Source organism: Eurytemora carolleeae, unplaced genomic scaffold, assembly GCF_000591075.1.
Source record: "Eurytemora carolleeae unplaced genomic scaffold, Eaff_2.0 scaffold87, whole genome shotgun sequence".
Taxonomy (NCBI): domain Eukaryota; kingdom Metazoa; phylum Arthropoda; class Copepoda; order Calanoida; family Temoridae; genus Eurytemora; species Eurytemora carolleeae.
The window spans coordinates 481,536-553,466 of record NW_019396127.1 but is presented as its reverse complement, the minus strand read 5'-3'; the positions used below and the strand labels follow the sequence as shown (position 1 = coordinate 553,466).

At 34.1% G+C, this 71,931-nt stretch overlaps 5 protein-coding genes across 15 annotated transcripts in view; 3 read left to right on the top strand and 2 right to left on the bottom strand.

Annotated features, from left to right (window-relative positions):
• LOC111695766 (2-oxoisovalerate dehydrogenase subunit beta, mitochondrial) overlaps positions 1–3,308 on the bottom strand; it is a 9,294-nt gene extending 5,986 nt beyond the window's left edge. The window contains exons 1-4 of the mRNA XM_023465200.1: positions 3,165–3,308; positions 2,716–2,780; positions 1,744–1,804; positions 24–104 (exon numbers count right to left, since the gene is read on the bottom strand). Of these exons, the coding sequence (XP_023320968.1) occupies positions 24–104; positions 1,744–1,804; positions 2,716–2,780; positions 3,165–3,306 (349 nt within the window). The 5' untranslated portion in view covers positions 3,307–3,308. The remainder of the gene's footprint in view (positions 1–23; positions 105–1,743; positions 1,805–2,715; positions 2,781–3,164) is intronic.
• A 552-nt stretch (positions 3,309–3,860) lies between these two features.
• LOC111695764 (NADPH:adrenodoxin oxidoreductase, mitochondrial) lies at positions 3,861–5,731 on the bottom strand. Its single transcript, XM_023465199.1, has one exon. The coding sequence runs from the start codon at positions 5,677–5,679 to the stop codon at positions 4,249–4,251; it is 1,431 nt and encodes a 476-aa protein (XP_023320967.1). The 5' UTR covers positions 5,680–5,731; the 3' UTR covers positions 3,861–4,248.
• A 656-nt stretch (positions 5,732–6,387) lies between these two features.
• On the top strand, positions 6,388–31,720 carry LOC111695763 (uncharacterized). 2 transcript variants are annotated; one of them, XM_023465197.1, is made up of 30 exons: positions 6,388–6,492; positions 7,838–8,021; positions 8,434–8,558; positions 9,513–9,584; positions 10,135–10,218; positions 11,168–11,284; positions 11,570–11,717; positions 12,840–12,985; positions 14,131–14,208; positions 14,569–14,655; positions 15,454–15,543; positions 16,683–16,816; positions 18,201–18,333; positions 18,686–18,816; positions 19,328–19,412; positions 19,923–20,222; positions 20,730–20,858; positions 21,037–21,216; positions 21,712–21,867; positions 22,349–22,474; positions 23,211–23,507; positions 24,328–24,657; positions 25,275–25,361; positions 26,303–26,534; positions 26,982–27,325; positions 28,492–28,587; positions 28,967–29,168; positions 29,315–30,072; positions 30,986–31,070; positions 31,283–31,720. In XM_023465197.1, exons 1-30 carry the CDS (start codon positions 6,415–6,417, stop codon positions 31,438–31,440), a joined length of 5,172 nt encoding a protein of 1,723 aa, XP_023320965.1. In that variant the 5' UTR covers positions 6,388–6,414; the 3' UTR covers positions 31,441–31,720. The 2 variants fall into 2 exon arrangements, with proteins under 2 accessions (XP_023320965.1, XP_023320966.1); XM_023465198.1 differs by lacking the exons at positions 18,201–18,333; positions 18,686–18,816.
• Positions 31,721–39,872: 8,152 nt separating this feature from the next.
• Positions 39,873–49,106, top strand: LOC111695759 (keratin, type II cytoskeletal 5). 10 transcript variants are annotated; one of them, XM_023465187.1, is made up of 9 exons: positions 39,873–39,975; positions 40,278–40,331; positions 41,035–41,207; positions 42,040–42,158; positions 42,529–42,613; positions 44,734–44,824; positions 45,376–45,459; positions 48,351–48,461; positions 48,822–49,106. In XM_023465187.1, the coding sequence occupies exons 2-9, from the start codon at positions 40,299–40,301 to the stop codon at positions 48,981–48,983; spliced, it is 858 nt and encodes a 285-aa protein (XP_023320955.1). In that variant the 5' UTR covers positions 39,873–39,975; positions 40,278–40,298; the 3' UTR covers positions 48,984–49,106. The 10 variants fall into 10 exon arrangements, with proteins under 10 accessions (XP_023320955.1, XP_023320961.1, XP_023320954.1 ...); XM_023465193.1 differs by having other exon boundaries at positions 41,047–41,207; positions 48,822–49,102; XM_023465186.1 differs by having other exon boundaries at positions 39,875–39,982; positions 40,283–40,331.
• Positions 49,107–53,710: 4,604 nt separating this feature from the next.
• On the top strand, positions 53,711–55,896 carry LOC111695750 (keratin, type I cytoskeletal 14). Its single transcript, XM_023465176.1, has 5 exons — positions 53,711–53,744; positions 54,233–54,293; positions 54,436–54,502; positions 55,017–55,135; positions 55,802–55,896. The coding sequence occupies exons 1-5, from the start codon at positions 53,715–53,717 to the stop codon at positions 55,894–55,896; spliced, it is 372 nt and encodes a 123-aa protein (XP_023320944.1). The 5' UTR covers positions 53,711–53,714.
• Positions 55,897–71,931: the final 16,035 nt, after the last annotated feature.

The following is a 71,931-nucleotide window of genomic DNA, read 5'->3' as shown; positions in this document are numbered from 1 at the left end:
AAAATTAGATATTTCTACCATACCTATTCCAAAGCCTGCAATTCCCTGTTCACAGAGTGGTGTGTTAAATACACGCTCCTTGCCAAACTTTTCTCCCAAACCAACTAAATATAACATTGTAAGAAATAAAAAAAGGACTGTCCCGTGTATCTTTCAATGTTCGTTCTTTTAAAGTTACATTCCAGATTCTTAAACTTTATCTTAGGAAGAAATTAGTGTTTTTCTATCTTAAAAAGTAAAAAATTCTATCTGGTAGTTTTCAGAAAATTAAAATCAAGGATATCACCATCATTTTTGCTCAGTAAAAGGTTAAAAAAAGTCTGTTGTGAATCTAGCATGAATTGTCTAATGTAATTTTATGACATTAAGTCGTCAGTCCCTTTAATAATATAAACATAAAATTTTTCTTTTCATAAAAAAATCTCTCCTCACCCCTCATTTTGAAACGATTATATTTTTAGGGTTTTAGTCGCTGAAATGGGGAAAATACATGATTTTTAGGACAAAATCAAAAAGTTGCCTTTTGATGTCAAATTTTTTGTTTTCCCCCCAATTTCTGAAAAAATACAAACCACTGGCACCAGTGCTTAAAATCCATTTAATTTAGATGCGAATCCGGATCCGGGAAAATGGATCCGGATCCAGGTTATTTCTTTAAAATTTACTGAATTTTTTTCACAAAGCAGAATTCTCAATTTTTTGTCCAATTTTTTTTCTCGCTTATTTTAATGCAAAACTTCATAAGGCATTCAGAAATCAGGAATTTTTTAATCTCTCTTTTTTCGATAGCTCAAAGAACCCGTGTCAAGTAAGACATTTTGTAATATCTCTTTCAATATTAATAGCAGCCGGTTCTATTTTTGAACGTAGACTCATATAATTTGTTAGGAGCAGGATATGAAGTCAGATTGTCGATATCTCTTTCCGGAGTCTTGGAACCTCTGAAAAGTGACCTCCGTCGGCTCCGATTTTTTATCTCCGNCCGGAGATAAAAAATCGGAGCCGACGGAGGTCACTTTTCAGAGGTTCCAAGACTCCGGAAAGAGATATCGACAATCTGACTTCATATCCTGCTCCTAACAAATTATATGAGTCTACGTTCAAAAATAGAACCGGCTGCTATTAATATTGAAAGAGATATTACAAAATGTCTTACTTGACACGGGTTTTTGGGGTTGGAGAGTAACAATTTTTTTGTTTTGGCAGTTTATGGTTGAAATAATGCCCCTTGTATCCGTGGATCCGCATATTTTTACGGATCCGGATCCTAAGCACAGCCTGGCACCAAGTCTTCTCACTTCATAAATGAACAAAAAAAGATCAAACCCTTTCTATCCTAAAGGTCCAACTATTATTAAGTATACAAATAAGGATAGTGAAGGAGCAAAGACTTCCAGGGATGAAGTGAGGTCTTCCTGCATTGGTGGTCAGATGGGAATTATGAAAATTAAGTGAAAACTTTTAATCCTAAATCATGCTAAAATAATATTGTACAGTTTTGTATTATTATTGTTATAATTCAACCTACAGTTGAAGTGTCATGTCCAGCAGACTATGTTACGTTGAGCTCCAGGGTTGTGTTCCACTTTTAGTGAATCATATCCGACTTTGAATGTTTTTAGGATTCGAGGAGTACGTCTAATTTATCAGGAGTTATAAAGAGGCTGTGGATAATAATTAAATGGTACCCAAGAAAAAACTGTTTATGAATTTTTAAAAATAAATAAAATTTTACAATCCAACCTGTGCATCTGAACACCCCTCCAAACGCAACATCCTCTCCAAATACAACAGCAGTCGGATCCTGTTCAAAATAAATCAGCAAATTGCAAAAAAATCAGTTAAACTTAATTTTGGTATTCAATATATTCATTTCTTATGTATATTTTTCTATCATAATAAATGAGGGGTGTATATTTTCTTGAAAAATATTTTTTTTCCCTTTAGAAGTTAGTATTTTATTCGCTGATTTGAGAAAATGATTTTAAGGGGAAAATGTTTTAGTTTTTTTAGTTAAAAAAAACTAAAAAAAAACTAATAAAACTTTATTGATCATCATCCCCCCCCCCGGGGGGAGGGGGAATTTACACCTCTATAATTTATTACACGTAAAGAAAACACCATCGTTCCCCTTTTTTTTTAAGGGAGTGACCGGCAATGTATGGTAGTTGTACTGAGAATGTAGAATTGTGGAGAATTTTTTAGTAGTCATTTGAGACCTATGATACGCCTTTAAGATGCATATTTGTTCGGCAAGAGTGCAAATTCAATCGTTGAAATCCTCATAGATTTTTCATTTTTGAGCAATGATTTTGAGAATCAGGTTTTAAAAATTTATTCAATAACAACGACGAAAAATGTAATAAAAATTCTTCAGTAAACTAATTAGATGTTTAGGAACAGGCTGAGAAAACAAAAATTAACTATTATCATCGAAACTGAGTAGTCTTAGTCAGTTCTTGGTTTCTGTAATGTCTCATTGTTCACAAACATTTTCTGTAGATTTCATGGAATTTTCACTAAAAAGACAACATTTGCGCTCAAATTATGCATCATTAATCCGATTTATATGTCGTAAACCTCAGATATTTCAAACTATGAATTCTTTAAAATTAAACAATCTAAGTATGAAATATCAAAGGTTTACACCAACAGGTTGCAAAGATATAGAGATGAGAAAATTTCTCATTACTCTAGTCCTAGTTATTAAACAACCTTGGTTAGTGCAATGTCCAGAGCGTCTGTGACTGACTGTAGAAGGGTCATTTTGGCGGTTTCACCTAAATTACAATTTATAAAATAAAAACAGGAATTTTCTTTATCTCTAGATTTTCCTCTCAAATAACCGGTTCAATTAATTTCCATCATGGGAAAATCACAGAAGGATATAATTCAAAGTGTACCTTGAGTGAAGGAAAAATTTGTTATTTTAAAACTTAACCTGGCATGTGTATTTTAACATTTTTTATAAATATCCCCCCCCCCCCCCCCCCCTAAACAAAACTTTTCTCAATTTTCTGCAAAATTACTAATTCTGGGAAAGAGGGGTGGACTTTAATATTCCATAACAACATACACCTGCAAAATTGTTAAAAAAAATGATCTTATTTGATATCATTATTTTAAATTTTTTGGTCTTTATTGAATTTTTTTTCAAATATCACCTTGAGATGGATCTGGGGTTTCTGGAACAAATGTAAAATGTGCATTTCTTCTAGATTCTAACCCTCCATTACATACTCGATGTAAACCCTGGTTCACAGTTGGTCGCAGATACTGAAGACTACGGCTCAGATTAACAGCCATATTCTCTACAAATAAAATCAGGAATGAATTATGAATTGTACATTATACATAAAAATGATGAAAGGGACTGTTATCTTAATTTCAAGTGAATCTCCATGGAAAGATGGCAGTGCCTGATTCTCAACAGTGAGGGGCGGGGAAAATATAACACTATTAATATAACCATATAATATATAAATAAAATCATTTTCGACTAAAAATGAAACTTTTTTTCCAACCAATTATGAAACCATTTTTGACTAAAAATATCACCATATTCGACTTTAACTTTCATTTTCGACCAAAAGTTTAACTTTATTTTAATCAAAAATATAACCATTTTTTTATAAAAACTAAATTTAAAAAAATCAGTTTTATCACAATATTAGTGAAGTTAATAAACAACTATGTTATCAAATATATATAAATTTCTTAGCTAATTATTTCTTGAATGTTTGACGTAAGTATTAAGGGAATACAACAGGAACAAATTAGAAGCAACGTTTATAAAACAACTAAATTGAAAACTTCAAAACTCATTTAGTAGTTTACGATAAAAAGGAAAGGTCTATTTTTCAAGGGATATTTACGAATTAAATACTTTTGAACTCAGTGTTCCCAGACGGATAGTTTGCTACCCATATTGATTCATTTTGACAAAACAATTCTGGCTTTCATTAGTGATTTGATTTATTCAAAACAGCAAAAATCGGAATGAGTTTGAAAATTATAAAAATAAAATTCTCATTTGTATAAAAAAATGGCAAATTTTTTTCGCATTTTGACATCAAACAAATTTAATACTTTCTTGTAGCCTGGAAACAAATGCATTAGTGTAATTTAGTTTTCTTTTCACGAACAGAATGTGTTCAATTACGTGAGAAAAACAAAATTAAAATAAAGATAAAGGCTTTAAAGTAACATGCATATAATATTAAGGGGCGGGCATGGGCAATTCAACAATTATGATTGAATTTTATTAAGCATCTCTGAAACTGAAGTTATCTTTATCTTAGGCCGCCCGAGAAGTTTTCCAGCTTCCATCTCGATCTTTTCTAATTTTTGCCAATCTGCCCAGCTAGTACTTTTCGGTAAACTAGGCATTCCAGATCGTCCTGGCTTCCCCTTCTGTTCTTCTTTTAGGTCTGCTACAACATTTGCTCCAATCTTGAATGCTGTTCCCATAGTATCTACAATCACTCCCCTAGGTCCGGTAGCTAACCAGCCTGCTGCATATACCCCTTCACTCACCCGACCATCAACATTGACAGCGACTCCTTTCTTATGATTAAATGGCAATTCCTCATCTGCTTGGATCGATTTGTACCCGATAGATCTAAGAACTAAACCAGTTTCTATTTCTTCAGTTTCTTCTGTCCCCTCGACAGTGTCTCCTTTCATGACATTGACAGCCAGCTTTATTTTCTCCACAGATTTACCGTCACTACCCGGCAAGAACTCGAGTGGCGACCTAAGCAGCCTCAGTTCCATCTCTTTTTCTGCCCTGGCCCATCTTTCAGCAGTTACGGGTTCCGGTTCAGCAAGTGCGCTTTTAAACAAGAGCTCAATTAAACGTTTTCGTCCACGCTCCTGTTGGGCAACTTGTTCTTTAAAAGGTAAATATTGTTCCTTGTGAAAAATTGGACGCACATTTTCGAGCTTTAACATCTCTCTGAATTCTTTGACTGTGAAACTGACATTAAGAGGTCCACGTCTTCCAACTAAAACTACACGCCGAACACGACTGTTGCGCAACTTTTCCAACCAAACCTCGGTAGTATCATACTTCCTCAGAACATCTATGGGTGTAAGAATTAATCTGGCGACATCAATCGCAACGTTTCCTATTCCGACGATAACAACGGTCTCAGTATCCAGGTTTATATCAACATCCTGAGCTCCTGGTAAACCATTATACAAAGATACAACCGATCTTGCAGCTGTGACATTATGAAGTTGCTCGCCAGGGATACCAAGACGTTGATCCTCTTCTGCTCCATAGCTAAGTATTACAGAGTTGTAACAACGCTTCAACTGCTCTAGACTTATATCACTTCCAAGTGCAGTATTTCCATAAAACGTAACATTGGGTAGGTTGGCAGTTTTGTTAAAAGTTGAAATACATTTCTTTACATCTGAATGATCAGGGGCAACACCAAACCTCACTAGTCCATATGGAATTGGAAGTTTTTCATAAATATCTATTGTTGCATCAGATCTTGCCTTAGCAATATATTGAGCAGCGTAAAATCCTGCAGGGCCAGCCCCCACCACAGCTATCTTAGGACCATTCTGCAGGCAATCTGAAGAACTAGATAGATTGCAAACATTTTCTTTGAGTTGTCTAGATATCCTAGAAACACGGGCAAGTACTCCACAGCTGACTCGTTGCATGATAAATTGTTCGAGACCTGAAAGATGATAGTTGTTGATTTTAAGGGGTCTGTCCTAGTATACGATTTTTGGACCCCCCCCTCCTATCAATTTTGTACATGACCATTTATTTTTCAGCAAATTTATTATTATTTATTTTTTTGTTATTTAGGGTTAGGTTATTCAAACAGGGAATCTAGGTCAGAGTCCAGTGACTGGGGGGGGCTGGGGGGAGTCCAAAAATCGTATACTAGGAAATTACCAAATATACGGTTTAAAAATACTAATTGTTAATTGAAAAAAATGACAAATTTTGTTTTCTGCAGAATTAGATGAACTACTCACAAAATTTAACGCGGCAAGTGACCGTCGATGTAAGACGATAAAAAAAACTATTTTAAAAATAATCTTTTTTATTTGATAATTATTTTAGAATTACAGCTTTGGATCTGATATAAATTTTATCTAAATTTTTTATTTTAAATCTACAGAACGTTTACCCCCCTAAATCATATGCTAAAAAGCGCCCTCTCTGCGCAGAAATGCCGCCATTAGTCTTTCCTTTTAGTTACATTTTCGCTCCTTGTTTATCCGAAACGTGCATAAGCTGCCAAGAAAGGGAAATTATGTAATGAATAAGGAATAATTAATATTGAGTTTATTATCTGTCGTGTTGTTTAGAACAAACGTAAAATTAAATGAAGATCTCATGGTTTGACAATTTCAGTATTATCTAAGTTTTGTTTTTAGATAATAATGAGTGTTTCTGAACCTGATGTGTGTCAAGGAGAAGATGCCACGCCTCCTCAAGCTGACCCACCCACTAGTACAGAGGTGAATAATTAGTCTTAAATAATCAATTTTTTCTAGTAGTTATCATCCCCAGCAACAAGGGAGGATTCAGGATTATAGGTGGGGTCTCGGGGGTAAATTTATTTTCGCGCGAAGCTCTTAATTTTTGTTACCTTCTGTAATCGTTCAAAAATAAGGTAATTTCCTAGAATAATGTTTTTGGATCCTCCCCCCCCCNGTCTTAACTTAACCTAACCCGTGGCCGCAGCGCTCGGCCCCCTAGCCCATCCTAGCCGCAGCGCTCGGCCCAGAAAGTGTGGCCGCAGCGCTCGGCCTTCTCTTAACCTAACCTAACCCTAAATAACAAAAAAATAAAAAATAATAAATTTGCTGAAAAATAAATGGTCATGTACAAAATTGATAGGAGGGGGGGGGATCCAAAAATCGTATACTAGGACGGACCCCATAAAAATATCCCCCCACCCCTCTGTTGCTGAAAAGTTCTTTTTACCGTCCTAACCCCACAGTTTCTTTCTGTTAAGGATAGTGTAGGTAAATGTCTTGATAAAAAATAAACACATCATATCATTTATTCTAATGAAGGGTGATTTATTTTTTATTTCCTACTTTAATTCTGAAATGCTAGAATCCAAGGTTATTTTTAGAGTTAAGAATAACCAAAAGAAGTCTGAAAGGAAATAAATGAATTTTTGTTCAAAAAAATATATATCCTCTTTTATTCCAATCAACATTAATTTAGTAAAGTAAATTTGAAGTAAAGGAATTTATAACACTGATGTACGAAATTGAGGCAAGCCTGTTTGGGTGCATCGCCATTCTTCCCACCTGTTGACCACCCTGTCGGTGATAATAGATGACTTGTTCAATGAGAGCATTGAGCAATATTTACATAAATTTGATAAGTTTTGACTAATGCGCATATTCCTGATATGCTGAGTGCAGCGTAGCTGAAAACTGGGTCATCACGTATGCACTTTATGGAGGAGGATAAATAAGATAATTTTTACAATGTTGTCACTTTCAAGTAAACCTTCTTAATTTTATACATATATAATTAAAAATTATAGTTCTAAAAGAGACATGACAAGGTAAAAATGTCCCCCCGCCCCCTAGTTTCATCGGGGGGGGGGGGGGTAATGAACTGTCCCCCCTCCTCCTTGAAACCGCCTTGTATAGCAAAACTTGTAGAAACCATACCAAGAAATTTTATTTTGTTACGGCATAAAAATATAGAATAAAAGACTTATAGCATTCAATATTATTCATTTGGAAGATTCCAGGGTCCCCTAATGATATTTGAATCGGATAGCTTTGAACTTTGTTTTGTTTTCATCGCAGATTTTTATTTTTCCTATTTTGAAATTAGGTTCCTGGCGATCCGGTTGAAGAGGTTGGGGGCCCTGTAGCGCGGATTACGGAGTGCGCTCGAGACCTTGAATCTCCGTTGAGCGATGAATCAAATCAGAATTTCGGATACGAGTCCCAGGAGTCAAACAGGGAATCTAGGTCAGAGTCCAGTGACTCCATTGATCGGGAGGACAAACTTTTAGGAAATAATTAAATTAAAATGTTCTCCTAATTTTCTTTGCTTTCGTCTTAATGCTGATAGAAACTAAAATATGTAAATAATTAAATCGGAATCGAATCAGGAATTGGATAACATGAAAGTTGATAATGGATCCGAATCCACTTTCATTATGTAATTATTTTGGTCATTCACATTTTTATTTTCTTAAAATCCCTTATTTAAATTCTTTTTTTGATGGTTTATATATCACTTACGTGGGGAGAAATGATCAAAATTTGCGTAAAAGTTCCTAAGAAAAACGAATTTGTCCTTATCAAAAGTATTTTAAGAATACAAATTGTTCTGAATTTGTAAATGGATTTCTTGATGAATCCCCCTTTTAAACGGTACATATTTAATTGATCGATCTGTTTCTAATTTGATTGATTGATCAGAGGATATGCTGCGCCTGAGATTGGGTTCGAGCTCTAGTTCTGTTCTACCCTCCAACCAGAGATTTAAACTCTATCAACCAAAGTCAAAGCTCGATCAGTTCGAGGACATTTTCATCGAGTCCCAGGCAGATAGATGTGTCACTATATAATTCAACACTAGAACATTAAAAAAAAATCTATAAAAAATATAAAGCAAAATTTTAACAAAATAATGCCAAATAGCCGTAAACAAAAATCAATATAAACGAGAAAAAAAATATGTATATTCACACTAGGCTATTTCAATTGTGAACATGTTCTCTTTGTGTACGTAGTAATACAAAAACAAAACAAAAATTTTGCGGATTTTATAAAAAGAAATTTAATGGATTTTCAAAAAATTCAAATCGAATTTTGTTAGAGGCAAATATTTTTAATATTAGATCATCCATAACATTTTCCCTGGGGTCACGCGAGGTCCCACACAAAATTTTAGTCGTTTTGACATTTATTGGATACAATCTGCTTTTCCGTTTCTTAAAATCATTAATTAACAGAAGGGAAACCTAGAACCTTCGAATGCTGATTTACATAGTAAAGCACTGCCCTGAACCCCAGCAAATTAGAGTAATTTATAGATTAAAATACGCTAAACTAAAAGGAATATTTTCAAAAATATATTTTTACTTAAAAAAGGGAAACTTTATCTATGATGCCATGCGCTATAATATTCTATTCTATATAACTATTCATTATATTTCTGCCTTGTTCTGTCGACTGTGGATCAATTTTTCTTAACAACAGGGATATTTAAAAACTTAAACAGAGAGATCCTTAAAACTGGGGAGCTCGAGTAATGATCTTCAATGGTCCAATGTACTCAGATACTTTGTCTTTTATAAGTTGATGATAATGATACGTGTTAAACTATTTGCCTTTTAACATCAAGAAATACACAAGCAGATGTCGTATTCCTATTCACAGTTACACAAGTTCACAAATGACTGTCACTTTAAAGTTGATACATTCCAAGGATTCGAGTTACCAAAAACTGTCAAGTCAAGAAAAGGTTAAATTATGACACATTATTCATGATCTAGTTGTTGGAGCAGAATTCAACAGGGGAGAAAATAGATTTTGAAAAATATGATTTGGAAGGACTTTCTCTTCAGGTGAACAAATTTATAAAAAAACTTGACATTTTCTAAAATTTTAAAGTAAAAAAATTGTTATCATACGAAGTTTTTGTCTTTAAAGTGACTGTAGACACTCCATTTCAGCAGCATGTCCGATTCACAACTGTACTCTTTTTAAAGCCTTTTCTGGTCATCGATGATGGATGTATTCTTATTTTCCTAGCTGAAAATTAAGTGCCAGGAAACTTGAGTGTACAATGAACATTTAACGCAGATGACGTAACTTGCTCCCCATACTCTTCAGTCGAGGAAAAAGAAAAACGAATTTTTAAATATTTCAAGTCGAACAAAAGCGATTTCTTGAAACTTTAAAACTATAACACAGCTTGCAATCAAATTTTGAACAACTACATGTCATGCTGCGTATAGAATATATAGAGATAATCAATTTTCAGGTTGGGAAAGTAGTATATCCCATTCATCCTTTATCGTCGCCCAAAGAGTCCCACCTTGTGAATTTGACATGCCACTCTTAGAGTGGGTCACTTGAAATTAATGGCTTAATGGCCTATATTGTTTATTGTAGGATGCTTTGACTGAATTAACTGATTTTGAGTTTACCGACGCAATTTTTGTTGAACCAGGAGATACTTTACAGACCGTTTATCAGGTATATTATAGATATAACAGGGGTGTACATTTTATTGAAAAATTATTCCTCCTGTAAGAAAATATTTTTTGGATGGTTTTGTGGAAAATAAAATGGCAAAAAAGGGTAAATTGATGTCCTATTTACCATTTTTTTCTCAAGAGCACCGAAAATCACCCCCCCCCCCCCTTGGCAGCGGGGTTGGGTAATTCTTGATAATACAAATAGCTGACTAGTGATGAGAATTAAGATAAGATAAACATCTATGATGCTAGAAACAATCCCCAACGTTTTACTTGACATTTATGACATTAATGTATCTACTTTATCTCTCTAGCTTTGGACTAATTGTTGGGGTTTTAAAGGTCCAGTTAGAACAGGGGCGGGACGGTGCTTCCTGCTGCCTGGGCGGTCTGGGGGGCCCACATTGGGGACTTGCAGATTTCACTTCCTTATGAATCCTTATGAGTCAAGGATTTAAGTTTTTTTTAATGTTTTCACTTCTTCGTTTTTTAATCTAAATAGCGATGGAAAAAATAGTTTGGCAACATCTTAAAATTAAACTTTAAGACACGATTAAAAAATACAGATTTTATTTTTATTAAAAATTGATATGGAAAGTTTTGTTAATCTTCAAAAATAATTTTTCTTCTCCCCCCATTTCCCCCCCCCCATTCCCCCCAGAAGTTCTTAAGCTTGCGCGGATCGCAAAACAATTTATAATTGTTTAATTTACTAAATTGGTGGTCTGGGTCCTCCAAACTGGGGGGGCTTTCAGATCTTTCTCCTGATACCTGATACCTGGTGAAGTAAATGATTTTATGGTCAAATAAATGAATTTTTGGGTAAAAATAATAAAAAGAATTAATAAAAGTTGCATTTTAGTAACCAATTTTTTATTCCCTCCCCCCCTTTTAATCTGCAAAAATTCCGAAAAATGACACCCCTGGTAATATCTTCTGTTTTGTAGAATGATGGTGATGAAGGTGGTTGTGAATGTGAATCCTGCCAGGAGCGGAGTGCTCTGGTTGCTGAGATGGCGGAGGAAACTAAGAAATTACAACAATGCTGGATTCAGTTAAAACAGGTATTGTAAGAGATTCATTAATTTTAAAGGTGAAACATGATGGAATCTCATTCATCCATTAATGAAGGGTCTCTTGAATTCACTTCATGAAGTCTTTTTTAAAAGACCAGGATTTCCATATTCGATTTAAACTTTTAATTGTTGCTCTATCTGCAATATTTTCCAATACAAAAAAGCGGATTCAAAAAAGCGTATTTATCGATATTATTTCCACAATTGTATTAGTATCAGGTTCCTTTCTTCTAAAAATCAATTTCCCGGATATTCAAGAATTCTCTTGATCAGGATTTCCAGCTGGTGTACAGCCTGGTGATGGAAGAGGCCTGGAACGACACTAACCGTCCCAAGCCCGACCTCAACATTATGAAGGATCGGGTTCATAAGCTAGTTTGGAGGGATCCTCATCAGCTGTTCCAACGTCTAGAGAGTATAGGTCCTAATTATATAATATTCTGAATAAGATGCATACAAATTACAATGATGTAAATTTCTTCTAAATCATTTCCCCCTAGACTGAAACAAATAAAAGAAAATAAATAATGTTTGTTCACAAGTATCAAAAAGCATGAAAAACTTGCCTTACAATGGCCAGTTTGTCCCATTTCCTCCATGAGCATCAAAATTAGCCCCCCCCCCCCCCACCAGGGGATGAATAAATTTTTGAAGCAAAAATAATATTTTTTGATTTGCTAAACAAATTTTTAAGGGTAATTTATATTGCACCCTGCGACCGGCGGGTTTCGTAAGTGAAGCGATCCGGCTGACAAGCACATTTTTTACTTTATACTTTACTTTCTAAACTTGATTTAACTAGAAAAAATCGAAACAATATCACAATTCGAATTTCGAAACATGACATCTAAGCTTTTAAATGTTAAAGATAGAATTATTTTCTGAACTTAATTTCAGAAAATGTATGTTTTTTTTCTAGAAAACATGAAGCAATATAACAATAATTTGATCAACGATACTTGATAAAAATTGAGATTGCACATATTAAATATATTTTAAGTTTCAGGAAAAAATTGATGTGCCGAACTGTTTGCTATGGATTTGATTTGATTTGATTTGATTGGATTCAAATAGATTATCAAGTACAATAGGTGGCAACAGAGAAATGAACCAATTATACACGACGTCATAAGTGTCAAATATAACAAGAAAAATGAAATTTTCTCACATTGGTTAACATGTTTTCCAAGATTAAATAAAAAAGTGTAAAAGCAGAAAATAAAGAATACATTTAAGTGCCCTTATTTTATTGTAAGATAATCACTTTATTCTAAAACTATCACTATTATTAATAGTTTTGTCGGACACAAAAACTGAATTGACAATTGTGACGTCAGAATACAGCTGTACTGAGAGTGTACACATTTTACGTTGCCATCTATTGTACTAGAATCTATTTGGATTGGATTGGATTGGATTGGATTGGATTTTATTGGATTTCATTGGATTTCATTGGATTTCATTAAATTTCATTGGATTTCATTGGATTTCATTGGATTTCATTTGATTTAAGTCATGGGATTAAAAACGACCAATGTTATAGTGCGTGAATATGTGACCGAGGTGCGGCGTAAGCTCCGTGAATTGTTGCAGAGGGACGCGAAGAGTCCAAGTTTAGCTCAAGATTTTATCTCGGGACTACTCGGAGGACACTCAAAAATCTGTGAAGCTGCAAGAATTCTTGCCCCGGTGAGTTGATTTAATTCTAATATTCTCAAGTACATTACACAATAAGAATTCTTGCCCCGGTGAGTTGATTTAATTTATAATATTCTCAAGTACATTACACAATAAGAATTCCTGCCCCGGTGAGTTGATATAATTTATAATATTCTCAAAGTACATTACACAACAAGTCGCAATGGGATCTATATTTAAAGTAACTTTGCGTAACGCCATTGATGTCAATATGAGTTCAAAAAGTTGAATCATTTTTGAAAGAAAAAGAAAAAATGCACTAATAAAACTATTTTTCCTCTATCTTTGCATGTGAAGAAATTTGATTTTTGCAAAAAAAATATTTCCTAATCCCTACATCTGTGCGACCGGAAATTTCAAACGTTTACGACATCAGGTTGCAGATATATAGGCCGAAGGAATTGAGTTTGTGGCAAACGCTTGGCATCACTTAGCTAAAAAATAATTGTAGAGGAAAAAAATATATATATAATAATTAAATTTAAACAGAATGAAGAAGTAAAGAAAATCAAAATTTTTTTTTTTTTTATTGGCTTATATTTGGTAAGAAATGGAAGGGAAATTTTAGGTCACATTTTTAAGTTTTTAACATATGTTTTTTTAAGTTTAAGTTTTTACCAATACTATAAATAGATGATTGTCAAATCAAAAGGGTGCTCACACGTCTGGACACACCCTATCACAGTTTGTGTACTTTACTTTCTGCACTACACTTTTGTTTTCCAATGTTCTTACCTGCGCTTCAATTTTCCAGCATGTTCTTCATGTTCTTAGATTTTGAATGAGAAGTTTTTTGTACGTCCTGATTATAGTTTTTGTGAATATCATTATCAAGGTTTTTAATTTGTTTAAAATAAGAAAACTTCCTCATCATTTTTAAGTGGAAGTGCGCAAGTCACTAACGTAGAGAAATTCAAACGAAAATAATTAGATTAAAAAACAAATTTATTTTGATCAGACCACGGATTAAAGTAAATCAGATATGCCACTCTATAAATGGAGGGTTATTTGAAATTACACCAATCCTTTCAAATCATTTATTTTACAAGAAGGGGGAGGAGGGGGGGGGGGGCATTTGAATTTCCAAACTTTTACTTATAGGGATAAACTAAAATTTTATTGTTGATACTTTCTAGGTGCTTGGTGACCTTGAAGTTCATCATCTTCGTAGATTCTCACTTACCTGGGAACTCCTTAGTAAACACCTTTATCAGGTACATTCTTCATATCAGTAATAATTAAATAATGAGAATAATGATAATAATGATAATAGTGATAATAGTGATAATAATGATAATAGTGATAATAGTGATAATAATGATAATAATGATAATAATAATAATAATGATAATAATGATAATAATGATAATAATGATAATAATGATAATAATGATAATAATGATAATAATGATAATAATGATAATAATGATAATAATGATACTAATGATACTAATGATACTAATGATACTAACTAGTAATAATAACAATAATGATAATAATGATAATTGTGATAATGATGATATTAATAATAACGAAGCTACAATTATTGCCACAAACCCTGAATATGTTTGTAGTTGATTGTGTACACTGACCCTGTAATACAGAACAATCTACCGATCTTTATTTCTCAACTTAGAGCTCTTTATCCAAATAATACAGAGGTAACAAGATAGATTAAATATATTTTAGAAGTAAACGCCAGAGCTGATCACTTATAAATTGAAAGAATCCGTTAAACTATTTTTTTAAGTTGGCAAAAATAAACTTACGAGAAATTATCTAAAGTAGACTTTTAATTTTATGAGAACTTAAATTCTTGAAAGCAGGGTTGCAAAGATTCTTTTGTCCTTATTTTTTATTTGAAATACAATATTATTAGAGAAATTAAACCCTTAAGAATTAGAGCATATAGACTAAAGAGTCCTTTATGGCGAGTTTCTAAATCTGAGCAACTGATATCTGGCATATCTTTTCTTTTATAATAAACTTGAATAGATAAGTAAAGAATTAGAGCATATAGGCTAAAGAGTCCTTTATGGAGAGTTTCTAAATCTGAGCAACTGATATCTGGCAGATCTTTTCTTTTATAATAAACTTGAATAGATAAGTAAAGAAGTTTTAGTAATTAAACCCTTAAGGATTAGAGCATATAGACTAAAGAGTCCTTTATGGAGAGTTTCTAAATCTGAGCAACTGATATCTGGCATATCTTTTCTTTTATAATAAACTTGAATAGATAAGTAAAGAAGTTTTAGTAATTAAAATTTTACACATGAAGGTAACCACAGAGGGTGAGACATTAATGATGACCTAAAGCTCTATAAATATAGTTATACTAATGTTTCATTAGTTCTTAGTAATCCTTCTTATCAGACTGAATATTCCGTACAGTCGTCTGTCAAGTCTTATTCTATGTATGTAATCCCGATAAATCTGTGAAAATATTTATTTTAAATTAGATTGAGGAGAAATATACTGAGCTTGTTCGTGGATATCTAGACTTTGATGTAGAGATGGAGAATGTCGGGGTATTCTGGTCAGGAACAGAGGTAGGGTTTAAAGGGATTGTAAGCGTTGTTACAAGTGAACCTCCGTGCAAAGATGGCAGTTTCTGATTCACAACGGTACACTTGAAACTTCTATCTGATCAATATTGTGGAAGAAATTGTCGATTGTTAATTCCTACATGTTTCCCCGAAGTCACTTCTGTCGAGAATCCACATTTGAAAATAATCAGTTTTCTAAATTGTAGACATTGATATCTTATTCAAACTTGAATAGACTAAGTTTTTAAGGGTACCATTGTGAATCGGGTATCGTCATCGTTGGAGGAGGGGTTATTGAAAATTACGCTTACAGACTTTTTAATACAACAATAATGACTATAGCGATATAAGGAACTGAACACATGACACAAACTCTGATTTCGCAATCCATTCAACTTTGCAACCTGATGAGTTAAACCTGTGTTACTTTAAACGTAGCATCTTACAGAATGTAACACTATGAATGGAGCTGGACTTTAAACGTAGCATCTTACAGAATGTAACACTATGAATGGAGCTGGATAATCTCCATCCTCAAGGAGTGGGAATAATAAATGATAAGCTTTAGGTGTATTTACTGATGGGCTGTTGCAAGGTATGCATCGTGACTATCGCGCCATTCCTCCAGGTGTTTACCTCTCCTAAGGAAATGAGGCCGTGCTGGTTCAGGATTGATCTTAACTCTAGGGTCGGATACTACTGTAGGCGGTCTGGGTTTCTCAAAATGGGGCTTCTTGCAGAACTACTTCTCGTATATTCTCTTCTCGTATAGTTAGAAATATCAAATTTTCATCGACATCAGGTTGCAATAAAATAAAAATTAGTAAATCAGAATTTGTTGCAAGTGTTCAGTTAACTTTTTACTCTTTTTAAGTAGTTAAAGGCTTGAATTAGTGGGTAAAGCACTTTCTTTACTTGATTGGTCTTACTGAAAATACTCTTCAAACTAAAGTTAATTGAACGCCAAGTTGAATACTTTTAAGTTTTCAATCATAGCTCCTAAAATTGAAGATCAAAAATGTTTAGCATTTCTAATACATAAAAAAAAATTTGTTTTCCTCATCATGCTTGTGCATAAAATTAATGCTAGGTGAGCTACGAGGTTACAAAGTTGTATCAGTGATTACTTGATTATTGTTCAGGCACTGCTGCTTGTATTTTCTTCTGAACAGCAGAAGCTGCGTGAGAAGCAGAAGATGCTAAAATCTGACTGGGAAAAGTTTAAGCAGCAGCGGCAAAAAGTAGAGAGCAGCAGTCCTAGTATGCCGGGAGGAGGGTGAGTTAACAAATGGTTATTTATGGTTATTATATCGTTAGAACTGACGAGGGTCAACCCAGACCGAAATATATTTTCAATAAATATATCTACTCTACAGAGGTTTGGTCCATCACCATCACTGAATTTTAACAAATCAGTATTACATTGCAACCTATAAATATATGGAATAGAAAGACGACATTTACACAATCTTGCTTTAATTTGATGTTATAAGGCAAATAGTTGTACCAGTCGCTTGAAATTCATAATTAAGTAAAAAGAGCCTTGATACACTGCCTAATTGCCGTGCGTTATCATTGTGTTCAAGAAACTATTCAGAAACAAAATTTGGATCCATCAGTCGTCTTCCTATTCCACAGTGTTATGGGTCTCACTGTTGCAGGTTCCTTCAGGTTTAAGGCAGAGCTTTGTTCGGCTTTTAAATGTTTAAAGTAGGGTTCCTTTGAGGTTTTGGGTAGAGTGCCTGATAGGTTTAAAATGTTGTAAGTGGGGTTTCTTTCAGGTTTTGGGTATAGTCCCTTTTAGGTTTAGTGTAAAGTTTCTGATAGGTTTAAAAGGTCTAAAGTAGGGTATCTATCAGGTTTAGGGCAGAGTTCCTTTTAGGTTTAACTCAGGCAGGGTCCCTTCCAGGTTTTAAAGGTTTGAAGTAGGGGTTCTATAAAATTTAGGTTTAACTTAGGCACAGAGTTCTTTCCAGATTTTAAAGGTTTGAAGTGGTGGCTCTATAAAATTTAGGTTTAACTTATGCAGAGTTCTTTCCAGATTTTAAGGGTTTGAAGTAGGGGTTCTATAAAATTTAGGTTTAACTTAGGCAGAGTTCTTTCCAGATTTTAAAGGTTTGAAGTAGGGGTTCTATAAAATTTAGGTTTAACTTAGGCAGAGTTCTTTCCAGATTTTAAAGGTTTTAAGTAGGGGTTCTTTTAAATTTAGGGTTTAAATATTTAAGAATATAGGATTCCTTTCAGTTATTTCAGCTTTATTGCAATTTGAAGGACTTGATTTGAGAATATCATATTTGGCAAAAAAAATAATTTCTATTTTAATTGGTATATTTACTGTACTTGGTAACCTCAGTTGATATTTATTCTTAATGTTATGAAGATGAGATAGATATCTGATCGTCTAGTCAGACTGAAAATACACATACTATATATATTCTAATTTACAAATTTAGGACTAATAACCGTGCAATTCGATTTAAAAATATAACAAATATATTTTTCAATTTGTTAAGGATATCTCAGTAACTATTTACTTTTCGTAGTGGTATTTTATCATTTTAAAATGAGAAAAATCTAAATAAAAACAATAGTTATTAATTGTGTTTTATGATATATCGACTATTGTAAAGATTTGTAAAATATCTGCTTGTCTGGTGTAGGGAGGGGTTTGCTGATCTAGGTGAGAGCCTCCACTCTCTTCTGACCGGCTTAGAGCAGCTGGGTGTAGAGGCTCTACCTCCAGAGCTAGAACTAGAGATGAGGAGAGCTATGTCCATGTCACCAAGCTTACAGGCGTCCAAACACACACAAACAGAAATCCTACAAGATGGGGGGTAGGGGGCTTTATGGTTTTATTGTAAACTTCTTGGAGATTTTGCAAATGAACAAAATTGAAGAATCATTAAGAATTAGTCAACATTTACAGGGTTAGATCCGTTTTTTTTATCTCATAGAGCTTTGATGGGGGAAAACTTTAAAAACTAAAGTAGTGGTTGTTATAAATATCTTTATATTTGCTTTAATTGGATTCCCCTAAAACTTCTGTCAATCTGCTTTCCATTCCATTCTATTCCTTTAAAAAAACCGTCAATAGACTGACACCGGGGGGGGGGGTGGTTGTAACTAGGATGTCTTGTACGACTAGGAGCTGGATACCGTTAGTGATCTAGTCTCTGAGTTCCACTCCCAGGTTGGAACTCCCTTCGGACTCAGTCCGGCCGAGGAGTTGGCCTTCAGCACCATCATTCATCAGATGATGGGGGAGGGGGAGGGGTGGTGAGTCCTTGTATGATTCATTGATTGATTTATCATAACCAGTGTTACCAGATGTAGACTGACCCTACACATTGTGTGATTTAACTAATACAATCTCTTTATTAACCCAACTCTTACTCTTCGTGTTTTCTGTAGATAACTGCGTTATTTAGTTAGCTCTGTGTGTTGAAAAAACCACCGAATGTGTTTGGAACTTAATTAATCTTATTACATTGGGTTTTCAATTAATTTTCATTTAATGATCCTCCCTCCCTTTCTTTAAATAATCATCATTCCGTGATTATCTATTATTCTTAACCTAACCTAACTTGAAAAGAAAAGGGGGGGGGGTCCAGAAGACCTGCGAATGGACGCAACCGAATTTTCTCTCTTTAAATTGATTCTCAACTATAAATTGTTGTTTTGAGCTGGTGCACAATTTAGGTTCCTAGGATTCTCTATCCTGAGATTGAAATAAAAAAGCAAAGAATAAAATTTTGTGACAATGTTTGTAATTTTGTTTGTTGTTAAGGGATAGTGATGGGCATTGTGAGGCAGATAAATCGGACGGAGAGAAATCTTGTGAATGTCATGTCTGTACTGCTCCCCTCAACTCGGTAAGACTGATGCCATTACGGTTTTTTTTTCATTTGCTAAACAAGAAATAAATTCTGAAATCCTGAACGTGTTCAAGTAGTGGTGTTTAACACGTCCGCTGTATAACGGTACCTTAAATACCTTTGTCTAAGCTGTGATAGCGTATTTACTCTTAATTTTCTTTAGTAAGGAATTCGTTTTAAGATTGGTTAGCTAGGTTTTCAGGCCGCTTCGCGTCTTTTTTGAAGAACCATTTTAGAGTTTAAATGTTGCTCTTCAAGTGTCCATTTTATATTCGTAATTGTTAAGCTCAAAATGTTGCGGGTTTTCTCATAAAATTGATATATTTAGAAATATAAAATCTACATTTTTCCGGCCAAAATTTGGGTCCGATCGGTTCAGCCGTTATGACTTTTATTGGGTACAGATTGACGGATAACGGAGTTCCATTTAACTCATCTTTCTTTAAAATACCCTTTTACCATCAGGATGATAGGGAATTCTTCTTTTCTAAACTTATTTGTTTTTAGGAAATGTACCTTCCTGCCTTCCCTCCAGTATCCTCTTGCTCCTTACCCTCCTCCTCCTCCTCTCTTTATCCTCATCTTTACAACCTACCCTCCTCCACATTCTCATATTCTCATCCCACCTCCTCTTTGCCAGCACTTCCCTCCCCAACCTCCCTGCCTCCCTGCTCCGACCCGACCCTTTCTATGTCAAGTCTATCCTTGACTACAGCAGTTTGTCAGTCCTCTACCTCCACCTCAACTTCAGTATCATCCATATCCTCTTCTCAACCTTCCTCTACACAATCAAGTTCAATTAACTCGGTGAGTAGAAAGGTTTCATAATACTGTGTTTAAAACAAATTGAATTTTGACTCAAATTTTTTCATTTTTTGATGGCGTAAACCTTTGATATTTGATCCAACAGAATTTATATCTAAGGTCTACAATATAGGCTTCTAAAAATGTCTAGGGATAAAAAATCGGAGTTTGTTGCAACGTCTCAATTCCTTTTCTCTGGGAATTATGTTTTAGTAGGCGGACGTTGTTTGAATATGTAATCTATCTATTTTTATGGATTGAAAATACTTAATTTATTTGAGCTTTGGTTACTGGCTAGGATTCGGAGCCGCATCCTCAAAAACAAGGGGATCCCTCAGGGAAAATTACCAAAAAAAACTGTTAAAAAAAATAATTTTTGCTCTCAAAACAAAACACAAATCATTCACATAAATATAAATGAATATTTTTTTTATTTTCGGGCTTGGCCTGATATTCAAGAAAAAGGTAATATTAGAAAATGTTTTACTTAAAATATCTACTTTTTATCAGACTGCTGAAAGTTCAAGTTCTGTGGTGGTTTGTAGTGCTAGACAGCCTAGACCAACCTCTCTACCTACCTTCTCTTCACCCAGTTCAACCTCACAACCTCAACCTCAACCTACAAACAAGAGCTCAAAGGAATACAAATTATTTAAACTTGATATTAAAAATTATTCTTTTAAACCTAAATCTTCGGTTCTACATTTTCATGTTTAATTTTTGAGGGATAAATATTTTCTATAAACCCTCTCCTTTAATTGTAAAGAAAATTTAAACTCAATACGAGACCCAACATTAAATATGAATGTATTGTTAGTGTTCCGTATTAACAATGGCTGGTGAAGTACAAAAGCCTGAAAGTAAACCTCTACAGAGACCAAAAACCCTCGGCCTCGAGGCTGGACAGCCTCTTAATCCTGCCCCTGCTCCTGGGCAACAACAGCCTCCTGTTCCTACTCCCAACCAACCGTCTGAACCAGTTCAAACGACAGCTAAGGTACTCCATAACAAACATCGGGGTGTGGAGAGTAGAGAGTAGAGAGTAGAGAGTGCAGGGTGCAGGGTGTGGGGGTGTAGGGTGTAGGGTGCAGGGTGTGGGTGTGAGGTGCAGGGTGCAGGGTGTAGGGTGTTGGGTGTTGGGTGTAGGGTGCAGGGTGTCCATGCAAAGATGGCGTTACCCTAGGAAGCTTTGTCTGAACAAGTATGAATTAGATAAACTTGTTTATAATTTTGAAAACAGATTATTTCAATTGTGGTTTACATACAAAAATGAATTGCGCATTTCTATCGCAGGAAAACATATAGAAGTTATCACACTTGAACATTTTAAACCCAGAAAAATAACGATATCTTTCACATTATTGATCAATTAAGGGTATAAAGGTACCGTTGAAAATCGGACATTGCCATCTTTGCATGAAGGTTCGTTTGAAAGTAAGTCACTTGAAGATTTTCTAAATGCCAACTTGTTTATTTTATGATCTTGTTGTAGGTGAGCAAGCCGGCCCCTCCTAAGACCTGCAACCACAAGCACAACAATGCCAACGCGAAGGAGTTGAAGAAGATGATGGGACATGATTGTGGAAAGAAGAATGCACAAATACAAAACCAAACTAGGAAATCTAAATCAGCGTCAGCCATCCCTAAGGTTTAAATTAATAATAATTATCTATTTGTTGAAATGAGAATGGTTTTTTTAAAAAGTTGTTTATGATTAATACTCTCAATAATGGATATGATAATTTTGTAATCTAGGATCGAGTGATTTCCGATGATTTCTTGGCGGGTGTATATGCCGTTATTTCATTTATACTATCTATCTATTATGCTGATATCAAAATATCTTGGATGAGGTTGATAATGATATTATCTAGGATGAAGTTGATGATAATGATATTATCTAGGATAATGATGATGATAGTATCTAGATTGAAGATAAGGATGATGATATTATCTAGGTTGAGGATGATAATGATATTATCTAGGATGAAGTTGATGATAATGATATTATCTAGGATAATGATGATGATAGTATCTAGATTGAAGATAATGATGATGATATTATCTAGGATGAGGATGATATCATCACATCTAGGATTAAAGATGACATAGATTAAAATATTATCTAGGATGAGGATGATGATGATGATGATGGTGAGTCTACTGATGATGCTACTGAAGATTCTTCTCCTGAAGATTCCTGCAGTAGTTCTGCAAGTGGAATGGATAAACATTGTGCCTGCTGCTACTGTGAGGTAATTATCTAAATCTCTGCGCTAATATATATTATATATATTTACTTTTTGTATGTATATATTTTAGCTATAGCTGGCCAAACTGCTGGACTAAATTTGCTAAATTTTTTGAGGAAACCCATGGGTGCATGTGCTAAAAAAATCGAAATTAAATTTTTGTTAAAATAGAATTTTTTTCAAAAATCGGAAAGTTGTTTGAAGTGTTTCTAAGATTCCACGGGCAACGCCGGGCACTTCAGCTATTCTGTTTATAAAAAAGTAATCTCTGTTTGTTTGTGTGTTTTGTTTGTTTGTTGGTCGGATTATTTCTCATGATCCTCCTGACCACTTGCCTCAATTTTGAACTCGGTAAAACCACGAGAATGTTTTTAGCTTGGTTGAGTGGTATTAATTTAATACAGTAATTTAGTTTTCAGGCAAAGCGGGATTCCCAAGCTGAAGCCGAATTTAAAGAATTTGAGCGGCGGCCTGAATTTAAGCCGCAGCTCAAATATGGTTGGTTTCACTTTTCAATGTTTCAAGATTTAAGCCGGCGCTCCATTGAAACCGGTTTTTGGCGGATTTAAGACGCGGCTCAAATTCATTAAATTCGGACACGGTTTGCCTAAAAAAAATTTCGGAGCTCAATAGAACCACAAAAATTAGCTTGGTTAAAAAAATTTAAGTTGAGTGGATTGACTTTTTTGGGAAAATTATCATTTGAATTTTAAATATTTTCATTTTATTTTTATGTTAGGTGTTTGGGCATGGTGGTCCGTCAGCTGCCCCTGTATCCAGGAACTACCCGGAGATGCGAGAACGTCTGCGTCTACTTCTCAACAAGAAAAAACGCACTCATAAATCCAACCAGCAACAGCAGCAGCAAAAAGCTCAAAATCCTGATGCCGGAGCTGCCCGTCCCAGTCTTGTCAAGCAGCAGCAGCAGCCCCCGCAGCAACGGGTGCAGCCAGTGAAGCAGCAGAATGGGGTTCCTGTTTCTTCTAAACCAACTCCTGCAGCTCCTCTGCCTGCCAGAACACACCCCGTAAGACAGGTGAAGATTAAAATTTACAGCATTGATGATAGATAAATCCTTCTGTTAATTAAAAGGGAGCGGTGTCCTAATTTCAAGTGACCCTCTATTTTTAGTGTTGCATGTTCGATGCTCTTCTCTTATATCGGATCAACCGAAAGGAAGATATTGTCGTTTGTCATTAAAATGACATTAATTGCCTCTGCAACATAAATCCGCAATTTACTTTTCTGGTTTATAATTTCAGATCATAAAAAAAACAAATTAAACCAATTGTTTTTGCCCAGACATTAGACAAAGGCTGAAAGTGTACGGTACTTAAGTGAATCGGTCTTGCTACTATATAAATTGGTGGTCAGTGGAAGTAAAATTTACAGGCTCTTAAAGGCCAGTTATAAATGCAGTTATGAGACAGACAAAGAAAGGACAGATAAGGCAATGTATGACAACATTGGACAAGGTATAAAAGAATGTCTGCCTATAAGGATACATCATAAAAATTATTCATGCTTCTTTTAGAAGTTGGGACAAATATACACATTTTTCACAAACACAACTCAATTTTATTTTATGGAATTCCGTCTAAAGTGGCATGTCTGATTCACGACTTTACCCTGTTAATCTATGTCAGATCAAAATTAATAAGATATTAGTACTTGTCTACTGACTAGCTTTAATATTGATTATTTTCTATTGTGGTTACTCCATAAAACGAAAAAAATCATCCTTATTATTTCTTAGATAAAGGTCGGGTTTTGTTTTTAATCCAACATATCATTTGTAAATTGTGTCTCACTTAAAAAATTTTCTACAGTCCCTTTAAATTTATTTTGTTTGTTAGGTTACCCCCGCCCCTGTATCTGCTCCCGCCCCTCTTCACACCGCCTCGGAGATAATCGCCAAGAAGGATGTTGACGAGATTATCCAGTATATCGAGGGCAACAAGAACATTACCAACGACAAGAAGAGGCAGAAGAAGGAGCGTCAGAAGCAGCAACGGATGGAGGAGATAAACAAGATCAAGGAGGAGGAGAGGAAGAAGAGGGAGGCGGAGGAGGCGATCAAGAGGAAGAGAGAAGAAGAAGAAAGGTTGTCCAGGGAGTTCGCGGACAAGGCTGCTAAGAAACAAAAGAAGAAGGCTGCGCAGAAACTTAAGAAACTTGCGGCTCAGGTAAGGAAACCTAAAGTTTAGAGGGGGAGGGGGCATTCCATGTATGAACTTAATTTTGATGAAAGAATAAGCAACAATTAATAAGAGAATTGAACTAATTTTAAAAATACAACCGATCAACTCACAGAACATAAACCAACTAACTAACATACAACCAAAATTAAAACCCATATTATTAATATTCGGAAACCAATAAAACAAGTAACTAAGCTGAACCAATCAACTTAAGTTACTAAACCCATCTAATTAACTGAAGTTGGGTCCAGACAACTATGGATTAGGAAGACTAATGTTATCCTTCTGTTCCGATTTTAAACACTTTCAATGAACAAAGAATAAGTTTACTTAAATATCGTCCATATTCCGCTGTTTTATGAGTCCCATTGTAATTAAACCCCAATTTCATTAATTGATTATCAAGCTACTGGTAAAACATATTTGCTTTAGAACAGCATCAACTACTCATTGGTTTACCTAGATATCGTCTTCATATTCCGCTGTTTTATGAGTCCCATTGTAGTTAAATGAATTAATTAGCAACCAACCTTCAATAAACTAACGAGTCACCTACCTACCTGTTATAGACTAACCAAACACCATCCTAAATGTATATTTAGGGGTCCGGATTAGAAGATGAAGAGGATGAAGTATCAAGTTCTAAAGAAGTTCTCAACCTAGAATCTCTCAGAATTAAACATATACAGGTTTTTATCAACATTTTAGTTCGACTTTTAATCAGTGCTTAAGATCCGAATCCATTGGATCCGCAAGATTTTGTTTCCTGGATCCGGATCCGCAAAAATATGCGGATCCACGGATCCGGATCCAAGGGGTAAATCGGCGGCTAGGAGCGCCGACCCCTTCTTCATTGAATGATGGGTTTTCCTTTAATAATAATAATAATAATAATCAAAAACTGCAAAAAAAATCTTTTTTTCTCCTAAACCCCAAATCTGAACTTTTGAAAACAGAGAGATTACAAAAATTTCCTCATTTCTGAATTGTTCATCAAGTTTTAGGATAAAAATAAGCGAAAAAAATTAAACAAAATTTGAAAATTATTTTTTGTTGAAAAAAATTCAGTAAATCTTTAATAAATGACCTGGATCCGGATTTGGATCCGGATCCATTTTTTCCCAGTGCGGATCCAGGATCCGGATCCGCATCAAAATTGAATGGATCCTAAGCACTGCTTTTAAAATAGTCTGGAACAAAACTATTCTTAAATTTTATCTCAAAAAGTCAATGATATGATTTTTTCTTTCATTTTGTTCTCTAAGTACCGACAGATTAATTGAGTCAGATTAAAAGTTATGAGCTGTAGTCGCTGTAGCCCCCGGGGAAAACATATTTCAAAATTAAGACACGGCGAATAGCTTTATTAGTCCTAGTTGAAGCTTGCAGGGAAACATACAAAATATGGGTGATAATTGGATTAAAGTAATCCAAGTTTTACATCCTACCGATTCAGACTTTAATAAGAAACTTGTTAAGATTCTAGAAAATGTTTATTGTGTTAATGCATTACATAAAAAGGTTATGTTTCAACTCTGATGTAATTTTAAGAAAAATAAAAGCAGTGAACTCGTATTTTCAACTATAATTAAACTAGAATCTCGTCATAACTAATTCTCTTGTTTTCTAGGAGCAAAAAGAGCTTCTGGAGAAGCAAAAGCAGCAGCTGCTTGAGCAGGAACGGATGCTAGATCTACAGCTTCAAGGAAAGCTTCCAATCAATCTGAACGGGAAGCTGCCTACCCCTGAACCAGTGAAACCAACCATTTCTAAGAAGCAGCAGAAAAAAGCTGCTAAGGCAGCAGTTGCTCAAGCTGCTCAAGTTCAGCAGCAGTATATACCTAGTCAATCTTCTATTCAAGGTATGATAAATAACTAAGTTCAATATTCCAGTGTCCTCTCTCCTCAACAATCTAATTTTTATATTTTGTGGATTTTTTTTCAAGCCAATTATGTCAAATACTTTTCTATGGCCTGCTTGATGTCTGTTTTAAAGGCTGCGTAATTTCAAGTGATCCTCAATGAAAGACGGCAATGTCCGATTTACAACTGTACCCTTAAAAGCTTTGTTTGATCAAGAAAGAAGAGGATTTTTTTTAACTATTTATTAATTAATGGAGGTTTCTCTGCAAAAGTGACTTGCGCATCTTTAATAAGAAAGAGTAGAGAAATTCACAAAACTGGGCTCTTTTCGGGTTAGAAAAATTACGTTTTTGATCAGATTAAGGTTTCTAGGCCATCTAGGTTTCCGTGATAAATCTTTAAATGAAGGGTCACTTGAAATAACGCTTACAGTCCCTTAAATCTAGGTGGCAGTAGCAGTATGTATCCTGCATACTCCGCCCCTCCTCCTTACTCTTCCCAATCCTTCTCCCCTTATCAGCAGCAAACCTTCCCTCCGCCAAATCAATTCTCCGCCTTTCCTGCCAGAGTCCCCAACGGTGGATTCCAGGGTTACAATAACTACGCCCCTCCACCTCCGTCTGTAACGGTTCGGAAGGTGCCGGAGGAGACAAAATCTGACCAGCCGATGGTAACGATCAAGCGCGTAATGAGGCCGGATTGTAATGAGCCGACTGTAACGATCTCGGTAAAGAAGGAGGATGATAGAAACGATAAGGAGAAGGTTCTCTTTACTCTTGTAAACGGTCAGGTGAGAGAAATAAATATGGTTATTCAAACACTGTTCTATTAACTCGAAATATGTATCCTAAATGTTAAGGAGGATAGGGTTGTGTACACACTTTATTGGACAGCTAGAAGTAGAAACTAGTTTTATTAAAACAAAAAATAAAAAACATCGGAATTTTTTTTTGACGGAGGCTCAGCCCTGATTTTCACAGAATGATGGTTGATTGCTTGTTTGTTTGTGCAGCCCAAATACGTCATAGTAAAATGTACAGTGTGTACACAACCTCTCTCTCTCTATAGTATGCAATACATATCTTGTATCAACTGATGTCTAATTATTTAAAGTGACTGTAAAGGAAAAATGATAGAGGGTATAGGCTGAAAGCTAATCATTTTAGCTCTCGATCGCGACCCATGAAAGTTCTATCTGATGTTCCTATCTCGAGAAATTGATTTACAACTTTGTCAAATTTATACGAAAATTAATATATATACAATTTTGTATAAAAGTAGTGGGTTTTAAAAGATCAAATTCATCAAATATGCAACCAATCTGAAAACGATGATATCCCAGAGAAAGCTAATTGTAACTTAGGTTTACTCCAATTCTTATTTTATATTTGTTATTTCTATTTTTTATAGATTTAATTCATAATATTATTTATACGTCCGTATTGCTTGACCGGAAATTTCACCAATTGCAGTGCAGTAAAGTGGTCACGTGATACAGGCGGAGACACGTGACCACTATACTGCTCTGCCATTCGTGATAGTTCTGGTCACGTGATTTAAGTTGCAGATTTTCTAAATTTTACATATATGAACTTTCGTATAATTTTAACACAGTTTTATATCAATTTCTTGAGACAGGAACAACAGATAAAACTTTCATGGGTCACGATCAAGAGCTAAAGTGATTAGCTTTCAGCCTATACCCCCTTTCATTTTTTCTTAACAGTCCCTTTAAGTATTCACAGTGATTTAGATGTTTCAGGTTTCAGGTTTTCTTTCGGTTTCATTTCTACCCATTAACTGAAGCAAACTCTGAGTCATTTGAGCATAAAAAATTGTAAATGTAGTTTTATTTGCAAGGGATTTTTACACTAATTTCACCCCCCTCCCCCGAGATTCTTGAATACGCCTCTGATTTAATGTTGTGTTAAAATATATTTGAATATTGTTGCTCAGGTTATGAAGACAAATCATGCTCCTGAGAATTTAATCCCGTCAGCTAAACCACTCTCTAGAGATCTTGCCAGACAGATACTACCAGACGACATGCAGGTACTTCTACTTCACCCACCCCCCCTTCTTTTCCACAAGGTAATAAACCCGGTTAGCAATATAAATTCGGTTTTCTCTTCACACAATAAAAGGACCAGGGGGGGAAGGGGGGGGAATTTTAGGTCCGTTTTTAATACTGTTCGTATTTAGTAATAAGGTTGCCTCTCTCGAATTCCTTTTCCAGTAATGAACCTCTTTTAAATATTTGTTCTTCCTAGAATCATTAAAGGGGAAACTAATTTGTAAGTAAAAACATACATCTCTACATATATTCAAAAAACATTCAGTTTAAAATATGGGAAGTAGGGCCTCTCTAAAATTCTATTTATATAATATATTTATATATATTCTATATTTATATTATCTTAAACTTGATCAGGATGCTGCTCTTTCTAAAAAGCAGAAGAAGAAGAATAGGAAACAGGGGGTAAAAACAGAAGACTCCACCCCTTCCCCTACAACTACTCTGCCACGCCCCCCTTCCTCCCAGCCCCTCCCTCCCTCGGTAACGCCCTCTCCTCGTCTCCCTGCCTTTCCTCAAACTGCTCAACAACCCGCCAGGGTTCCTCTCACCTCGCAAGGAAACCAACCCGTCATTATAAAACAAAGAATTAATGAAAACAATTATTTTCAGTAAGTTTTAAATCCCCCCCCCCCTTTTATTACTCAATGTCAAAGATTATATCCAAACGTCAATTATTTTTAATGACGGATTGGTTCTGATCAGGTCATGTGGATCTTGATAAACTAAGTTTGCCGGAAGGAATCTCAATCTCCCGGATTACCGGACCCGTCCCGGAGCGTAAATACTTCCCGTGTAAACCAGCTCCGGAGCCGGCACCGGAGTCAAAACCTTTCCAACCTTGGGCTCAACCCCAGCCCGGTCAGTTTATGCCCAGCTTCTCATCCAGTCAATTCGCCGGTACTCCGTTCACACCAGAGTCCCAGTATTCAAGCAGTATGCAGCCTCAGTTCGGTATGGGGAACGGGGGTAGCGGGGACAACTCTAACGTGATTGTTGTCGACACAAACCAGTTGACAACTAGGGAGGAGGAAGAGCGAATGAGGAAGGAGGAGGAAAAAGGGAAGAAGAAGAAGAAAGGAAAGAAGGCCGGAGTAGAATCGGTTCCGGGAGCAACGGTTTTCGGTGCATCTAATCCGTATCCGGGGATTATGCCTGCCCCCGGCCCAGCAGAGCCAAAGAAAGAATGGAACCCCGCCATGTACGGCGGTTATGATCCACAAGCTGGTGTCGGCGGTGGTGGTCAGGTGCTAATCAAATCTGTGAACGGAAGAGTTATTATAACACCGGTTCCAGGAACAGGGAATAACCCACCGCTGCCGAATTCTGGGGATGCCCGTCCTCCCGCCCCGTCAAAGCCTTCTCCGCCTCTACCCGCCTCAGCTCATCTTCAGAACGGGAAAGTTCCGGTCAGCAACGGCGTAAAAAACTGCGTTGAAATTACCCAAATACCAGCTGTGCAGGTAATGATTTTGAAATTTATGTTAATGCCCCTTTTAAAGGTTAAAGAAATGTTGGAAGATTTTAGATTGAATACCTGTTTTCTTCACCCATGCGGTCGGTCATTTTGGGCACATTGAAGGGGTTTTGTCTCTTATGATTCGAAGCAACAAATGTATGTCAATTATTGTCTTATCAAACTATGTAAATGAATGATGCAACCCCCCCCCCTCTCCCATTTCTGTCAGAAGTGATGTATGTTATAAATGACGTCTAATTATCAATATATTTTATTTTAAGTAAAATAGATCTTTGTAATCGATATAACAAAACAAGACACTCATATATATGTTGCGTATAGCCGGCCAAACGGCTGGAGTGAATGGGCTGATTTTTTTTGTGGACACTCAGAGGTGACCGGGGGTTGTTATAGGCTTTAAAAAAAAAAATCCCGACTGGCAATGCTGGGCCCTTCAGCTAGTTTCAATATAAACTTAATTGTTGTCAAAGAGACTGTTCTCGTAATTCTGAGTAACCCTTAATTTGAAAATGGGCATGCCCGACTCAAAGACACAGCGGTACCTTTTAAACCATTAATCTGATCTTTAATGTGGGAGATAATGCCTTTTTTCTTGCTTGTTGCATAATTCAGATAGTTTCTTCATTGTTTCTGAAGAAAGAAATGTGCTAGTCTCTCTTAGAAATTAAGAAAGGAAAATAAAAAGATTTGAAAGAAAACATTCATACTTTATTTACAGTACAGTACAGTACAGTACAGTACAGTACAGTACAGTAGGTAATCGGGTAATCTACTTTGAAAATGAAGGGTAACATGTAATTACTCTTGACAGTCCCTACAAATAATTTCTTTGTGGTACTTCAAAAAAATATTTTTTTGAATTTTTACTAAGAATATTATATATTTTTCTATTCTAGGATGATGTGAACGGGGAAGAAGAAAATGGAAAGAAGAAGAACAAGAAGAAAAGAAAGAACGCTGAGGATAAGATGGAAGAAATCAGTAAGAAAGCATATTAATAAACCTAGAGAGGGAGGGGGGGGGGTAAAAAGTAAATTGGATATTAGTTTGTAAAAAAAATCCGACTTTTATCCATGGTCTGCTGAATATTTGTTTGTTAAGTCATTTTATCATATAATGACCTGCTTTTTTAAATTTTCATTTTAAGGGTGAGGGGGGTAAATGATTTCTCATTTAAATATACTCTTGTTTAGATTCTATATTTGCTCCTCGCGACGGATTGGATGAACTGGATGCTGCGGATAGAGAGATAGAACAGTTTAAACAGTTCTGCTTCAACTCCGTCCCTGTTCAGAACAGGGCAAAAGTCAACTTCGATGTCAAGAATATTGCATTCAAAAAGAAGAGCTAAACACGCGTACTAAACATTTTTGCGTAATCTGCGCAATTTTCGTAAATATTTACGTGAGATCAAATATCAGTGATAAATTACAGTGTAAATTAATTCAATTCCCCCCTTTATGCCAATGCCACTGAGTAATATATGGCATTAATTGAAAGACAAATATGCTAGATTATGCATCAGTAAAAACTCTTGTGTATTCCCTTTTTTACTGATTGTGGTGTACATACGAACAGGTGCTGCTGTTTTGCATCGGTAAAAATAAAGTTTTTTCAAATTTTCCAAAAAAGGTATTTGATATGTTTTTGTTATACATGCTCTATTATTATGTATAAAGTTTTCAGTACCGAGTAAATAGAGGAAGAAGGGGGAGGTCAGAAAAAAATGAGTCTACAACCTACACCTCTAATTCAAATCAAATAAAGCTCAGCCGATTATGAATTTTTTTGAGAGAACTGAAGTTCTAAAATCTAAACGGAAAACGGGTCAATTCCGTGAAAACCCTTAACTAGGTAATTTATACAGACGAAACAAATACCCAAGCCATGATTGTGACGCTCCAGAATCTTGGATTAATGGTCCTTATAATCTAATTATAGATCTAAATTATCCTAAATCAGCTGTAATTTCTGTAAAAAAAAAGCAAAAAAAGTTTTTTTAAGTTCTCCAGTGTAACCTATGTACATTTGACCACTGCAAAGGTACACAAAATAGCAGATATACTTGATTGATTACGCGGAAAGTATTGAATTGAAATATTTTTAAATAATATGTACTGGTTGACACTTTTTGGACTTTGGAAAAAAAACTATTGCAATTTTGAATAGGTGGATCTGTTTCAACCAGTCCTGATTTATTTTTTAACCATCTGGAAGCAATCGAAAATTTGATAAACATTGAGTTTCCAGGTGTATCATGGCAAAGCACTGGCTCATTTATAACTTAATTTTTACAAAATTGTTCAGTTAATTTTTTGTTTTTTTGTTTGTTTTTGATATTTTGAAATTTTCTCCGATTATATATTCCATATGAAGTATGAGACACCCAAAACCTAGGATGATCATTTTAGGAAAGTAATGGAGTCTTTTTTAATGGGGTGAAGGGGTTGATGAGCCATGAAGAGCCAGGAGCTACCGACCATAGTAGTGTTGAATGGGATGTATTGTTCGATTGGATCCTGTCCGCTTTTAGGACTGAGTCCTAGAGTCTATGTACTTTATAGTCATAGTTTTTATTTTATTAAATTGATGCAAGATACTTAATACAATATTTGTAAATGAAAAGATATAACGCTTACTTGTTGTTCATTTTCATCATGAAAAACAAGGAATATTTTTAAGCAAAAGATTGTGACTTAATTCAACCCCCCCCCCCTTAACTCCCTAAAATCCCCCACTTGGAGGGGGGGGAATAATAAATGTCAAAAATATATTTAAAAGAAGAAAAAATGTGAACTCTTGACATTGCATGTGAACCCTGGTAAGCTATTTATATTCACATATTGAATATTTTACTCACTTTTCACTCAATTATTCAAACATTTCCAAGAAATATATTTCGAAATTAAAGGGAAGAATATTTTTGATGAACTTATTTATAAAATTTTATTTAGCACTTCTCTTTTTTCATTCTGAAGCAAGTTAATACTAATCAAAACTAAAAAAGTTATTTTTAGAATTTTTTTTTAATTTCACCTCTTGTAAAATCTGGAAGAAACCAACCTGGATATATTTAGTTTAATTCATGATAAGGATGAGATACGTCCTTGCTCTGGTCTTGCTTATCCATACTTGGAGTTTAACTGAGGGACAAAGGTCTGGACTCAAAGAGGGGATACACGTGTAGGCACATTTTCTACATCACCCTTGTTTTAACATTCCGGTAGAGTCTGATCCAATCAGGGTTCAATCACGTACTTGGTGACTTTTCTGTCTCATTATCTGTAATTGAAGATGAATCTGAACTACTAAAAAAAGAGATTATCAAAAATATCCTCATCTATGAATAGTTCATCAAGTTTTAGCATATTAAAAAAAGAAAAAAAATGAAAGAAAAATTATTTGAAAATTCTTATTCTGTTAAAAAATCGGTAAATCTTAAAGAAATGTTCATGATCCGGATCCATTTTTTTCCGCATCAAAATTTAATGATTCCTAAGCACTGATTTCTTGATAACGTTTTTACTTGGATTTATATTTAAGTACGTTTGTTAAAATGGACTGTGGAGGTGTTGATTGTTATACAATATTTTTATCCAACTTTTCTAGTGCAAGAAATCTGCAATTCATTTTTTCAGAGAAACCACTGCACTTGTAAATAACATATCGTGGATAACTTATCTGTTCTTGACTCAGATTCGAAAATATTTCTAATCTGAGATTCTTGATCAAAATGGTATCGTTGTGAATGAAAGATGCAATTCTTCAAACGAAATTATGTCTTTCTTGTTAACATGAGTTGTTAACAATTACAAGCGTTCGTCGTTCTTGGATCAGTCAACAGTTTAAAGGCTACTGTTGTAAATACTTAATAGAGGGCCCTGGTTCACATGAAGTGACGTCTACACTCTACAGTCCCTTTTGTCCGAAAATATTGTACGTTCTGAATAATCCATCTCGTTCGTCCATCGATTATTTCTGAAAGTTGGTTTGTTCTTAAAAGTTAAGTTTGTTCTGAAATGCCCAATCCGACCTACCACTGTATAAATTTTGTTACATTTTCTGTCTTCGTTATAAAATAATTTTAAAAACCCAGTTTTTTAAAATGGACAATCCGGGAGAATTTCAATGATTGAATTCAGCGATTGTACACCGTAAAAATGTCAATGACAGGTCTCAAATGAAGCCTTAAAAATATCTCCACAATTCTGCACTCTCAGCTCAACTACGATATCTAACCGGTCTCACTCAATTAAAGTAACAAATCTTCTACAGATAAATGTATTTTATGTATAATTAAAGGCCAGTTAACAACACTGGGACTAAGCGTGGAGGAAATAAATATTCTAATGCAGTGGACAGGAAACAATCATGACTTCAAAATCTTATTTCCGGGCCGAGCACTGCGGCTTGAACAGACTAGGGCGTTCTCCTGCACATTTTTTGATGGGGTTTTACTTTTTCATCTCTCCTTTCACACTTGATGTCTGTACATATGTAATGCTGTAGAAGTCTCAATAACTCAGAATGATAACATATTTTCACAAGTTTATTTATTCATTTTTTACTCTTTTAACATACTAAGAATGACTATTGTAAAATCCGATATTGAACAAGTTTGCGAAATATCAGTGAAACTGTTTGCGCATTTATGCAAACTCAATTCTAATTTTAACATGTAGGACAAAATCATATTTTCTTATAACTAAAAGTCAGGCTTCTACAATGTGTGCATTTTAATATACAGGGTGTCCCACGAAACATGTCAGCAAAGAGACAACATAAAAGTCGTTGTAGATCTTGGAAATAAGTTGAAGCATTCTTTTGACAACCTTTTGTATATGGAAAGATAATAAAAACACCCCTAGTACAGTGTGCGCTCTGCCTTTTTGTGCTTTCAATATTGCCGGAGATATGACAAATTGTTAAGATCAAAAAACTACCTTTGAGTCGTCTCTCAACTCTTTCATGTTTCATGGGACACCCTGTAGTTTAATTATGTTTCATGGGACACCCTGTAGTTTAATTATGAATGAGGAGAAAGGAATGGGATTTAATCTTAAATAATGTCGAATTGATTCGCATGCGTCAACATAATAAATCATGATTTCTTGTATAAATGAAGAAAACCTTCTTCGACCAGCTCATCTAGAGGAGGGGTTGCAGGGGGCAAGCTACGAAGGAGAGTTGCCAAATCTAACCTTCAAACTCCGGCCCCTCCAGCAGGTAGATTAACACATAGTTCCCAAATTTAAAACATTCTAGGTGGTCTTTACTTAAAACGTGCTCCACAAGAATGTGAATACAAGCATACAATTTTTGAAAGAAAATTACTATCTCAGATGACTCAGACTATAGTGAATAGCCCCTTAAAGGGACTGTAAAGGAAAATGAAAGGGGGCGTAGCGTAGCCTAAAACCCGAGAATCACAATCGTTGAACGATACCTATAAGACATCTATCTGATGTTCCTGTCTCGAGAAATTTATATAAAACTGTGTCAAATTTATACGAAAATTAAAGTACATGCAATTTTGTATAAAAGTTGTAGTATTAAACAGATCATATCCAACAAATACGCAACCAATCTGAAAACGACGATACCCCACAGGAGCCTGAGATTCTCGGTTTGCTCCTATTATAATTTTTAATTTTTATTTTGCATTTTTGAAGGGACAGACCGGCGATGTAAGGCGAGTTTGCAGTGTTATGAAGAAATTCTTTAGGATTCATTTGAGACACACAATTTTTAAAAGATCTGTAAATCCTGAGTCTGAGCGCAAAGGCGACGTTCAAAATCGTACTTTGGGTGGATACGTTTTCAGAATTGTTTTTTTTAATCATGAAATAACGACGCCGAAAAATGTAAACAAAATTCTACAGTAAACTAAATAGTTGTTTAGGAAGAGGTTGAGAAAATAAAAATTAATCTTATCAGCGAAAAAAGTAATCTTTTTCAATTATTAGTTTCTATTTTCTTATTATTCTAAGCTCTCATTATTCACAAAGATTTCCTGCAGATTTTCTGGAAGAACTATTGAAATAAATTCATCGAAATAAGAAATTCAATATAATGATAAAACGAAATAATTGAATCTAGAATTGATTTATTGGCAAATTATTTTCGAGAAATATCTTCCTAACCATCTAATTAGTTTACTGTATAATTTTTACTTTATTTTTCGTCGTCGTTGTAACGGAAAAATACACTCCGTTTCCTTTATAAATCTCTGGTGATCTTTAGCAGCATTTTCAAATTATCTGTAATGATTAATTTTATGGAAATTTCCAATTAGGGGACATTACTCGCGTAGCGATAGGCCACGAACAGTCGTTCAGCTCCGATTATGATGGTGGTGCTGCCTAGACTGACTCGACTGGGCAGAATTTGCACTGTGCAATTCTCGTGCTTGGCCTAGATCAAGGCACTATGTCTGGTCCAGGTTTAAAGGCTCCTCGGGTGAATATTGTCTCTTTTATCTGGAAAATTTCTTACTCGATCCTGAATTAATAAGGAAGAAAGACCCTTATGGAAGTCATTTTTCATCCTTCAATCAATCAGAAACAACCCTGTTCAAGGTTTAACAATTGTTCATTAATCAAATCATAAACAAATATGCATTTACAACCTCAGTACTTAGATGTTTCATTCATGTTGAGAATTGTATATAAATATTTATTGTTCTCCAAGAATTTCCAATGCTTCAATCAATACCATTTACATCCGATCATCCTCATAAGTAATTTATCTTTTTCTTTAACGAAGACGACAATCCTACAATTTGATGAGAATGATAGATAGATAGATAGATGGTGGAATGAGTGTATGTGAATAATGAAGAAAAAATGGTTTTAGATTTATTGATTAAAAGAAGGGGTTCAGAGCCAGAATGGCCCTAGTTAGATAAGGAAGTAAGACGACATTTGCAGACAGACTCGAAATGTAATTCAGGGTTTACCAAATTATTCAATTATATTCATCCTGGATCCTATTCACATCGTTATTAAAAAAATTTTTAAAAACCGATTCTGAAAGCGTACCCACCCAAATTCATGATTTTGTACGTCGACTATGCACTCAAACTCAGTAATTATACATCGTGGACAAGTTTTATATGTCTCAAATGAATCCTAAAGAATTTGTCCATACCACTGCATACTCAGTTTAGCTATCTTGCATACTACATAGCCGGTCTGTCCCTTTAAGAATAAACTTGGTCTTCGATCATAAATTCAAAGTTTTATATGTGTATATATTATTTGTCAAAGAACTCAAAAGGTGCTAAGCTACTAGAAAACCATCAATGTATTAAAAAGGTCTGAATTAATTCCGTACAGTCGTCTCTGAAGTCTCATTCTTTATAGTTTACCGTGTATCTTTCTTGCTTAAGCTTGCATAAGAACTTATTCAAATCCTCTTTTTCTAGTTTCATACGTTTTGCACATTTATTATTGTTCTACAATGGTTGGTGTTTATACAACGATAATATATATATAGATATGCAGGCAGGTAGAAACCTCCTTCCTAAATTGCCTGTAGCAGACAACTAATTTTTGAACCTCTGAAAAAATGTGCACAAAGAGACATCTATAGCAAATTGATTACTTTCTATATGCCTTTCTCCCCTTTCTGCTATCTGTAGGAAATACGCATTTGTGTTATATAAACATACAGTACGCGTATTGCATCCTGTATAGTTCAAGTGTTGCTATCTGGACCTGTTTGACCAATAAAATTAAATTTCAAGGTAACACAAACATACAGTACGCGTTTTGTTTATGTTATGATCAGATACGTTGTAATTTGTCCTAGACTCGATGTACTTTTATAGTCATAATTTTTATTTAAATTGCGTTAATTTACGTATGCCATTCAGTACAACTTGCACATTTAAACTCTGTCTAGTCAAATTCCTACCTCAGTTTTATTTGCATTGATTAATTTGTTTCATTAAGTACAATATGCAGTATACATTGTTGATACAATAGTACGCATTTAGTGTTATCACGCATAAACAAAGTGATAAATTAGCAACAATCCAGAGGATAAAATGCCATGCGTACGACAGAGATGGTGCTTTGTGCTCATTATCTCAAGACCTCTAAATTTATACCTGTCTGCATATCTATATATATATTATCGTTGTGTTTATATCATTACAATCAAGACGACTTTTATATTTATATTTTGATCTTAACAAGCTTTTGAAATAACAAGTTTACAAGTAAATAAGGGGGAGAAGGCAAGCCGCACACATATAGCTTTTAGGAAGCGCGTTGCCGCAGCTCTATGTTTGTGAGTAAATCGCGGGATGGAGGCTTAATGGGTGCGGCTTGCCTTCCCCCCCCCCTCCCCCAGTAAACAAAAAGAAGCAGCTTCTTTTTGTTTCAATGTTTATAGGCATCCTTGGTGTTCGAAAGGTTTGTAAATATCAAAAATCTCAATCAAAAGTCGTCTTCATTGGTTTAATATCTACGACGACAACTGTATTTTAACTCAATCATTATTACAGTTTTTAAATCATCTGCTGGATCTGGGTTTGGGATTGGACTGGGGGCTGGACTCCTCATATCCTACTCTACAGGTAAAGATGATTTTCAGGTTCAAGGACGTATAGAAATAAGAAGGAGTTCAGGTTCAGGTTCAGGTTCAGGTTCAGGTTCAGGTTCAGGTTCAGGTTCAGGTTCAGGTTCAGGTTCAGGTTCAGGTTCAGGTTCAGGTTCAGGTTCAAGTTCAGGTTCAGGTTCAGGTTCAGGTTCAGGTTCAGGTTCAGGTTCAGGTTCAGGTTCAGGCTCAGGTTCAGGTTCAGGTTCAGGGTTTGAACGTGTGACTAACCATGCAGTGTGGACAACTATCCACTTTCTGGTCGGTGGAAAGTTTGCTGAACTTCAGTACATGATCTAAAAGTAACTAATTACACACACTCCATCCCCATAACTTGGTTACTAAACGAGTATTGGTTACTAACGTGTTTATGTCCTGAAATTTGAATAGAACAAAATATAATTATGAATATGCGAAAGCTGCAGTTGTGACTTTCGATCACAATTTTACCAATTAAGTCTCAATTATTTGTCTCTTTTTGTCGGTGGATGGGCTTCAAATGAAAAAAAAAAAACTCGATTGAATTCAAATTGAAAAAACTCCACAGTGATTCAAAAGGTTGCAAGACAAAAATCGTTCAGTATTTTGCAATTTACTTCTGAAAAACTAACGCAAAAACAAAGCTTTTACATGATTTTTTAATGTACTGTAATATAAGTGAGTTTGGTTGTGAAAATAAAAGGCAAGGCTTTGAAAAACACTAAAGTTGACCCGATCTTGAAAATTGATGAAACTTTTTATTGCAGTTTGGATCTTAGTGAACCAAACGCATCTGGTTCTGGTTAGTACTTTGTTGAATTTTCCTGCTCTCTTTACTAATATATATATATAGTATATACAATATCATAAACTTCGTCTTTGAATTGTCATTTTGGTGGGACACACTGTGAAATAAACACACAATGCATTGCTTTGCATATTTTTCAAACAAATCACCATGTTAATTTTAATTATTTACTTAATTAAGAGTCGAATGGGTATACATGGGGAAAGGGGAGGGGGGGGGACAATATACATTATATAAACCTTTAAGTTGCATGCAAGTATTAACCTCCATTTCTTCAATTTAAACATGAAAATGAAGAATTATATTCTCAAACTTCTGACGAATTACGTAAATTATGTATACACGATCCGAGTCTACGACTTTCTTTTCTGTAAAATATCCCGTTGGTTTGGAACCATGGTAGTTTAACAACAGTTCTCACACAGCACCCTTTCTCATAGACCATAGAGAAAATAATACAATAGAGTGTGCGCTTAGTCATAATTCTGTGAATAGGTGTTAGGTATTTTCTCAAAGGCATTTTTCCAATGGCGACTTCTCAAGTGACAGTTTCCCAAGTGGCAACTTCCCAAATGTGCAATTTCCTAAGGAGCAACTTCCTAAAGGTTAGGATATGCCTTCTAAGCCGCCGTAGGCAGCTTTGGGGAGCCGAGTGTTGCGGCTGGGATGGGCTAGTGCTGCGGCTGTGACACAATTAAGAAGTTGACGTTTGCCGGAATATTGCACTGTTGGGAAGTTCCCACGTGGAAAAGTAACCTTTGGAAGATTTTGTTGGGAAAGTACCTAACTTCTGTAAGTACAGTACACTGAATGCAGTGATGCACCGAGATGTCGGGTTTTTATTGATGCTGGTAACTGCAGAGAACACTATATTATCTTAAATCCTTTTCAACCATTCTTTACTTTTTCTAAACATTAAAGACAAACTCCTGATGAAGCCAATTATTTTTGCAAAGTATACATGAGGTTTGAGAAAAGAAAATAACATAAATATGGTGATAGTTTTTAAGGGATTTTAAGTATTTGTTTACAAACAATCATACTTATTTTTTAAATAGTTATTTAACAAAGGGTACTTCTGTTTAGTCCTTCTGATAAATGTCAGTGCTTTTAAAGCTAAGTTCTGAAAGAATATTTTAACTTTCTTTTAAGACAAGGTCACGTAGAGTAAACTTTAAATACATATGATTTAAAAACAAAAATCCAATCCATGCCATTCTTTTTCTAATTATTAAGCAATTGCCATGTTTAGTGTGACACGCTTAAGTTTGTGAAAGTCCAATTCTTAAATCGTTATCATTAATATTAGACTGTTTTTTTTAATGTCAAGTTGCTAAATATGGAAATCAAGTTTAAGGAAAAGTTCTTTGTCATTTGAACTGTACTTATGGCCTATTAACCTTTTAAATTCTATACAAAGGAATATTAACTCTCTGCAAAGGTTGAACTGCTATTAAATTGTGCTGACATTAACTTAGTCAATGCATTTTCAAAGCATTTAGAATATCAAGATAGAATTTTAATTGTCCTCACATTTGTATTCCAATAATATAGCTTCTGTGTCAGCTCACACTTGTTGAGGGAAGAGGTAGAGGGGGAGGAGGCTCCAGATCTAGTTTCGGAGGCTCTAGATCAAGTTTCGGAGGCTCTAGATCAAGTTTTGGATCAAATTCTAGAATAAGTGGAGGTTACAGTAACAGTGGTAGATATGGAGGAGCCATTAACAGGAAAATTACTTAGAAATTAATATCCTGAGGTTTAATCAAGAAACCCTTTGTTTGCAATAGGTTAATATCAGTTCCAAGGAGAAGCTTGCCCTGCAAACGTTTAGTCTCCGACATGCTGATGTCGAACATCAAAAGTTCAGAATTATTTACCCGACATCTTCGCCATCAACACTTTAAGTCGGTTTAAATGTTTCCGGCCGGTGGGTTCAGTTTTCAAAGCTGATTTCATTGGAGGGAGACCTTGCTTGGTTTAATATAATAATTTTAAATGACAAAATAATTTCATTAATTCATAAGACATTAAAAAAAATTTAAATCTGATTTCATCTCTTTAAAGTATTTTTGTTATTTATTGTAATAAAAGTTCTTTTTCCTGTTCTGAGTTTTGGTCCATGGTAAATACAGGGTGTCCCAATAAACATGAGAATTTAGTGACAAATTCCATGTCGTCTTTTTAAATAATTCTTTGATTTAGTATAGTGATACCTACTGAGAAAGCTGTAATCCGTAAGATTTTCGTCTGCTATGTTTACAATTTGTTTGTTTATGTTTTGACTGTATACAGTTAAACTAAGTAAAAAAAGAACATTGCAGTATACAAACAGAGTAAACTTGTCCGTCTTCACTGTTCATCTTGCGCAGCTAGACATTATTGACACATCTTTATAGCCATTTACCCTTTTCATAAAATAAACTCTAGCAGACATAATAATGGCATTTGAAATTAGGTATTACAATGCTAATTCATAACAAAGACGATATCAAATTCGTCACTGAATTCCCATGTTTCTTGGGACACCCTGCAGTTAAAAGAAGTAAATTTTGTTCTCAGAGGTGCTCCTAGGTTTACGGGGAGTAATTATGGTTACAATGCTGGTTATGGGAGGAGTACTAGTTCAGGAGGATTCGGATTAGGGTTAGGAGGAGGTCTCCTTTTAGGATACACCGCAGGTTAAAGTTTTTGTAAAGCATCATGGGTTTTTTACCATAAATCTATTTTATACACGCCCAATATTTTGACCAGTTTTACCAACTTTGACTAGCCTTTTACTGTACTGTATGCGCCTTAAATTTTGACCCTGCAGGGTTCCATTAGCTTAGCCTATAGGGTGGGTGCATAGATTATAGAAGAAATGAATCTAGCTGCAACCACCATGTTCCATTATAATACATGGATGTTACACACATGTGCTCATATAGCCATGATAGACTTCAGGCCTCAGCTTCATAGTGTCCCCGCCTCCACATTGTGTACCTTTCAGATCTTAAGTGAATGATGATTTATGATATTAAGTCCTTTATCAAAGTTTGATGTATTTAGGTCGCTTGTCTAGTCCTGGATATGGATATGGATATGGACACAGTCGGCCTGTGAGCAGAAACCAGAATAGTTATGATAGAACTAGGTATGTTCTTTTTAAACTATGTAAGCCAAGAACAGGACTGAATACCAGAAAAACCACGACTTGTTATTCTGGGGTAGGAAGATAATGCTAAGGAAAATGCATAGTCCCGTCGCAATATCACTTTGCATTTGAGTGTGCAGTATAGTTGTATTCTAGCAATAAATATCAGGTAACATGATATTCTGAAAACCTGTAGTACGTTGTACATTATCAACTATCTATGTTTGTAAACTTCTATGTAAAGCCCATTATGCGTAGCAGGATTAGCTTAATCCTGTGATATATATAATAACGTACATCTTAACTGCGCTTATTTCAACTGTGCAATAGTAGATAATATTTTTGTCTTAATCATGTGATATTGATAACGACTTAGGAATCGTAATAGCGTCTATTAGCTTTAATTTGTAATATATAAACCTCAAATACACTAGTTGATATAGAGACTCCGCTTTTATTACTGCGTGGGAGTAATCATGTCCTTGTACTAAACGAATGAGTTGAAGATTGTGTCCAAGTAAGAGGCAGTGATAGTTTATGAGATTGTGTCCTTAGTTGAGGCATTGATAGCTCAAGTTTGTGTCCAAGCAAGAGGCATTGATAGTTTACAATATTGTGTCCTAGTTCAGGCATTGATAGCTCAAGATTGTGTCCAAGCAAGAGGCATTGATAGTTTACAAGATTGTGTCCTAGTTGAGGCATTGAGAGCTCAAGATTGTGTCCAACCAAGAGGCAGTGATAGTTTACAAGATTGTGTCCTAGTTGTGGCATTGAGAGCTCAAGATCGTGTCCAAGCAAGAGGCATTGATAGTTTACAAGATTGTGTCCTAGTTGAGGCATTGAGAGCTCAAGTTCGTGTCCAAGTAAGAGGCATTGACAGTTGCGTGCTTGTGTCTGTGTAGACATTGATAGCTGACGAGATTGTGCCCGGGTTTAGTATTGATAACTGTGAAACTTTACTTGAATGTTGTTTGTTAATTGAATTAATGATAAATAAACTTTGGTCGATTAGTTAAATAGATTTTTCAGGAGAAATGTTTGTTCAGAAACACTGTTTGTTCATAAAATGGTTTGTTCTTAAACAAAGTTCTGTTAGTAAAATCGGTCATTCAACAAATACGGCATTTTAATCACTGAACAAGGCCGCTAAAGCAAATGGAATATTTTACATTTAACTGGGAGAGGGTTAATAAACTAATTTAATCGTTCATCGTTCGTTAAAAGGTTTAAATACCCCTCCTTAAAAAAGCCCCCGCCCCTCACCCTCCCACTGATTTACGTAAAAGTTTGTTAATTAGATCGACCCCCACACCGCTTTATACACATACATCTAAACAGTTTGTTTTTAATCTTTGTGACAGAAACAATCTTATGGAATAATAATTGTCTTAAAACATTTTTTTAAAGTGAATATTCTTATTCGCAAATTATCTTTTTTCCATCTCATAATCCGAGTTTGTTTCCCTAATGTCCATTTGACAGCCAAATTTTTGTTTTTAAATCTTTTTTGTTTGTTTATTTTCTTGTGGTTTTTAACAATTTAAAAAATTTATATCGATTTTGATGGTTATTATCGTTAGAACTGACGAGGGTCAAACATAGATAAAGATAGATTGCGCATAAGACGACATTTTTCATCTTGAAAGATATAAATGTACAGAGATGTTTTAAAGATATTCCTTTTATATAGATTAACTAGGTCGGTTGTGAACATTGGCTGTTCTTATGTCATTGAGTACTTGTGGTGTACATGAGTTTTGTAAAAAGAAATTTAAGTTAGTTTATTCCTTCTCATGTCCTTCTTCAGATATATATAATTTGATTTTCTCAAAATAAAATTCACTTCTGAGTGGTAATAATTATGAAATCCATTAAAACACCAAACCACCCCGCTTATCATTGAAGTACGCTTTGACCCCTAGAAGTATGAGTTCGCGGACTGTACAATTCTTGGTGATTTTGCGTACATAAGCTATCTTTTATTTATTTATCTATGGGGTCAACCCAGACCGAAATATATTTTAATAAATGTGGAACTAACATCTACTTTTTTTTTACTCTACAGAGGTTTGGTCCATCACCATCACCGAATTTTAAATCTTAGTTTTGTTATTGCTTAGACCGATATCCTGCTACGAGGGTGAACTGGATTCCGAGATAGTAACAGATATGGATCTTGATGAGACTGCTACAACTTGTTCTGTGGAAACTGTAAGCATTTTTCATTTAAAGGGACTGGATAAGTTGTTATAAGTGATTTCCAATTGAAAGAAGGATCTCCCAGATTTACAACGATACCTTTTAAACCCTCGACTAATAATTGAAGACAGAGAACTCATTGTATATATCTCTGAAATGCTGATTAAAAAGCCGTAAAATTAGAGATTACTCCAGTGTACTTTGTGAACTCAACGCTGATAACGTCACAACTATTCCTAGAAAATCTAGAATGTCCATTGCTTTTTTTCAAAGATTTAAATGTAAATTCTTATATTCTGTCACGTTTAAAATGTAGATATCAATATTCTTTAATTTTGAAAAATTTGTAGAAAAATTCGGAAACGTCCGTTATCCTTAATGTATGTTTTGACTCTGAATTGTGTTTAGGATGTATGTTTTGACTCTGAATTGTGTTTAGGATATATGTTTTGACTCTGAATTGTGTTAAGGTTGTATGTTTTGACTCTGAATTGTATTTAGGTTGCATGTTTTGACTCTGAATTGTGTTTAGGTTGTATGTTTTGACTCTGAATTGTGTTTAGGATGTATGTTTTGGTCGTGTAACCCTCCAAGTAATGAATGCAACTTATGAAAATGGAACTGTAGAGGTCAAAGGCTTCCTTCAGGTTGGTTTTCAGTTCTATACAAAAAAGGAAAACATTTTTTAAATAGGAGGTTTCATGCTAAAATACAAACTAAATCTTTCATTTGACCCACTTTCAGTTGTCAGATTTTGATAATTTTTAGCTTTTTTGAAAGCCTATGACATAAGAAAACGGATTGCACAAGTTTTACAAAGAAATTTGCATACAACCCGTCAAAAGAAATTTGCACGTTTCTTAATTACACATAAGGTAATTTAAAATTTTGCCAACATTTTTGCATATTTGAAATGGCATGGTCAAGGGCTTTTTTAAAATGTATATTTTATCATTTTTAAGACATTTTTTTGTTGCATTTTTGCAAACTTTTTTACTTTAAAACAGGATTTTTCCAAAAAATCAAATTTTGCTGATATGCTAATTTTTTTGCAGATTCTAAAAGTAGAACACAAGAGCTTTCCAATGATGTATCATTTGTAATATTTGGACATCAAATATGTGATTTAAAGGGGGAGGGAAAAATTTACCCCCCCCCACTAATGTACCCCAACAGGATTAGGGTTGAGAAGCATATACCATCCAGTGCCCGGAGTCATACCCGTAGAATTTTTTTAAATCGATTTTTGAAAATAAGTTTAGATTTTAAAAAAAATGTTGATCTTTTTAGCATTTGGTACCCCCGGTGTACTCAAGGATTCCCTCAAAAAATTTATCCCATTTGGTCCTGCCGTTAGACCAGCTTTAGCTGACATATAAAAAATAAATATATATACAAATACATATAGATATATGAGCGAAGAGCTTTATTATATATAGATAGAATTCTATGAAAACTTCTAATTTTTGACTTAAGGTCTTGGAAGAATCCCTATATTTAAATATTTTTTATTACAACAGAAAAAAAAACCTTATTCCTTTTTTCCAATGAACATGTAAACATCATTTTAATATTTTATTTATAAATTCATGAGGGTTTATGAAAAATAAATAAAAAACGTCATCCTGATTTTTCATATCCATGACCAATGACCATTGGCCATGGGGTCTATAATGGTAGATTCAATACATAAATATAAAAATCGATTTCATAAGAAAAGATATCAGTATTCAGTTATGAATGGTGTTTTTTTTTTATCTATTTAGCGTTCAAAACATCAGTAAAATATTCACTTTAAATTTTATTCATAAATACTCTGGGGCCAAACATTTAAAAAAATTATTGTTACACAGAAATACCTAAAAAATTGTTGCAATATTTGTGTTGTCGCGGTTCTTGACTTTAGTTAGGAGAAGTCGTTATTAATTTTGTAATAAAGACTTGAGAAAAGACTGAAAGTCAAAAGCCAAGATTGAGTAAAATAACGAAGTATATTTGCACACAAAACTATATTTACATGTTAACTATACAAACTGTTGATTAATTAAGAAACTGTTTCTAAATATACAACATTCGCCTGTGGTGAATATATTCCCATCAGACTTCTGATTTGGTACTTGATGATAACTGGGTTGATCTGGGGTACAACATGTTGATCTGGGGTACAACATGGCCGATCACGCTCCGTTCTACCTCGGGCTGGAATACCGTTAGATTTCCTTTCTCCGGCATCAATTCGTGCCTAGCTCTGCTCTGATTAATTTTACTGGGTGCAGCTAAACATGATAAGGGTTCAATATCCCTTTCGGCTTGGCTTGTCGGATTATAATGTTGCAAACATATTAACATATTACCCTTGGGCGCTTGGGTTAGGTTGGGTTGTCAGGCTACAAACATACATCGCTTGGGAGCCTTAAACTGTGCTGAAATATTTACAATTGTGAATCCTCACTGGTTCACACTATAATTGTTTTTGTTCATGGCAAGAAATTTAAAATTTAGAACAAAATTGACCTAGCTTCAGTTTAAAAGAAGTAATTAGCAGAATGCTGATACTTTTTGCTGGAAATAATTGTGTATTCCACTGTTTTCTACAGTTACCACTGTAAAAACATATATTTTATTCATTACTATATTGATCGATTATTAGTCTTGGCAGCATTCTGGGGCTTTCCCAGAGATTAAGAAATAATCAAGAAAATAGAAGTGTACTGTTGTACTGTTGTACTGTTGTACTGTTGTACTGTTGTACTGTTTTACTGTTGTACTGTTGTACTGTTGTACTGTTGTACTGTTGTACTGTTGTACTGTTGTACTGTTGTTGGCGGATAACAACAAGATTCTTAAGATGAAATGACACACAAAAGATTAACCCCGTCTCAAAAATCGATAACAATGAAATTCTCTTTATTTCCTGAAAAAAAATGATAACGCACAAAAACTGTTATAATGAAAAAATTCTTATGATCTAATGGCTGATAAAGAAGGGGTTAAATAGTTGGACACTGGACAGTACTAAAATACGTTTTAAACTTCTGAAATAAATGACAATCAATTATTAACGAAAGTCACTAACTCTTTATATGAAAATATTCTTTGTTTAACTTTTTGAAAATGGATTCACAATGCAAGGTTGTTTACGACTCCGACAGGGGAACAAAGAATTCCGGGTTAAAATTGTTTGGTTTGGTTTTGGTGTCTCCGAGAGGGGATCTAAGTTAAAGACGACTTTACACGGAGACCTTATTTTTAATGGTTGACAACTGTGCAACAGAGGGGGGATGCCGCCTGTGGGTGAAATCAGAACTATAAGTGATACGATTAATACGATGTCACAAAGTCGTTCCAGTGTTGTTTCATTTAACTTTTTCTTATGTCTGTTGACTGTGTGAATCATTGAATTAAAACAATGATGAAAATATTTCTTATTGTGGAAAGATTTTGGATTTCAATCTTTTAAAGTACGAACTAATTATCTGTGATATAAAATTAAGACTAATATTTTTATCTGAAATATGAAAATATATTGAATATTCAGGTCTCTAAAGGTTGTGGGAAGCGCCAAGAATTTGAATCTGAATTTGGTACAAAAGGAACTTTTAACTCTAGAACACAATGTTTTGTTACCAATATATATAATAGCACACAGGTATGCAATTTTGGGGATTTTTTGAAAAAAATATTTAAATGGGATTTAAGGGTTGCATGTCTGAGAATTTACAGATTTTTACTCATTAACTTTTTCCCCTACATCATAAATAGAGTTTTTAAAAATGTATGCTTTATCTGATATGCATTGTTCTTATACTTAAAAGAAGCATCCCTCTTTCGATAAATTTTAATGCGAAGGGTAGATTTTTAGCAGCTNAAAACTCATTTTTAACTCGAAGAATTTGAGTTAAACTCTTTCTGTCCATTAATAGTTCTCACTCTCAGTCTATAGTTTTTATAAAAAAAATTTATTAAAATTATCTATTTAAAATTTTAAGGTCTTGTTTGTTTTGTCTAGGTTGTGGATCATAATATAGGAAATGCTTCAGTGGAATTTGTTCAAGTTTCTTCAAAAATATTTGTAACAGAACAGGTTATAATATTCATTATCAATGGTGTAACTATCGAGGGATTTAAAGTGAAAATGGTCATACCCTGCAGGCATAACTTCAGGAATTAAGCTTTATTTTCAAAATTTGAAGTGCCCAAATTGGATATCGTGATGAAGCGTTCCAGATTACCTATACTCTACAGAACAATTCCGACCTCAAACTTTTTCAACTTTCAAAATAATTAGGATAATTCCGTTTTTTGTGAAGATTTGCTTATCAATATATATAAAGAGTGCTTAAAGATGTATCCGTATAGATATCAAGATATCAGATTTTAAGCCGCTACTGATTTCAGAAATGTTGAATTTCTTTATACTAAATATTAAAAATGGATTGGGGCCTTTAATTAACAGTTTACAAAATATTAACATACACAAATATAATCAGCTGTTTATCATTCTTAGGTGTAAAAATTTAACTTAAAAGAGTTTAGAAGTTTCATATACACCAGTTTTTTGGTTGCAAAAATCACTTTTTCTGAAATTTAAATTGGAGGGACATAAACTAGTTCAATTCTGTATTTTCATTTCTTCGCAAATTTGAATTCAATTAACTGTAAGCGTAATTTCAAGTGACTCTCCTAACACATGGTAATGTCCGACTCACAAGGGTACCATTGAAACCTTTTTCTGATCAATAATGTGGAAGATATTGTCGTTTTTCTAGGTTTAATTCGAATGAATTTCTCACATTGTTTTTCTGCAGTAGAAATGCGCAAGTCGCTATCGTGGCCAACCCATAATTAAAAATAATCAGATTTCAAAATTGATGTAAAATTCATATTTGATAAGATAAACCTTTTCAGGGTACTATTGTCTATTGAGAGTATTCCTCTTTAAATAGAGGGTCACTTAAAATACGCCTACAAGTCCCTTTAACTTGAAAATATGCCTACAGTTCCTTTAACTTGAAAATACGCCTACATTCCCTTTAACTTGAAAATATGCCTACATTCCTTTAACGTGAAATACGCCTACAGTCCCTTTAACTTGAAATATGCCTACAGTCCCTTTAACTTGAAATAAGCCTACAATCCTTTAACTTGAAATAAGCATACAGTCCCTTTAACTTGAAATACGCCTACAGTCCCTTTAACTTAAAAATACGCCTACATTCCCTTTAACTTGAAATACGCCTACATTCCCTTTAACTTGAAATATGCCTACAGTCCCTTTAACTTGAAATATGCCTACAGTCCATTTAACTTGAAATACACCTACAGTTCCTTTAACTTGAAATTATGCCTGCAGTCCCTTTAACTTGAAATACGCCTACAGTCCCTATAACTTGAAATACGCCTACAGTCCCTTTAACTTGAAATACGCCTACAATCCCTTTAACTTGAAATATGCCTACAGTCCCTTTAACTTTAAATACACCTACAGTCCCTTTAACTTAAAATTATGCCTGCAGTCCCTTTAACTTGAAATACGCCTATCCTATCGCCCCCTCCTTCTATTCAATTCTCCTTGATGTACGCTAATTCTTTACTAATTGTACAAGCCATGTACTTCACTTCCAATCTGTATACTACAGTACTGGGGGGTGATTTCTGAAAATATTTAAATGGAGAATTTGTTTCCATGTAACTATTAAAATCCACTACTCCTTTATCGTGTGCAGGATTCCATTTTCACAGGAAGACTTACATTTACAGTCTTTTACAGAGCAATATTTTATCGTTAATGAACTGTTCTGAGAAAACTGAGTAAAATTCAAGATACAAAACCTTCCCATACACTTGTACTCCGAAAGCGTACTGCATATTTCATGTTTGTACTGAATGAATAGGCCATAATGTCATAGAATCCTTTACCAGTAAACTATTCCAAGTATACACTCAGCCCAATACACAGAGAGAGGTAGCTAAGATCCAGCCCCCCTGAAAGGACATAATTTCGAGTGGCTCTATTTATAGACAGACGTGTCCGATTCATATAGGTACCCCTAAAAACTTTGTCAGATATCCATAACTTTCTCTTTGAAGATTCATGCTTTTCCAGGAAATCAACATACGCATTTCTGCTTTAGAGACAATGGATGAAATTGTTAGATGTAAATACTTATTAAGCTCTAAAAAAGACGCTATATTTCACATTATTGATCAGAGAAAGGGTACCGTTGTGAATCAAGCATTCTCTTCCTTGAATGGAGGGTAACTTGAAATTACAATGATAGTCCATATATTGATATTAAATGCACTCCTGTATGCCGAGTCCATTAGCGCCTGATCCAATCAGAGTTCAGTCATGTGTTTGATGTCTATTCTGAACCATATAGAAATAGTATGGCGGTAACATCTATATTTCTATCTATCTCATTATCCAATTCGAGTTCTGAATCCTTCAATCGGCGCTATCAATCATTATTGGAAATATTTACTTCTACTGAAACTATGGTGAAGGGTGAGCAAACATTTTTCAAGACTTTTTAATATTGTCTTTTAACTACTAGAAAACCGGTCAAGTTGTTATGAAAAAATCCACAAAATAGTTGTATTTGTTTCTGCTGCAGTGTTCCTTTACTTTTTCACCGAAGAGGTCGATAAGAAAGCATATAGAATATTGCCTAGAAAATCATATAATCTCAGATTAAAGGTGCAGGGCGGACGGCCCCACCCCCACACTTCTAATTCTAATTCTAATTCTAATTCTAATTCTAATTCTACTTCAATTCAGAAAAGTAATTGAATCAATCAAGAAGACTATCACAAGTTCACAACTAAGGTACTAATGCAAGGAAAGTTATTTCAGAGATGTACGCATTTTTGTACTGTAGTGTACTGTCTTTGGGCGGTAATGTAAACACAAGATGGATGTCAAAGCCTGACGTGGGATTCATTTTCACATAAAAAATCAATGAAATATTCTGGTCATAGGAAACCATTATGCTTTTAACCCCCTTTGATACAAAACGAACACTGATGCGTTTATTCTTGTTTACAAATTCCGTGTTTCCATATGTACGCAGAGTATACGCGACCTTAATTAACTTTCCTTTCATTAGTACCCTGGTCACAACAAAATTTGATTTTGATGAAACTTGAATCAAAGTGTAGTGATATAATGTAACAGTATACTTATAAATTATTTTAGTTATGTAAGCATTGTGATTCGGCTTTTATAAAAAATATATTCAAAGGTCCTGAACATTTTTTGCTCACCCTTAAGTTTAAAAATCATTGAATAATAAGGATCGTTGGATAAAAATAAATTGTTTTTGACTCACTCAGGTGACTTTATATTATCAAATCTTTTTATTTTGTTTGTTGGATAAGTTATATATATGATTGATAACAATGACATTTTTGTATGGAATATTTTAATATACGCTTACGGTGGTTTTTGAAGGAAATTAGTTTTATGTATAATTGAAGATTTGGGATTTTTGTACGGTGGTGGGCGATTGTATCAATACAATGAAGACGACTTTCGATTTCAATTTTGATTTACATCAAGCTTTTACACAGCAGAGATAAACCAAAAAATAGAAACAAAGATAAACTAAATTAAAAAAGCTTCTCTTTAATTATTTGTAAACTTGTAATTCATAAAAAAGCTTGTTAACAATAAAAACTCTAATAAAAGTCGTGTTCATTTTATTGGTATTATCGCCTGCGGGGAAAGGGGAAAATATAAAGTTCAAAATCAGTAAATCTCAAAAAAGATTTTATGGTTAGAATAAAAGTTATGTCGGATTAATATAATTCCTTCGTGATATTCCATGGTGGTCATACCCTGCAGAGATCAATTGTTCAAGATCTACGATACTTCAAAAGTTCCGACCACTGACCAATTATTAGAATTACTTATCTAGAGGTCATAACTTGTGTGTGGAGTAATATGTTAAAAGTACATCTGCTGAATGTTAAACACCACAAATGAAGAAAGTTATTTTTAAATAATGAAATATTTCAGTTTTGTTTGCACAAAAAAATTCGCAAACCATACACGATCGAGGCCAAAGACTTTCTGTGTACACTACATGTGTACATCATGTTCATAAATCAAATCAGATTTCTGCATGGCAACAGTCGACTGGAATTTGTGTTTTCCATAGAATCCCACAGCGATCCAAAAATCTGCGAGAATCTACTTTTTAACATCTGATGCTTTGTAGTTTAAAATATACATGGCTAAGACTACAGTAAGTATATGTGAGTTAGTGCCATGTGGGGTAATTAAAAGTCCAGGGAGTTGCGACACTTCAAAGTTAAACCTGTCTTTGAAATTAAGCTAGAATCGATTGAACTTTTAACAGCAGTGAACTGATATTTTTTAACCGGGTGGTTTACATAAAATTTAGCTAGAATTTCTGTTTGCTTGTTTTTCTTGCCAACATTAATATTTCTTGATCTATTTAATCTGTTTTGATGAAGTATTAATAAATTTTATTGTCCCTTTAAAAAAGTGTGTTACATATATATATATATATATGTTTCATATATATATATAAGTACACCTCACTACTTTCTATTCTATTACGGGTTGAATATTGGTTGGTTGAAACCTTGTCGGTGCTTAGTATACATTGTTACCATAACCCTAGAACTATCCTTTTTTATAATACTTTGATCCAACATTCAGTTATAATGTACTTAAGGGCATAATTCAAATTTAACTAGTTTGTTAATGTTAATGTTTTATGTCACACATTTTCCACTAAAAATGCATTATTTGAACAGAAATAAATTTTAAAAGAAATAAATAACCCTATTAATTTTTTTAAACTTTAATCCATAAAAGTTCAATTTTAGCATTTAAAAAATATCAACATTTTCATATTTTTTAGAAGCAAGGATGCGTTTTGCTTTTGGATACTTGTTAATGGTAAGTCTTGGGAGAAACCAATATTATTTATTCGATTTACAAAATAATACAATTATTTCTTTAATTTTCTAGTTTTTACAAAACATAGAAATGTGAAGAACATTTGTTTAATTAAACGATTAACATAAGTTAATTTTATAGATTACTATACGAAAAGGCACATTTATTTAAAAGTACCACTTAACCAAATTAAATATGAGTATCTAAAAAAAGATCATTATTCAAAAGAAATATGAAACAGAAATTTTTTATGACTCGAAAATGTGTAAACTCTGATAATTTCTCTATTGCTTTTCATATGCAAAGTCACTTTAGCAGAGAAACCTCAAGTAAAATTAAGTAGTTTAAATTAACAAAAACGTGAAATCTAATTCATACTTGATCAGAAAAATACGGTACTGTTGTAAATCGGGAATAGCCATCTTTCAATAGAGGGTCGTTTGAAATAACGCTTACCGTCCCTTTATATTAAATTAAATAACATGCAGGTGGCAGTTTGCGAGAGCAGGCGAACGTCTAGCTCTAGCTCAGGGTCAAGAACTAGTTCAGGTAGAAATGCGTATGTGAGATTAAGAAGTTAAACTGCGTAGACTAGGTTGAACGGTGTACACCGGTTCAAGTTCAATATAAATAGTTCAACTTAGTCTACGCATTTCAACTTATTATCGCTATTCATTAATTTTGGTCCCAGGCTCAAGAACAAGTGGAACCTTCAGCAGCTCCAGTACTAGTTCTAGATATGCTCCTACAGTAAACAGGAAAACTACTTCACCACTTTAAAAACAATATATATTTTAAATTAGATTAAAACCAAAATTTTGAACAAATTAAAAAAAACAGATGACATAACTTAGTATTGTTAAACTCTTATAACCATTATAAAATTATACTCCCTCGCCACTCTGAAAATTATATACTTATTAAATGTTTTTTTAGGATTAAGTATGCTTTGCTCAAATTAAATTGTCATACTCTTGTTTTCGTAAAAATATAAATTGTTTCACGACTGATGATGATAAAAGTATTGTATGTATTTTTTCAAAGTTTGGTTGAGATTGTTTTACCTTACACCTGGCTTAACTTTACCTTACACCTAGCTTAACTTTACCTTACACCTAGCTTAACTTTACCTTACACCTGGCTTAACTTTACCTTACACCTGGCTTAACTTTACCTTACACCTAGCTTAACTTTACTTTACACCTAGCTTAACTTTACCTTACACCTAGCTTAACTGTTTAGAAAATAGTAAGAAGTAAATTTTGTTCTCAGAGGTGCTTCAAGGTTTACTGGGAGTAATTATGGTTACAATGCTGGTTATGGGAGGAGTACTAGTTCAGGAGGATTTGGATTAGGGTTAGGAGGAGGTCTCCTTTTAGGATACACCGCAGGTAAACTGTTAGGAGGAGGACTCCTTTTAGGATATACTGCAGGTATACTGTTAAGAGGAGGACTCCTTTTAGGATATACTGCAGGTATACTGTTAGGATAAGGACTCCTTTTAGGATATACTGCAGGTATACTGTTAGGAGGGGGACTCCTTTTAGGATATACTGCAGGTATACTGTTAGGAGGAGGACTCCTTTTAGGATACACAGCAGGTAAACTGTTAGGAGGAGGACTCCTTTTAGGATATTCTGCTATCGAAATTTTTGTGTGGATATTTTTAATTTTGAATGCTTAATCTCGATATCCAATAATTCTATTTATCCCTGCAGGNTAATGTACGCTTTTTGAACGCTCCTGCACCTGCACCCCCCCCCTCTCCTTTCAATTTTTTGTACATACATCTAGTATGTATTCCATGGATTAGTTGGACATGTGGCTGCAGCGCCCGGCCACCTAGCCTGCCCTAGCCGCAGCGCTCAGCTTCCTAGTCTGTCCTAGACGCAGTGCTCGGCCCAGAACTTTTCTTAACCTAACCTACCCCTGACATAAGTTGTAACTGGTAGGATTGGGGGAAAGGGGGGTCCAAAAAGCGTTCTCTAGGATAGACCCGACAATGTTTTATTTCTATTATAGCCCAATCTCCTGCTATGAGGCTGATCTTGATGCAGAAATAGTTACTGATGCTGACCTGGAGGAGACTGCAACAACTTGCACGGAGGATTCGGTAAGAGTTGTGTGGTTGGTATTCTCAAATAGTTTCTAGTACAATAGATGGCAACGTAAGATTTGTACACTCTCAGTACAGCTGTATCCTGACGTCACAAGTGTCAATTCATTTTTTGTGTCTGACAAAATTATTAATAATAGTAATAATTTTAGAATAAAGAGCTTATCTTAAATTAAAATAAGTGCAATTTTATGTGTTCTCAATTTTCTGTTTGTACACTTTTTAGTTTAATCTTGGAAAACATGTCAACTAATGTGAGAAAATTTCTCGGTTTTCTTGTTATGTTTTGACACTTGTGACGTCGTGTATAATTTGTCCATTTCTCACTGCCACTTATTGTACTCGATAATCTATTTGGGTATTCTTCGTTCAACTTGTTAGTTCATTGCTCCCTCCAATTCACCATCTTTGTTTGATCACTTTTCATTGATTAATGTTTCATTATTTCTTTTTTTTGCAAAACTAAGAGGTCTAAAGGTTGCAATCTCTCCCCCAAAAATGTATTGGAATTTTGCCAATTAATTCTTAAATACCAAAGCTATATAACACTAAAATGGTATTTTTTGGGGGGATTACAAGAAATATGAGTGAGTTGGTGGGGTAAAATTAAAATCTAAGGCGTTGCGACACTTCAAATTAAATCCAGTCTCCAAAATCTTTTTTAAAAAAATTTTTTTTTGTCCCCAGGACATGATCGGGTTGTTACGATCAAATCTCGGAATTTTTCTATTGCGTAAGTTTGGTGTTGTATGGTTTTATATTGCGATCTACCAAGGATTGTAATCTGTCAGCACATCCATTCATCCACGCTTCATTCATACTGAGAAGAGGGTTGACAAGATTCCAGAGCTGCTTCTTAGGCCTGAGTGCAGGAATTCTTCTGATATGCTGGAATGAGGCCCGGGTGCCATGCAGACAGGAAACATCACACTCATTGCTCCCTAACATCTGTAAGCCCGGATTGGATACTCCCAGGTACCTATAGCTGGCAACCATAGACTCTCCCTGCTTGTCCACCTTTCCTCTCTTCATCATCATTCACTTGGATCAATCCACTTAAAGCTTCTTCTTGTTGAGTAGAAAGAACGCACCCTTTCGCTGCAAGAGCTGTCGACAGCCGCCCCTCTGTCCTCCTACATCTGTCAGGTGGTCATAACTNTGTCATTTATAATTTGTTCTAAATCCCTGGAAAGAGAATAATTGATAAAATTAAGAAGAAATCAATTGTTTTTATCGGTGAGCAATTATATAATAATAATAATATATTTTTAATGCTTTAATTTCCATTTCTAGTTGTAATCAAACCTGTATATACGTTTAATGGGCCCCATTTGAGTTGTACATTATATGACACTATTTAAATATTTAAATGGAAATGACTTGAAAATACTTTTTAATGTTTAATTTGCTGAAATCTTTTTTTTTACTATACTAATGGAACAACTGAGGTTAAAGGATTTCTCCAGGTTCGTTAATTTATGTTTTAAAAACGATTTCTTAAAGGTAGATTATATATTTGACCTAAAAGAAAAAATTTTTACTCATAACAAACTAGTGCAAATATATTTGTTAGATATCCGGAAATCTCTCAATTTTTTAATTTCTAACATTTTGTTAGCAATTTTGAAGAAAATGTCTTAAAGTTTAAAAATATTTCTGTAAATTTTAATAAAAAAGCAACATGTTAAACAGGGGTTCCTCTGAAAAAAGATTAATGGAAAACTATTACCTTTTATCTTTTACAAAGCAGTCGAGGATTCGAATTTTTTAAAAACACCTGTTTTGTATTTGTCTCAAATTTTGATTGGGGAATTTGGGAGAACCACGGGAATGTTCTTAGCTTGGTTTTGAGATTCTAAGTTGAGTGGCCGGGTCGACTTTAATAGGGAAAATTTAGTTTTCCTGTAAAAGTGCGGGTAAACGGCGGGACTAATTTTAGTAACCTTGGAAGCTCTGGGTTCCCAAGCTGATAAATATAAAGTTTTAATCTCTGTTTGTCGGTTTGTTTGTTTGTCCTGTCATAACTCAGGAACCCCTGAACCGATTTGCCTCAAATTTTGATATGAGAACCAGAACCATGGAAATGTTCTTAGTTTGGTTTTCTAAGTTGATAGGGTTCATTTTTACAGGGATAAATTGCTAAAATCGTAATTTACGGCCAGGCGCCTTTAAAAAGCGGGAGTATATCATAGACTACATGAGTACCAGTTTGACAACGTTAGATTCTAGCTCAAGCTATAGTATCAAATATATATGCATATAAGTAAACTAGCTCAAGCTATAGTATCAAATATATATGCATATAAGTAAACTAGCTCAAGCTATAGTAACAAATATATATGCATATAAGTAAACTAGCTCAAGCTATAGTATCAAACATATATGCATATAAGTAAACTAGCTTGGGAACCCTGCTTTGCCTGGAGGTTTCCATAAAAGTTAACCAAGTTAAACTTAAATTCGGTCGGGGGTGGTTCATGAGTTATGATCAGACTTCAAAACAAACAAACAAACAAACAGTGATCTTTCACAAAGTATCAAATATAAACTTTGTATAAGTTTGAGTAAAAAACAATTGATTTTTTTAATACTTCTATAGAACTATAAAAGTTAAAAATAATTACCGAGAATATTTGGGACTTTTAATAAGCGACATTTATAATTAATAATCGTACATACATAATGCACACATACACGTATATTCAGGTCTCTAAAGGTTGTGGGAAGCGCCAAGAATTTGAAACTGAATTTGTTTCAAAAGGAACTTTTAACTCTGTAACACAATGTTTTGTTACCAACGTAAAGAATAGCACTCAGGTAAAAATAATAAAAATTGACCCTACAAAAAACAAGGGGTGGGACCGTGGAGGAGGTGGGGGTGAATCCCCCACTTAAATTTGTACTATCAATTTAACACTCTATTTAAGCAAGTATAAAAAAATATTACAAATTCAAAAGTTTTCAAAAAAAAGTTTTTAAAGAACCTGTCAAATCATTCGTTAGGATGTTTAGAAAGATGAAAATTTCCCTGTATGATAATTGAAGGACTGCAGTATGGTTTTGGTGAATTATATTGACGTACTAAGCCTAGGGGTGTCAGAAATGATTTTTTTNCTTTTGGCCGCAGCGCCCGGCCCCCTAGCCTGTCCTAACCGCAACGATTGGCCCAGAAATTGTCTTAATCTAACCTAACCCTGGGAGGGCAAAAATCGTCCTCTAGGACAGACAGCGGTTCAAATTTGAACCACCGATTCAAAGCAAAAGATTAAGGAAGGATTTGAACCGGCGATTAAAAATTTGAACCGCGCGGTGGTAGGCAGTTTAAATTCATCAGATTCGTTCCCTGGTCTCTGATTATACGATTTCTTTCAATCCGTTATTTCCGACCTTATGGAGAAGTAGTTGAACTTCGTGCAACTAGTTTAACTACTTTTCTTTTACTGATCTTGGTGGTACTAGAAAGGTGGCTGAACAGTGAACAAGGCATGGTGGGTTCAACATTTTCTTTCCAGTTCATCAATTATCATTTCTTTTTTTGATTTTAACTAAATAGGGCTAAATATTTCCTTATTTTCAAGTGACCCTCCATGCAAATATGGCAATTTCCGATTCACATCGGTATCTTTGAAAGCTTTGTCTGATCAAGTATGAATTAGATATTCATGTTTAAAATTTTATAACTGATTATTTACAATATGGGTTTCTCTACAAAAAGGACTTGCGCATTTCTACTGAAGGAAAACATATATTGGCATTATCAGAAATCAACATGTTCAAACCTTGAAAAACGAAAATATCTTCTTCATTATTGATCAGGAAAAGTGTATCGTTGTGAATCGGGCATTGTCATCTCTGTATATTGGGTCATCACTTGAAATTTCGCTTACAATCTCTTTAACTGTTACTATTAAGTCATGATAACCAGCTCAATGATTGTCTACAGTGATCCAAAGCTATTACGCAAATATCATTGAGAGTTTTGCAAAGTGCGTCACAAATCTAAAGCTAAAAGAAATTGTTTTATGATTCTAAAATTTACATGTCTAGGGATTCAAAAAAGGTAGGTAAGTTGGTCATGTTAAAATCGAAGGCCAAGAAATGCCGTTTTGAAGGTGTAAAATTGTTAATTGCGGCTTATGAGGGAGGAAGGCCAGCAGCAACAATTTCTCGTCTGAGCCACATTATCCTTATTTTCTCGTCCGAGCCACCTTGAAATCCTCGTCCTTTGATTACTATGTGTTTAGAAGTTTCTAATTCTTGAAGATAAAACTATGTTTATAAATCTGACCACGTTAGGGCATATATCAAATATGAACAGACTAAAGTATAGGAATTATTACATAATGTTGGAATCTTCAAACCCATGAGAATAATGTCAAACTTTATTTTTGTAAAACTTAAATCTCTTCTGCCTCCGTAATGGCTAACCTACGTGATATGAAATAAATAGGAAAATATTTGGCAAACCTCTGCTTATCATTTTCCCCATGGAACCACCCGGAAAAATTCATGGTTTTCACTATAGAAAGATTGTATAGATTATAGTTATTTAAAATCGGAATTATTTTCTGCATTCTATACCAGGAATATCTGAAATTATGCGTAAAAAAGGTAAATATTTTTAAGGAAATCGAACTAGAAAACTTGTATTCAATTGAAACTATTTTTTTCGATTTACAAAAATTGAATAATTCATTATAATGCCTAACGTGGCCTCATTCTTAAAAAATTGTTTTATCTTGGAGGATTAGACACTTAAAAAACAATATTGGAAGGACCAGGATTCGAGGTGGCTCGGGCGCAAAATGAGGAGAATATGGCTCGGACTAGAAATTGTTGTGGCTTGCCTTCCTCCCCTCGCCTTAAAGTCTTAGCTTTGCCAAAAAAATAAAAAATTTAAATAATCCTAAGCAGTATTTAATATTGGTCACTACTCACTCATGACTATAAAGTATCCACTCACAACCGGTGAACATTTGGATACCCGAGCTGGGCCGACCTTTGCGATCCTAGTTTGGACTGTACCGCCGGCCAATTTACAATTTCTCAAGCGGCAGACCTGTGTGTATCTATCTATAGTGAAAATGTTTGAAAATTTTGCTTTTACTTGTAATTTTCTAGGAAGAGTTGTGTATATGTGAGGGTTCCTTCTGTAATACTGCAAATAATGAAACATTCAATATTTTACTTCATTTTATCATTGTCATTTATAATTTGTTCTAAACCTCTGGAGAATATTTTACTTTATTTTATCATTGTCATTTATAATTTGTTCTAAATCCCTGGAAAGAGAATAATTGATAAAATTAAGAAGAAATCAATTGTTTTTATCGGTGAGCAATTATATAATAATAATAATATATTTTTAATGCTTTAATTTCCATTTCTAGTTGTAATCAAACCTGTATATACGTTTAATGGGCCCCATTTGAGTTGTACATTATATGACACTATTTAAATATTTAAATGGAAATGACTTGAAAATACTTTTTAATGTTTAATTTGCTGAAATCTTTTTTTTTACTGTATTTGATTTGAAACTCCCTGAACTGTAGTTAGAGATTGATAGTTGCAATAATACGGTATCCGTATAGTTAAAATATAATATAAATTAGTTATATAATAACTGAATAATAACAATAATAATAATAATATCTGAAGTGTCCGGCGTTGCCCGTGGAATTAAATTAAGTGTAAATCTTTTTAACTTTTATTTCTTTTGTTTTCTTTATCACCATAGTTACATCATTTACAGTATTATCATTTATATTAACATTATAGTTCTATGTTCTAGTCACTAAACTGCGAAAAATGTTTATTTTAGAATCTTATGCTTAATGTTTTCGAAGATAATTGTAAGTTTGGAGATCGCTTAATATAATAAAATAATAAAAGTATAATGTTTATTCAACAAAGTGCTGACCTACTAATATGTTGTATTGAAATTACTGTGAAATTATTTGTTTATGTACAGGGTGTCCAACGAAACATGACAGTATGCAGGACGACTTGAATGTCGTCTTGATTTTTGATATAATTTGCTGCGTTTATTTGTCAACCTAATTTTAGAAGTAAATTTCTAGAGATAATAATCACAAAATTTCCCTTGTCCTGCCATTTCCAAAATGTGGTCTGCCTTTTATGTGCTTTCAATATTGCCCGAGATATGAAGAATTTCGTTCAGATTTCGACAATTTTGATTTTATTTAACAAAATTGAAATCTGAACCAAACTCTTTATATCTCCGGTAATATTGAAAGCACAAAAAACGCAGACCACTTTTTGGAAATGCCAGGGCTAGGAGAATTATGTGATAATTGTTTCAAGAATCATACATGTTAAAGTAGATAGAAGACTAAATGTCACAAATAAATTCAAATACCAAAGACGACTTCCAAGTCGTCTTGCTATTGTCATGTTTCGTGGGACACCCTGTATGCAATCTTAGGCCATTTGCTACTAAACACGTTTTTAAAAGTCGTCTTTGATTATCTGCCATTTTAAAATATATTCAAACGGGATCGGTCTACTCTAAATGAGATTAATATAAAGTTAGAAGTCAATAAAACGAGTTAAAAAATAATATTTATTTCCTCAGCACGGTACAGGCTGTAGGCTTTACTTCACAAAAAAGTACAAAATAGGAAAAAAGGAGGAATCTTCAATAAAGAGGTAAAAAATGGGTTCCAAATTCAGTGCTGACTGCCTTTTAAGCAAGAAACCCTAATTTACCATTTTAGTTTTAACAAGGTTTAAAAAGGAAAAATGAGATAAAGCTAAAATTGGCAGTTTTTACTTTTTTGAAAAACGTTCGTTGCGTTTCGTTAACGATGAAAAAAAATCTGAAAACGAAAGTATTGTTTTCAGAACGATCGGTTTCGAAAACTATCGTTTTTTAAAGGGACGAAACAAAGTTCAGACAGTTCTTAAGAAGAAAAAACGAAAAGATCGTTTTCACAAATGAAATTGATCGTTTTGGAATAAAAACGACAAATATAACATATTTTAATGAAAAATTTAATTTGAATCTACAAAATGATCCTCTGCCCTCATCTTAGTATCAATCATTCAAAAACCCCACTTCGAATGAGAAAAGTTGTTTAAATAAAATTTAAATAAAAACGATCGTTTTTGCTTAAAAACTATCGTTTTGTCCTACTACTATACTTTTTGTTATTAAATTTTAACGCACTCCCCCCCCCTCAATTAAAAATCTATCTAAGGTAGTCTGTGTTTGTAAACACATTCAGAAAATCGTGTGGACAACATTTAAACTCTTAATAGATAAATATTGTTCCGCTTTAAAAACTATACATTTACAAACAAGTGACCCAAAAATACATTTTCACGAATTTTATATTTATAATTTACAGAGAAAAAAACAACGCGGGATTTAATCAAAGAAAAATATCTAAGATCGCGGTTTTCTAAATAAAAAAAAATATCTATACATCTAGCTATTATCGAAATTACATTGTTTTGTCCAAAACGACATTTTTTACACAAAACTTCGTTGTTCTAATTTAACTATTGGATTTCAATAACACTAAACATCTGGAAATGGAAAACAATTGTTACTTTAAGTTTAGAACCCAATAAGTACATTGTAAACAGTAACTTTAATATGTCATAAATCTTAAATTGGATAAAGACAGAGTAGAAGTTACATAGAGGAAACATTTCTCCAAAGATAATAGATTAATATAGAGTGGAATTTACTCCAAAAAAGTGTAAAACGGGTATTTTGTTGTACTTTTTCATACTATACAGGTGTAATCAAAGAGAATAGAATATATATTAGAGTGGAATTTACTAGAAAATAGTGTAAAACGGCCATTTTGTTGTACTGTTTCCATACTGCAGGTGTACTTCACATATTTGCGTTATATAACCTTTTGGGCACTGGCCCATCATTTTATAAAAAATCTAAAATTAATATTAAAATTTAAGAGAGCTCAGTAAGGAACGTCGATTTTTTTCCGAATTTTCGAAATCTTATAACTCACTTTGACCTGATTTGTATGAAGCATAAAAATTAATTAACAATTCCTTGAGAATTTCTTTTTCTGTAAAATCAATTTAGTATGGTTCTGGATAAGCCCCCCCCCCCCTCTGAAAAAAATCCCCATGATCTTGCTTCTCAATCGTTTTTGACATAATATTGTTTGATGTTTGATTTGAAGATGCGTTTTTTAATGAACTGTTTTGAACATTTATCAAATAATTTGCAAAATAGAACAAATTTTTAAATTTAAATCTTGATTTTCTCTATTTTCTCCGACAGCTTCTGTTTTTTTTCAATCATTCACATAGATCACAATTTGTCGCAATTAGAAATGACTAAACTAATTAAATGTAAAATGAGGATCGGGAATGGGCAATAAAGTTAAACACATCAGCTGATGTATAAACCGGGTTGAACAGGAGTTTTTGAGTACCTGAATGAAAATATACGATTTTAAATCGCTTATTATACGACTGTCAGCAGTCTAAAATGAAACTATTTCAACTTCAAAAATAATGATTTAAAATTGTTTAGAATGCAACTATTAATCGACTTTTGTCCTTAATTTCACCTTTGCGTTTTGGACGATTTAAAGATGAAACTTTTACGACTTTTAGTCGTTTATTTTGAAATAGCTGTTTAAAATCGTTTAAAATGCAACTTCAAATCTTTTATTAAGCGAGTTTTTGCTTTTAATTTCACTTATTTGAGTTTTTAATGAAGAGAGTACTAAAAGCGATAAAACGTGTTTAAAACACAACCATACAAAAAATTTACAAAAATTCTCTAGTTTTTTTGGGACTCTCTGCTCAAAGTCCATGTGCTATAGTACTCAATGTAGAACATAAATATTCTTTTATGTTCTATAATTGAAAGAAATTTTATGTACATTGCACCATTAACACATTAGAAGTATTGTTGGAAGGGGGAGGAGCTGGTGGAGCACAAGACTGGAGCAAGGGCGGGGAGGGGGAGGTTGACTAATAAAATATATATATTTAGTCGTGATCCTTAAATAGAAGTGAAGAATATTAGAATTTTCTTAAGGGAGGGAGGGAACTAATCTGACGCAGCAGGAGGGTTCAACAATATAATTCAGGGGGAGGGGAGTATTACACATACGCATGACGCAAAAGGGTGTGAGAACATTACGCATGACGCTTAAGAGCACATTTTTGCATGAAAACAAATCTACTATTTAGTTACGATAGTTACCCACAAAGGACGAGACTGCAAAGACGACCTGAAAAACTGCTCTTTAAATATGACAATCTCAATGTTAAATTAAGACTTCTGTGCAGGCAGCGTAGAATTAAAAGTTAGGGAGAGAGAGCATGTGCTGCATGTGCGGAATTTCTTTGGGCTTCCATGCCTAAGGGTTATAGTAATCTAAACCCCCATAAATCATGAAAAGACGACATCCAGCGTCATATCTGTTATTGTTAGGTAAAATTAATCTATGACTATTGAAAGAAGGACAAGGCGCAAGTCCGACTTTGTGACCTCTCAGCTCTTCTAGCTTTGATTTTCTAGAAGACCAAATTTTACCGGTTAAATAAGAAATTCAAAGCATTTTTGTTCTCAATACCTCTTCAATAAAAGGAGCTATCATTGAAAAAATATAAGATTTAAATCGTTCGCGGTATTTTCTATAGTTTAGCGTAATAGGTTGCAAAACGTATGGAAAGCTGTGCAGTACGTGTTTAAATTATATTAGTTTATTTTTTCGAAGATTTAAAGAGTTTTGAATCTTTAACAGTTACAGCTAAATACTCTTCTATAAAAATAAGGTATTAACATTTCAAAACTATATTCTGTAAAGTTTACTTTTATCATGACCTCACTAAATAGTTTGAATGCAAACCCCGCGTTTTCTTGAAAATTAAAGCGCTGTGAGCGTAAGAGAAACGTGGATGGAAGGGGCGGGATGTTCAACATAGGGGAGGGAGGGGGGTGCATGTAAAAACTGTATGAATCACCCATCCTGCTCTATAATTGCAGCAAAAAACAAACAGCTCGAAGTTATGAGAAAATTATTAAAAGAAATGAAGAAAATTGTCAACCATGCTTAATCTTACAAATTCAATTTAAGACTATAATTTACAACATATAGTTAAAGGACAGATAGATAGTATATAAAACAAACATATAAAAAATAAGTGATTGCGAGTTTATAAACGCGGAAGTGTATTTTGAATTATCAGAAAATATGTTTTTCATAGCCCATTTATAATTTTTTAAATGTTATGTTTTAGTTAAGAATTTCGACCGAAAACCTGCTATTCCATTGAAAACTCTTTAATAGATTTTACAACACGCTTCTCTGACTAAATCAAGGATTTGGGGTGCTGCTGGAGCACTTAAATCTTTTCTATATGGCTGTTAGAATCTATTTATTTATATTTTTGATTATTTATATATTTAGATTATAACAAAATCCCTGCGCTTTCTTGCGCCTTTACTATAAAACATATGTTTTCTTCCAAAATACTCGCTGTAACAAAGACGACATCTAAATATATTGCGGGTTTACAGAATCCATTTGAGGATAAATTTATAAAGGGAAAAGTAATTCTAAATTGAAATCATTATAAATCAATGCAAGCTACAATTAATACAATGTTTGTAAATGAAAATATTTTAAGAATATATTCACTTTCGTCCATTCTCACCATGAAACACAAGACAAATGCATTTTAAGAGGAGTATTGTGACAAAAAAGTCCCCCCCCCTTGACCCTACCCCACCGGGGGGTAGGGTGCCCATGAAAAAATTAAGCTAGTTCTTCCCTAATGCTTCCTATAAAGCATGTGTCGCATATCTGTGATTTTTTTTTCAGGGGCACCCTAGGGGGGTTACTTAAATACTTGAAAATAGGTTTACAGTCCTATTGTAAAACCCTTTATTATCTAATGAAACCCTGGCACCCTGAGTCCTGATGCTGCAGCATCTATATTGCTGACTAAAAGTTTTATCATTTTAACCTTATTCAAATCTTCTGATCTTCTTTCACAGCAAATATGCATATCAGAGTTGAGGATGGATTTAATGAATAGGAAGAAGTAGTTGAACTATGTATGTAATACAAATCATAGCAAATCCCATATTTATAAAAATCTGAACACACCTAATTAAATTACGTTGTACACTGTCTGTAAAACTAAATGCACTTGTAAATAACTACACAATACCTGTATTGTGATTAGCTTAACCTAACTTGTGTATAACGACACAAATTTTTTAATTATTGTTCATTAACTTAACCTTTTACATAAACGTTAGTTGGAATAATACTAATAATAATAATAGTATGGTGTTAGAGTAGTTATGGAATAGAATAGTTCTTATGCCTCATGTATTAACACGAGGGATTGAGTATTGAATGGAATAGTTCTTATGTAGTAAATGCCATACTCTTAAAACTGCTATCATGGAATCATATCAGTCCAGGTACAACTCGTAAAACTATCAATGCCAAACCAATGGGCACTATTTCATAGGCTTTAATGTCAACATGGACACAAGCTCCAAACTATCAATGCCAAACCAATGGGCACAATCTCATAGGCTTCAATGTCAACGGGGACACAAGCTCCAAACTATCAATGCCAAACCAATGGGTACCATAGGCTCGGATGTCAACAAGGACATAAGCACATAACTATCAATGCAAAACCAATGGGCACAATCTTATCTCTCAAGGTAATCAAAGCGGAGTATATTCCAACTGATGTGTATTTAGAAATCAATGTTACAGGTTAAGTTATTATACATATTTACAAGATTTGCGCTGATATATATCACTGTAGTTAAGCTAATCACAATACTTAGCTAGTCTAATTGCATTACAAGTTTTGCTTAGTTAAGGATGAGCGTAGTTAGATTTACAGACAATGTACAACATAATTTATATAGGTATGTTCAACTGTAACGAGAGGGATTGAGCATAGAGCGGAATAGTTCTTATGTCTCATGTATCAACAAGAGGGATTGAGTTGTATCTTGTGAGACAGATACCTGAGAATACAAGCTGAGTTGTATCCGGATTGATATTGACTATGGTATTCTTGATGAACCTTGAGTTCTAGATTGAGTTGTATCTTGTGAGATAGATACCTGAGAATACAGACTGAGTCGTATCCGGATTGATATTGACTTTAGTATTACTGAGGAACCTTGAGTTCTAGATTGAGTTGTTTTTTGTAAGACACTTAAGAATACAGATAGAGTAATATCCTGATTTATACTGACCAAGGTATTATTAGAGAACCTGGAGTTCGAGATTAAGTTATACCTGGATTAAGGTACTGATTAGAGTAGGGAATTTACTACATTTAGGTAGAGGTACTAATCGTTGAACTTCTGACGTGTGGAAGGAGACAGTGTTCTCCAAGTCTCCCAACCAGGAGCGCACTGACTGCCTCTCCAAGAACCACAAACCCCTGGCTATCCAGAAACAGGAACAGTTTAGAAATCAATGTTACAGGTTAAGTTATTATACATATTTACAAGATTTGCGCTGATATATATCACTGTAGTTAAGCTAATCACAATACTTAGCTAGTCTAATTGCATTACAAGTTTTGCTTAGTTAAGGATGAGCGTAGTTAGATTTACAGACAATGTACAACATAATTTATATAGGTATGTTCAACTGTAACGAGAGGGCCGGATTTAGCTTAGAGCAGAATAGTTCTTATTTTTCATGTATCAACAAGAGGGATTGAGTTGTATCTAGTAAGACAGATACCTGAGAATACAGGCTGAGTTGTATCCGGATTGATATGACTATGGTATTTTTGATGAACCTTGAGTTCTAGATTGAGTTGTATCTTGTGAGACAGATACCTGAGAATACAGACTGAGTCGTATCCGGATTAATATTGACTCTAGTATTACTGCAGGGAACCTTGAGTTCTAGATTGAGTTGTATTTTGTAAGACACTTAAGAATACAGATAGAGTAATATCCTGATTGATACTGACCAAGGTATTATTGGAGATCCTGGAGTTCGAGATTGTGTTATACCTGGATTAAGGTACTGATTAGAGTAGGGAATTTACTACATTTAGGTACAGGTACTAGTACTTGAACTTCTGACGTGTGGAAGGAGACAGTGTTCTCCAAGTCTCCCTACCAGGAGCGCACTGACTGCCTCTCCAAGAACCACAAACCCCTGGCTAGCTAGAAACAGGAACAGAGGCAGTACTGAGCGTAATTTCGACCATATTGAAAATCATCCACTCCGTATACCTTATAGTTTAACTGTTTCCCCTTATTCATAAAATCTAAACAACTGAAATGTTTTAATTTTCTCCAGTCAAATTCCTATATTGAATAAACTTTAATTTCCTTTGGGAAAGGGGGGGGGGGTTAAATTAAACATTCAATCTTTAAATATTTTGGGGGAAAGGGTCGGGATGCTATAGGGAAGCATCTCCCCCTCCCTCCTTATCCATTGTTCTAATTCCTACATTCCCCTTCCCCCTTCCATCCTTAGCACCTTCCCTTTCCCCCCTCGGCCCTGGTGCATTGTTGAATTCAATTCTAAACTAATAAACCTTTGCCCTCTCTATATTATCCTTCCCCTCTATAAATTATCAGGAGGGTGCGACACGTACTCAGCTTGTGTACGCATCTTCTTCAATATACGCACGTTTTTAGTTTATGTACGCATCTTCTTTAATATACGCACGTTTTTAGCTTATGTATTCAACTTCTTTAATATACGCACTTTTTTGTTTGTAAACGCATCTACTCCAATATACACATTACACACGTTTTTTAGTTTAAGTATGAATCTTCTTCAATATACACATGTTTTTAGTTTGTTTACATATTCTTTAATATACGGCCCAGGAATCCATATAATTCCTTTTTCAATCCCATTTGGGATTGACAAATTTGAAAGAAATGTATATTTGCACTTTTATAGTTTGTGTACGTATCTTCTTTAATTTACGCACGTACTCAACTTGTGTACGCATCTTCTTCAATATACGCACGTTTTTAGTTCATATGTGTACAGATCTTCTTTAATTACGCACGTACACAGCTTGTGAACGCATATTCTTCAATATACGCACGTTTTTAGTTTATGTACGCATCTTCTTTAATATACGCACGTTTTAAGTTTGTTAACGCAATATGATTGCTTTTTAATAAATGCATAAATAAATAAGTTTGACATATCAAAATAATTTGTTCAGTTCCAGCGTAAAGTTTATTATCAATACCAAAGAAATGAAAATACAGTGCGGACCAGAAAAATATTGAATTAATGTCGTCTTCGCTTTTTTTTAAATGTCTACAATTGAATGAAAAAAATATATTTATTTGTTTATTTGTTTCAAATAACAACTCTTTAAAAAATTGTCAAAGTTCATAATTAAAATTTAAAAAAAGACAATAAATTCAGTAAATCCTATAGTTCCCCCTGGACGAAACCATTTCCTGGTTAAAAACTATACACTTTCTTGGACAGCAAATTGGGATATTTTTAAACTGCTTAAAAACCCAATTTTACTCTATACAAACATACATATTTTGGTTCGATATTAATTTCTTTTGTTCAAGTTTTTATATGTCAAAATGTGTTAACACTTTGAGCAGATTTTTGAAACCACATTTCTCTTTGTATTTTAACTAGAGAATATTTCATAAATATAACTAGGTTCCAAAACATGATGGACAGTCACGAGCAAAATGAAGATGTATAAGAAAATGTTTTCAATCTACAGGCGGGGGGTGTGGCGGGGGGTGTGGCGGGGGTTAAGAATTTTAAAAATTTTTATTCTAAACATTTGCTTTCCTTTATACACTATATCTATAAGCAAACGAACAAAAAGCTATAGTTTTTTTTTTCTCTGAGATAACATTATGTGCGAATGCGATCCAAAAACAAAAGAAGAATTTTCCCATAACATCATGATAATAGGACATACAATACAACAAACATCTATTGAATCTTGTTTTGACTTTAAATAGAAATTTTCTCAATGATTTATACACAATCATAATGATACTGGTTCCGCTAAGCGTTTAATTCTCCTTGTTTTATTTATTTAGAGGGTTCCAGTTTAACTTAGATTAATTGAGGGGGAGGTGGTGAGGAGAGGATCAAGGAGGGAGTAAAAGAAAGGAAGGGGGAGTAGAGAAGTGGGAAAAGTGAGGGGGGTAGAAGATGGGATGGGGGGGGGAGGGGATGCGAAGGGGGTATAGTAGGGGTGGAGAAGATGGAAGAGCTGGGGGTGATGAAAAGGGGGGTAGATTATAGTGGGGAAGGGGTGACAGAAGAAGAACACCCCCCCCCCTTCAATGTGGACCCGTACATATATAACATATCATACTTACATATTACACATCACACATTACACATTATTCGGGTATTTCATAACTTTATCGACTCCTTTTTTACATGTACAATGTGTACACATATATATTTATTTTTGCTCGATTTCAGTGTGGCCCCGCCCCCAAACACAAGTAATTTCTTGTTTCCTGTGATAAAACGTTTGTTTTAGAGGCCAATACAATCGTTTATTCTGCTAACACCTTATTAAAATTGAAACAGGGACATATTAGCATTTTACAATAAATAACAATTTGGTTGGAGAAAAATAATGGAAAACATGAATAATATAAACAAAAGCACAAACATAACAATTAGCACTGAAAAAAAAATATACATGAAACATGAAACATGAAAAAAACATAAACGCACAAAAATGAAGGTTGACACAAACGCAAAAATTAACTTAAACAGAAACAAAAACAAAACCATAAACATGAACATAAACATAAACATAAACATAAACATAAACATAAACAAAAACATAAACATAAACATAAACATAAACATAAATATAAACAAAAACATAAACATAAACAAAAACATAAACATAAACATAAACATAAACATAAACATAAACATAAACATAAACATAAACATAAACATAAACATAAACATAAACATAAACATAAACATAAACATAAACATAAACATAAACATAAACATAAACATAAACATAAACATAAACATAAACATAAACATAAACATAAACATA

What these genes read in the sequence shown, in the direction of transcription:
- LOC111695764 (XM_023465199.1), bottom strand. Translation starts at nt 5,679, where the DNA reads ATGCAACGAGTCAGCTGTGGAGTACTTGCCCGTGTTTCTAGGATATCT.
- LOC111695750 (XM_023465176.1), top strand. Translation starts at nt 53,715, where the DNA reads ATGCGTTTTGCTTTTGGATACTTGTTAATG. An exon ending in AGGGTCAAGAACTAGTTCAG is followed by an intron (nt 54,294 to 54,435) that starts GTAGAAATGCGT and finishes TTTTGGTCCCAG; the next exon opens with GCTCAAGAACAAGTGGAACC. An exon ending in CCTTTTAGGATACACCGCAG is followed by an intron (nt 55,136 to 55,801) that starts GTAAACTGTTAG and finishes ATCTTGATGCAG; the next exon opens with AAATAGTTACTGATGCTGAC.
- LOC111695759 (XM_023465187.1), top strand. Translation starts at nt 40,299, where the DNA reads ATGCACCGAGATGTCGGGTTTTTATTGATGCTG. An exon ending in TATGGAGGAGCCATTAACAG is followed by an intron (nt 41,208 to 42,039) that starts GAAAATTACTTA and finishes TTTTGTTCTCAG; the next exon opens with AGGTGCTCCTAGGTTTACGG. An exon ending in CAACTTGTTCTGTGGAAACT is followed by an intron (nt 44,825 to 45,375) that starts GTAAGCATTTTT and finishes AATTGTGTTTAG; the next exon opens with GATGTATGTTTTGGTCGTGT.
- LOC111695763 (XM_023465197.1), top strand. Translation starts at nt 6,415, where the DNA reads ATGAGTGTTTCTGAACCTGATGTGTGTCAAGGAGAAGATGCCACGCCT. An exon ending in GTACTGCTCCCCTCAACTCG is followed by an intron (nt 19,413 to 19,922) that starts GTAAGACTGATG and finishes ATTTGTTTTTAG; the next exon opens with GAAATGTACCTTCCTGCCTT. An exon ending in GAACACACCCCGTAAGACAG is followed by an intron (nt 23,508 to 24,327) that starts GTGAAGATTAAA and finishes TTTGTTTGTTAG; the next exon opens with GTTACCCCCGCCCCTGTATC.